The 60,948-nt window shown below is 50.3% G+C and overlaps 1 protein-coding gene across 1 annotated transcript; it reads right to left on the bottom strand.

The window, feature by feature from the left end:
• Positions 1-19,323: 19,323 nt before the first annotated feature.
• On the bottom strand, positions 19,324-32,652 carry TBC1D21 (TBC1 domain family member 21). Its single transcript, XM_082735795.1, has 11 exons — positions 32,440-32,652; positions 25,710-25,817; positions 25,482-25,585; positions 24,181-24,275; positions 23,543-23,653; positions 23,329-23,429; positions 22,057-22,153; positions 21,625-21,725; positions 20,586-20,702; positions 19,852-19,935; positions 19,324-19,466 (listed from the first exon to the last, which is right to left on the bottom strand). The coding sequence occupies exons 1-11, from the start codon at positions 32,497-32,499 to the stop codon at positions 19,434-19,436; spliced, it is 1,011 nt and encodes a 336-aa protein (XP_082591921.1). The 5' UTR covers positions 32,500-32,652; the 3' UTR covers positions 19,324-19,433.
• Positions 32,653-60,948: the final 28,296 nt, after the last annotated feature.

Here is a 60,948-nt window from a genome sequence, read left to right as displayed (position 1 = left end):
GTCTAACTGCTTTTATTTATTTATTATTTATTTATTTATTTATTTATTTATAAAAGATTTTATTTATTTATCAGAGAGGGGGGGGTGGAGAGAGAGCACAGGCAGACAGAATAGCAGGCAGAGGCAGAGGGAGAAGCAGGCTCCCCCCCAAGCAAGGAGCCCGAAGCGGGACTCGATCCCAGGACGCTGGGATCATGACCTGAGCTGAAGGCAGCTGCTTAACCAACTGAGCCACCCAGGCGTCCCTCTAACTGCTTTTAAATATTCGCTCCCAGGTCTTTTATACAACGTCCTCAACAGATTTTTATTTTTTTGATTCCTAAGATTTTGCTTATTTTGCTTCTCTCCTGCTTGCTAGGAGTGCATGGCTGAGTATCCCCCACCACGGAAAGAAGGGCTGTGTGTGATGTGTCCTAAGTTCTGGCGTGTAGGAAAGTCTTTCTCTCTTGTCTTCATGCAAGAACACACCTGGAAGATGGTTGCAATTTTAGTTCACAACTGTGACCTCTCAAAACGCTGTAGAAGAGTGGTTCCCAAATGTATTCCATTCAGCACCCTCTGACTGTGTGGGTTTTATGGGGCTCATGGGGTTTCATTGAGTTCGTGGGTTTCAAGGGTCTCCTTGTCAAATAAATGTGGAACACTGTGCTCTCTAATCTTGCTAAGTTAACAAGATACACTAACACTTTAAAAGTCCCGAGAAAGCCTCATCAGTCTGGGATTTGTCTTTTTTTTTTTTTTTTTTTTTGCTTCATTAAGCATTTCTTAAGTTTGTTTTATGGCAGAAGCTCTTTTCTCCAACAGAAGCATTTCTCAGCATTCCATGGAATCTCTCTTCCAATTATACATTTTCAGAAATATTGTAGATACTCCCTGCATCTCTCCTCCATGGGTGCTTATAGGATTATTTCTTTATCCTTAAAATGAACAAAATCCTGGGTGGTATTTCCAAAGATGCCTTTGTTTTTACTAATTTGACTTAGATTAGAAGGAACTTTTTTTTTTTTTTTTTTTTAGATTTTATTTATTTGACAGGGAGAGAGAGAGATCACAAGTAGGCAAAGATGCAGGCAGAGAGAAGGGGGGAAGCAGGCTCCCTGCTGAACAGAGAGCCCAATGCAGGGCTTGATCCCAGGACCCCGAGATCATGACCTGAGCCAAAGGCAGAGGCTTAACCCACTGAGCCACCCAGGTGCCCAAGAAGGAACCTTTTAACCTTATAGGCTCAGGCTTTTCATCAGCCTTCTTTCTACTTTGATTCTTGCTTTTGTATGGTTTCTTCTTTGGGTCTTGATGTCTGTTATGTTCTCTCCTATTGTTTTTAGCCCTTTGGGCTTTTCTTCTGCATTCTCAGAGAACTGCTATCTTCCATATTTATGGATTCGATTTTAGTTTTAGTTTTGTTCTTTACCATCTAAATTCAGTTTTGAATTCTGCTGCTGCTTTTGGTTTCTTTCTTTCTCTCTTTCTTTTTTTTTTTTTAAAAAAGATTTTATGTATTTATTTGACAGAGAGATCACAAGTAGGCAGAGAGGCAGGCAGGGGGGCGGGGGAGCAGGCTTCCTGCCCAGCAGAGAGCCCGATGTGGGGCTCGATCCCATGAGGCCGAGACCATGACCTGAGCTGAAGGCAGAGGCTTAACAGTCTGAACCACCCAGGCGCCCCTGCTTTTGGTTTCTTTACAGACTTTTTTTTTTTTTTTTTTTTGGTATGGTTTGCCCTTGATTCCCACCTGCTTCTCAACCAGAAACTTTCTCATTTCATTCTTTCCATTTTGTTTCCAACTCTCCTTTCTGAAAATTCACATTTTAACTAAATGACTTGAGTACAAAGTGAGTGTGACCTGATAGTCCCTTACGTTTCTGTGATAAACCTTTGTCAACAGGACAAAGGTTTATCTTTTTCTCTGCCTTTCTAGAGACATGATATTTTCCCTTCATGATACAGAATCTTTCCGAAGACTGGGTTTGCAAGCCTGTGTTTGCATGTGGGTGTTGTTTGCTTTTACTCCTCCTTAAAAAAAAAAAAAATGAGTATTTTGTGAAATCTTATTTTTTCCCCCAAAACAGGAGGGAAAGAAGGAGATCCTCTTTAGCTCACCATCCATCTGGGTGTTTTTCAATCGTCTGATCACATTTTAGGCTGAAGGACTGGTTAACGCAAACGTGTGTCACCGGGTGGCTATGAACACAGACTGTCTGTGACATATGGTCCCCCACCTCATTGCCGGAGTTGACCGTGGGTCTCACTGGCTCTGGGGTATCTATATGTTTGTGTATTGTGTACATATACCCGCTGTTTTCCATTCAATGTCTTCCAAGGGCCATTTACAAGCTCAGGGATCTAGTTGAGGGAAGGGAGGGCACTGGCAGAGGGCAAAACGAGTGGGGAACTCTGTGCATCAGGGCAAGCTATATGCTATGCCCCACCTCTAGGTAACTGACAAAGCCACGCCAAGACTTATGTCCATCCTGTCGGGACAGGAGAGAGGTGCCATCTGGGAGACACTGGTCAGGGAAGAGTTTCTCCCAGTTACCTACTTGGCCTAGCAACTATGGGCACCCCAAGACCTCGCAGTGAGCTCCTCCCAAGTGCTGTTGATCCCCAGCACTGACACATCTTTTTCTTTTCTTTTTATTTTTTAGATTTTATTTATTTATTTGACAGAGAGCACAAGTAGGTAGAGAGGCAGGCAGAGAGAGACGAGGAAGCAGGCTCCCTGCTGAGCAGAGAGCCTGATGCGGGGCTCAATCCCAGGACTCTGGGATCATGACTTGAGCCGAAGGCAGAGGCTTTAACTCACTGAGCCACTCAGGCGCCCACTGACACATCTTCTAAATGACACACTGTCTGCAAGGCCCATGCTTTCCACCTGCCCTCCAAATTCAGAGGTGGTCAGCAAGTGCTGTCAGGATCTCATCTACTTGCTTCTCATGAGGGACATTTTTGCTTTTGCAGAAAGTAGAATTGTGATCCAGCTCCTGGGTAGGGGGTGCCTCCCTCCAGTCTGGATCTTGCCCATTTCCCATAGATCGATAGCATTCCTGGCCCAGGGATATGCCTCCCCTGGCTTTGAGGCCAACACAGGCTTTCCCTTCTTCATACTAGTCTGATCAGTTCCGCTGGGATCTGGGCAGGAGGAGAGCCCTGCAGCAGAATAACAGGAGGTTGCGTGGGACTCTTCCTTCTGTTCTGGAATGCAGCAAAGACCCAAGCCCGAGTACAAACAACACAAGGGTCCCTCTGTCCCTACACTCAGAGTTGCCTGTGAGTAGCGGAACTGTATCCTCTCCCTCTGGCAGGGCTCTCAGAGGGGCTGCACTGGCCCCTCTCTCAACAACCACCACCGCCTCCTAAGGGGAGTATGAGGGGGGGAAGCCATCTGTCATGAGGGGAGAGCGGGGTTTATGACAGGCTACTCTCTCCCGTCTTTGGGGGTGGGCTGCTGCTTCTCCCTGAAGCCACAGGGAATTTTGAGTAAGGCAGACCAGCACGGTCATAGCCCAGGTGGGTGACTGTGGACCCTGGGAGCCCCCTCTGAACCGTCTGAGCAGGGAAAGGGCAACAGGAGAGAGACGGCAGGTGGAGAGAGCCGTGTGTGCTGGCTGAGCTCATGCCTGTGCGTGCACACATGCTGCTGCCCAGCCCAGGAGGACCTCGGGCAGGGCTTCAGAGGTTGCCTTCACAGGTCCTCCAGAGGGAGCCAGGTTTTGGACAGAGAGTTAGTTGGAGGAATGATGATCCATCCAGGAAAGGACAGTCTTGGGAGATTTGCGTCCACATCCCTCTCCTGGACCCCCAGTCCGAGAGGTCCCCAGAAGAGAGAGCAGGAGGTTGGGTGTAGCCGAATTCCCCTTGCTTGGGCCATGCCACTGGGGCTTGGCACTCTGTCTGAGCAGAGGTGGGGATGTCTGAAGGCAGTGAGCAGGAGCCCGTCTTGGTTCTGGTTTTGGAAGCTGGAGTGTTCCCAGAGATGCAGAGGGTGGGGAGTCGTGCCCTGCAGCCATCACCAAAAGTCCTCCCACCCAGCAGTAGAGGGGATTTTAGCGGCGGCCAAAGGTAGTGAGGAGGGTAGTCGTTAGAAAGCAATTCTACGGGCACCTGGTTGGCTCAGTGGGTTAAAGCCTCTGCCTTCGGCTCAGGTCATGGTCTCAAGGTTCTGGGATCAAGCTCGGTGTCGGTGTTGGGCTCTCTGCTCAGCAGGGAGCCTGCTTCCCTTCCTCTCTCTCTGCCTGCCTCTCTGCCTACTTGTGATCTCTGTCTGTCAAATGAATAAATAAAAAATCATTTTAGAAAAAGGCGATTCTATACCTCAGCACATGGAGACTCAAAGAAATGTGCTACACTTGAACAAAATCCGTCTTTAAAAGCAAAAGGGGAACAGCCCAGCTTGGGAAAGTTTTAGGGTAGGGTAGGTACAGAACCATGGGATGGGAGCCATGAGCAGGGGACTGAGGGGCTGGAGGAGCATGTTCTTGCCCCTTGCCCTTTTCCTTGCAAGTGACAGAAGCCCCGTTCACACCAGCTTCTGCAGAAAGTGGAATTTAATGGAAGGTTCCCAGAGCATCTCACAGAATGTAAGTAAGAGTCCAAGAGTTGAGCGGGAGGAGGGGCTGGGCCGTTGGTAGGCATGAACAACATCAAGAACTGGAGGTCTGTGAGCCCCAGGGCCTTTGCACACCCTCCTGTTTTATTCACCATATTGTCCCCTCACGCAGACTCGTCTTCCTACAGGGCAGAAAATGCGACCACTGACAGCTTCCAAGGATTCGCCGCAAAACAGGACTGCCTCTCAGTGGGCCCAGAGGAGGCCTGGACCATCAATCTGGCAGAGCAAGGGCCACTCTGCAGACAAGCAGTGAAGGACCGTCCTGGGGGAAAGAGGGTTGGTGTCCATCATGTGGTAGCTACTGGTGTTTCTGGCGGGAATCTGATGGTCTGACGTGGCCTCCTGCAAAGACAAGCCTCCATGGTGGAGGTTCTGATGACCCTGTGCCCTCAACCTTCAGGACCCAGGGCAAGGGAAATGACCACAGTGACAATAGCTCACATTTATTGTGGGCCTACTATGTGCCAGGCCCTGGGCTGCGCTCCGTGCGAAATTTCACTTTATCCTCACAGAAACTGTATTATTTCCACCCATTTCAGGGATGAAGATGCAGCATTTCAGGGAGAGGGTAGGGGCCAAGGTCACAGGGGCAGCGAGGGGCCATCCTGGCACCTGGTCTGTATCTAACTGGCTGCCAAGCTCAGCTTCTGCACCGTCAAGCTCTCCTGCCTCCAAGATTGAGCACCTGGGCCCTGGCACTGGCAGAGAGGGAAGAAGAGTCTTTCTGGTCCGGGCTGTAGTTCTGTCTTGTGGACTTGCAGCCTGGGACACTCCCTGGAGCCTGGCTGTGTCACCGTGAGCTCTCAGAGGGTCGTTTTGCACATCTGAGATGATTCTACCATAAGCTCCTGCTGTGGTCGGGGGGAGTGGCTGCGTAGCCCATCCTCCGTCCTGCCAGCTTTCAGGGCAGAAGGGTTCCCGGCTTCTGGTTTTCCCTCCTCCTATGCTAGATGGAGGGGAGTCCTTGTCTCTAAACCCGCCCCCCTCCCCGTGCTTTGCTACTCAGGCTCTAACTGGGTTCCGTGTGGACTGCAGGTAGCGCAATCCCCGGCAGAGGGCGCCAGAGCCTCTTCACACACCCAGGGTCGAGAGACGGGAGAGCGGAGAGGCGGGTAAGCAGGACGGGGCCCGCAGGCTCCGTGCGCATTCCTCCGGCCTCAGCGGGTCTGCGGTCCGTGCACTTGCGGTCCGTGCACTTGCGCCCCTAGCTGACAGACAGATGTGTGCATGAGTCTGTGTGTGTGTTTGTGCGTGTCGGGGTGGGGGTGGGGGGGATTAAGTGAGGGTGGGGGGTGGATTCTTCCAGAAACCACATGTGGTAGCCCCTGCTGTGTCAAAGAAGGTCAGAGTCAGGGCATAGGGACAGATACTGATTTTAGGCACTGATTGTACAGACCCCAGGAAATCCCCATTTTCTGGGCAGGCATTTTAGTTCCAGTTTCTGTCCTACTGTGGGGCAGGCAAATAATGACTTTGCATGAAGGGAGGTTACCACCCCTCCAGGTCTCGGCCAGGTAGGTCTTGGCTATCAGCTCACACCTGTCATCCTGGCTGACCTTCCCAATGGTCCCGTGAGCCAGAGCAATATTAGCCTCTGAGAGGTTAAGTAACTTGTCTGAGGTCACACAGCCTGGAAGTGGTAAAGCTAAGATTCAAACCCTAGCCACTCTGATTCCAAAATATGTGCTGGTTTCACATCTTTGAAACTGGATTTCTCAAACTCATGTTTTCCCCACATGCAGACCTTACCATTTTTGGGCAGCCCAGGGCAGCCCAGTCAAGTTTCAGGAGCTGTAGCTGGCTCGTGGCTGGAATGACTGAGCTGAGGAATGAAAGCTGATGGACAGTTTGCGGCCCGTTTTTAGGAGTCAAGGAATAGAGAACTATATTTAGCTCTTTGCTGTGGACTAGTCAGCTGAGTGAGGGCCCAGGTGGGGAAGGAGGAGGGAGAGGCAGAGACAGCGAGACAGAAATGAGAGAGACAGAAGGAAAGAGAGAGTGAGAGAGATAGAGACATAGAAAGAGACAGAGAGAGAAAGAGAAAGAGGGAGAATGAATGCGAGGCAGCCAGCTGCCTGGCCAACTTTCCACCTTCAAGATGGGTCTCTGTTTCTAGATTTGCAGGGAGGTATGCTGACAGGCTGAGGTCTCTTTATGACAGGAAGGCCTGACACTATCACCAGGCTTGTGGGGCAGAGAACAGGGCTTGTCAAAGAGAATCTTCCAGGCCTGAGAGTGTCTTCTGCACATACATGACATTGGTGTGTGAGCCATCCCAGCTCTGGAGACCAGCACAGGGCACAGCTCAGATCCCAAGAAGAGTGTCTCAGCACTGCAGATGTGTTCTGGAAGCTTTCAGGGGTTAGATGTGTCCCTTTCACTTACCCGACCTGGGTTGCCCCTCCCTGTGCCCCGGGGCATCTCTCTTCTTCCTCATATGAGGAAATGCTGGATCTCACCCCAACCCTACTTGGACTTGGTTCTCCAAAGCAGTCCGCTTCTGGAGAACAGAGAGAGGACCTCTGGCCTTCTCACACAGAGGTCCGTGGTTCTGCCCCTTCCTGCCCCTCAAGAAACACTTGGCATGCGTTTGGGGTATTTCTCCCTGGCCCCCGTCTCCACTCTTCTCCCCACGTAATTCTCCCACTTCCCCGACTACCCCCCCAATCCCTCAAGGTGGGGAGCTCAAAGCCACTTGTCCACAGGACTCAGCTTCCCTAGAAGCCAGTGGAGCTATAAATAACAACAAAACTGCCCTATATATACTTTCCGGGACTCTCTCAGACTCGCAGAGAGGACCGTACATAGGCTGGAGCCCAGGAGACCACCAGCCTGGCCCATCCCATCCGTGTCCCCGCTGACCTAGAGCCGGCCACTTCCCTTGCCCGGCCTGGGTAACCCTGACTGAAACGTAGAATTCTCTAAGGTGGCCTGTCATTCAGGCCAGCGCCCTTCCCTCCAGACCACCCTGCCTCGAGTGGAGGCATGAGGATACAGCACGCCCACCTACTCCCTGTGCTGCCACGTGACCTCCCCCAAAGGCTTTCTGCTCTCTGCCCTTTGAGGGCGGCTCACAGTTGGGGTTGTGAGCCCCAGTTTTGGCTTCAGCACATCTGGGAGCCAGAGATTGGTGGGGGTGGGGGAGGTGCGTGAGGGAAGGCACCTGAAGGAAAAAAAAAAAAAAAAGGACCAGTTTGTAGATGCTGCCAATTTTCCTGGTGTAAATACTCCCCCTATGACCGATCTCAGGCTACCAACGCACTGTCCCTGCATGCAGAACTGGGAGACTGTGTGTGAATGATTGTCCCTGAGCCAGCACAAGTTGACTTGGGCACAGTGCTGTCTAAGGGGAAGGGGGTGGATCTGAGGACCCTGCCCTCAAGGGTGCGCCCAATTCCATTGGGGAGAACCCCCAAGCACATCTGTAGCTCTACGCATCCCTCTACCAACGGATTTAGGAAGGGGGAATCAAAAGCCCAAGGGAGCGTGGTGAAGGAACTTCTTTCAAAAACAATTAGATCACTTCACAGTTTAATTGCCTAAATATTTTTTTTTACCTAATTTCAAATCGCTCGTCATATGAGTAATTGGGCAATGCATTATTGAATTACGGAGGAATGCAGAGCGTAAATGGAAGAGGCAATCGAACATTTGTGTCTTTGAATCAAGTCGTTGATGGACACACGAGGAGGGGTCCATGCTGTGGCCGTGGCCTCCTCTGTGGCTCCTGTCTTTCCTGAACTTTGTGCCACTCCCGCTGCCTCCCGAGCTCCCCTTGCTGTCACTGGATTCTTCTCTTGCTGCCCTCAGCTGCTTTCCCGGTTCTGTGCTCTCCCTCCATCAAGCTGTCCTCCTATCTCTCTACTCCCGCCTCTGTCTCTCACTCTCTCCTGTCGACCTCTGTGTATTGTGTTTGCTTTGTCTGTTCGCTTTCTCTCTCCGCGTCTTTCTCTTCTCTCCTGGGCACCTGCTTGCCGTACCTGTTTCTCTTATGTCTCTGTTTTTCTTGGAGTCTCTCTTTTCTACGCAGACACACAGACACAGACGAGACACACCTGCAAACAGGCAGACACAGATTCACACATGTAGGCACAGACACACATGTAGACACACACAGATACACAGGGACACACACAGACACGCATGCAGACACGTGTATAGGAACACAGACAGATGTCCCACAGACACACACACAGACGCATGTAGACCCCCTCCCCCTGCCGACACACATAGACACACACAGATACACACACGCCTGGCCCTTGTCTTCCAGTTCCTTCCTGCTCTGCTGCCCACCTCGCCCGGCTGCTCCTTGGTCCCTGGCTCCGGTCCGCATCCGTCCAGGTACCGTGCAGCTGAACTGACTCCCCCTCCCGCTGATCCGGCCCTGCCCCTGCAGGGAAGCCCAGAGCAGGGGCCTGTGCTGGGAGCCCACACACAAACACAGGCTTTCATCACACCTGGGAGCCACAGGCCGTGGGGAGCAGGAAGGGACACAGGCAATGCTGGCTCTCCAAAGAAAACGAAATCCTTGATTTGCAGGCTTTGCCAGCTTCCATGTGTAAATACTCTCCCTGTGGCTGATTGCGGGCTATGGACACAGTGTCATGGAATGCAGAATTAGGAAGAGATGTACTTCGGGGCTTCTGAGCCCATCCCAACTGACTTCAGAACGCCGCCCAGCAAGGGGAAGGGGCTTCCTTCCTGCCTGCGGGAGCTGGGGGTCCTCTAACAGGGCATAAAGCAGAAGGGCTAGAGGGGGCAGGGGCATGCCAGGCGGATGGCAGAAGCCAGAGTGGAGGGGAACAGCGCTGTGGTGGGCGGTGCAGGTGATGGTGAGCAGGTCAGTGCCACCAGAGTACGGGGAAAGTGAGAGGGGTTGCAGAAGGGGCAGACATGGGCCAGGGTCACTGAGGGTCTTGAAGACAGAATGGAGGAGCCTGGTCTTTTCTGGTGGCCAAGGAGGAGAGGGACACTATCTGATGCTTCAGTTCAGCTTCCTAGGAAACAGGTTTGTTGGTAAGGATTTGGGTGAAGTCCTTTGTTTGGGAGATGATCCCAGGAAGCAGGTGAGGCAGTGGGGCAGAGAGATCAGGTGGAGAGGAAAACCCATGAAGGGCGTATTACTGCTTCCGCTGTGGAGGGTGAGGGCTGTGCCCTGTCGCGGTGGGGACTCTCTGACTTCCACAGCATGCCTTAGAACAGTCCAGTCAAGGGGAAAGGAGCCACCAGTTCTCATTCCTTGTTGGTCGAGGGTTATTCCTGGGGTGTTAGTGCCCGGCATTCCCATCGGACCCATGTAGGGGCCAAGTTCAGTCCAGGGCCAGAGAATGCCCTTATGAAGAGAGACCAAGGAGCTTAGGGCATGTCCCCAGTGCGGGAAGCAGCAGGTCAGTGCTTTCTGACAGATGCCTTGGAGTTAGGTGGCACAGAGGCTGCTGGTGACTCTGGGAGGGCAGTCTCAGTGCCATAAAGGGGCAGACGCCAGAGGCGACTGCTCCTGGAGAGAATGAGAGACAATGAGGAGAAGATAGACAATTCCAAAAAGTATAGACAATGGGAGGACTGCTGGAAGGTGCCGGGGGCTGGGGAGAGGGTGAGCTGGGAGCAGGCTGGCAGTTGCTTGGAGTGAGTGAGGGAGAGCAAGCAGGTGAACAGACAGGGGCAGTAGAGGGCACTGCACAGCCCCAGACTAAGGGAAGTGTAGGCGGGTGCTCCCCAGGGAGCAGCAGCCTGTGCCGACTCCCAGGAAACAGCCAGGGCATGGAGCTGACACCTCGTACTTCCATTTTTCTCCTTGGGAGCCATGGATTGGCTTGGCGTGACCCAGTTCTGCAAGCATTTCTTTGATTGAGTGGCAGCAGACAAGGCCTCTGCTCTCCAGGGGAGCAGATTCCATGCCGGGCATCAAAGGGGGTGGTGAGGAAATGAGGAAGACCTATCTTCATAGTTAGGAAGTTGCAGATGGCCATGACCGATGAACACAGCAGGCGGGGGGCATGCACCAGTGGACACACCAGCAAGCACGGGAGAGGCCCCAGAAGGGGCAGCCGATCTGCCGAGGCTGGGGCAGCGGAGCCTTGAAAGATGACGGACGTGCAGAGGAAGAGGAAAGAGGCAGCAGGCACTCCTGGATTCCAAAGCCTTGCCGGCCTGCTTAAGCCTTCTGGTGGCTGGTTATCACACAGCCTCGACCCTGAGATCCAATGGAAGTTCTTCCATAGCCAGACCCTTCCCACCGTCCTCCAGTGGAGTCTGACTGCCCTCACTGGGGAGATGGGAGAGGCCAAACAGAGGATGGTTGGAAGGAGGTGAGCATTGTCACCCTGCGCCTCCAGCTTAAGGGGAGAAGGCTGCTTGCCTAGGTTCCATTCTTTGGTGTCGAAGGCTGAGCAGCCCTCCCAAGAGATATCCAGATCCTAATCCCCAGAACCTGTGAATGTTACCTTATATGGCAAAACTGTGCAGATGTGATTAAGTTAGGAATCCTGAGATCGGGAGAGTCTCCTGGACTAGTTAGGTGAGTCCCAGTATAGTCTCGAGGGTCTCTGGAAGAGGGAGGCAAGGAGGTCCGAGGAGGACATCGGAACCATGACCCTGGAAGCGGAGGGGGGCCCAGGATGCTGGCGGCGTCCAGAAGCTAGAAAAGGCAAGGTATTTCCCTTAGAGCTCTACGGGGAACCTGCCCTGCTGACACCTTGACTTGAGCCTGGTTGAGACTGATTTTGGACTTCTGGTCTCCAGGACTGTAAGAGAATAAACATGTGTTTGTGTGTGGGGGTTTAAGCCACAGAAGTTTACGGTGATTCGTTATAGCACCAGAGGAAGCAGACTTAGCCGTTAGATGTGCATGCTCTTGGGGTGTGTTTTCGGGGGTGGGATGGTGAAGCGAGCAAAGGTGGGCAGAGGGAGCCGCTCAGCTGCTGGGGAGTCATAGACAACTCCACGCGCCGCTGCCTCGGATGAAGCATGAGCCGTTGCCACGTGACCCACATTCACGGAATGGGGCCGCTGGAGACAGAGGATGTGGCCTCGGGGCGGGGGGACAGTGAGCCCTCCGCAGGCCACACTCACGGGGTCCTGACGGAGGTCTGGGGGCTCTGCTCGGTAACCCCACAGCTGTGGAAGGTTCTTCCTCTGAGCCTTCTTCCTCTGGTCTGCAGACCTGGTAGTTGACCCATTTCTACTGCCCTCGACTTCTTCACCTACTGAGGGGCTCCACAGAACGTCCGCATCTCTTCCAGAGCCAGGAACTGGGGTTTTACTCCCAGTTTCTACAGCTACCACGGAGAACCTTCCAGGCACTGCTGTCTTTAATCCTGAGAAGAGCGCTCGCTATCATTCCCATTTTACAAATGAGGAAATGGATACTCGGGAGGGCGAAATGAATGTCCAAGTTCAGGGCCAAGATGCTCCCGAGGTCTGCCTGGTGCCTCTTCGCTGCTCTGTGGCCTTGCCTCCCATCACTCAGCATTTTCTAATCAGTAGTGCCATCGCGAGCAGTCCCTTCAAACTCTTTTGGCCTCAATTTTTTTTTTTTTTTTTTTTTTAATTTAAACGCTGTCCTGCCTCCCTCCTAGGGCAGCTTTCACTCAGCTCCAAGAAAACAAGATGTAACAGGCTTTGTAGGACCGCCTGTGACTCTGTGGCTCTGACTCCCTGGGCCCTCCCTCCCGGGGCCTCTCCCTCATCCATTCCCGATAGCTCTGGGCCCTGATCCAGGGGAGGAAAAGGAAGCAGAGGGGAAAGGTCTCATCTCTCGCTGCGTGTGATTTTCAAGTTCAGCTTGTCACCTTTGTTCAGTTTCCCCTAATGCTGGAAGTTACGCAGGACAGCTGTGCAGGCTCACGTGGTTTGTGTGTTGGGCCTCACAGAGGGGGAGGTGTGGGTTGAAATCCAGCCGCGATGGGCACCTTTTGCTTGGCGCAAAGGTGCCATCTGCCAAGAGGCTGTGTCTGCCTGGAGGGGCAGCCTTTTCAAGTTGTCACAAAAGCCCAGCATTGGTTTGCGGTGGGCGGGGATGGGTTGGCTTTGCAGGGGGTCAGTGTTGCAGTTCTGGATCTACCCTGAAATCCAGAGTAGAGAAGGGAAGGAAGAAGCAAAGCCCCACCCAACTCACTGTGGCAGACCCAGAAGCCACCGGGGTCCCTCTGTGGGTGCCGCTCAGACCCTCCCAGAGATAAGCAGAGGGAGCACTGGGGCTCCAGGGTTGCCCACCTCTGGCCTTTGCCTGCCTCTCTCTGAGTTCTCCCTTCAGGGTCCTGTCTGTATGAGAGAGGCTCCGGACCGCTTCAGATTGCTGTGCCTCAAAGCGGACTTCAGAAACTTCCTTGGTTGCACCTCATCTAGACTGGCGATTAGTGCCCAACACACACACACTCACACACCCCATACACCAAGCCAACAGCTGCTCCCTTCTCTTCCCTCATTTCCCCTTGGCTCCCTGCATCTCCTGTGCCCCAGAACCCACCTCCAGACCTTTGCACACACTCTGGCCTTCCCCAAATTCTCTCCTTATGCTTTCCTTTCCACCATCTATATATTAACTTCCCATAAGTGCTGCACAAAACCCTGCCCCTCAGGCAGACTGGAGGGACATCTGGCATCTGCTGGGCAATGGGCCAGGACCATAGGCTCTGGGAATTCGGCTTGGTGCCTTGAGTGCCTTTGGGGTCTGGGTTTGAAGTGCACTCTTGGTGTGCCCTATGCAGGCCTGCACCAGATGCGGGGGAGGGGGACTCCCTGGGCAGGGTCGGACAGCACCCTCCGGCTGTGAGCAGACCCCCAGGAGACTCCCGGGGCCCCCCAAGCTGTGAGAACCAAAAGTATCTTGTAAACTGGTCAACACAAATTACTGGGGATTTGGGACCGGAAGATACCAAGGCTGAGGGACTAGAATGCACTGTCCCCTACGGAAGCTACTAGCTCTGAGTGGCTACTGGGCACTTGAAATACAGTTCATCCCAATGAAGACATGGTTGCCAAAAATGTAAACTACACACTGAATCTTGAAGAAGACTTAGTAGGAAAAAAATCTCATTAATAATCTTTATATTGATTACGTAGTTGAAACAACACTATTATGGATATGTTAGGTTAAGTAAATGTGGCTTTTAAAAAATGTGGCTATTAAAATATTAAGAGATGCATTTGTGGCTCACATTGTGTTTCTACTGGACACTGCTGGGCTTGGGGGTAGAAAACACAGGAGGGGTCCTTGGATAATTGGTCGCACTGTGAAACAGGTAGTGTTTAGAAACTGGATAGAGAAAGCAGAGGCAGCCTCCCAGTCTAGCCCCGCGTGGGGCCCTGATGGTAGCTGGGGCCAAGCCCTGGCCCCCGGGTGCTGGTCCTGCTGTGGGAAGGCAGGGCTGGGGGCACTGCTCCCTGTGCGGGCACACCCCAGGTCAGAGTCCTTGCTAGCGGGAACTGCGGCATCCCAGGTGTACCACAGCGTGACCTGTGTGGGTGAAGACCTGGGGACCAGGGAGGAGGCTGAAAGGTCCTCTCCAGGTGGCCCTTGTTGCCACTCTGACACGACTCCACTCTGTCCCACCACCCTGCGTAAACCCAGGCCATCGGGATAATGGTCATCCCTCACAGTGAATCATGCTGGACCACCATGTGTGTGTTTTGGGTGGGGGGAATTCCCAGTCAAGAAAGGGGGTATAGGAGAGATTACGGTGCTCACTGCACCTGTTCCCAGGGCTCTGGAGCTGTCTAGAGATACGTCCAAGGGGATCCCAGTGGTTCCTCTGTCCCAAGCTCATGGCTGGTTCTCACAAATCTGCAGCCAGAGTGGAAGGCTCAGGACCTCTGAGAGCCGAGAACAACAGATCCCTTCCTTTTACTCCCCTTCCAGTCCCCCAGAGCGCCTCTGGCCCAGAGGACCAAGCTTCGTCCCCTGCAACCCTTCCACCTAGCCAGAGAGCACTCAGTTGCCCAGGGAGGCTGGGTGGGCTGCCCCCTTCCTGGTGCAGTAGGGAAGGGTCCTGGTTCGTGGAGGCAGCGCGCCCTCTGCAGGACGAATGTGCAAGTGCAGGTCCCACGGGAAAGAGGAGGAAGTGGCTTATTGCTGAGGCTCTACCTAAGAGCTGTGGGAAGTCACTGATCCTGGAGGTCCCCTCTCTCCTGTGGCTGCTGTTTTTTGGGTTAAAGATGCACCTTACTCCTGCGGTGTCTTCCCGACAGCTGTGGGTTCTCTGAGTTGATATCTGCTAGACCAAAGACACTGTAATCCATAAGGTAGTATCTTTATTCCTAATTTGTAAGTGAGGAAATAGAAGCTCAGAGAGGCTTATTGCCCAGGCTCACCTGACGACTGCCTGGAATCTGATTCTAGAGCCCAGGGACTAAGGCAGTTCCTTCTGTGCCTGTTTAAGGTTTGACCTTTTAGGAGGGAACTAGAGCTGTAAGGTCGCTGTCAGATGGAGAGTTCTGGAAACCTTCACTGAAGGGACCAAGCTGAGGTGAGAGTGACAGAGGGATGTGGAGATCGGGGCTGTGAGGTAGGAGTGATACCAGGCATTTCCGTGGTCTCCTGAGGAGACATTTGTCAGTGTCTCTAGAGCCCCAGTTAGCATGTGCTCTCTTTCCCGACACTCACCCCTCCTGCCCCTCCTTCCCCCACATCTCTCCTTCCCCACTCATTCCTGCACGTCACCCTGCCATCAGCCACAGGGGCCTCTGAAAACAGGGTCCCTGCTGCCCTAAAAGAAGAGAACATACTCACCCATCACTTGGTTGTCTGTCTCCCTTCCTCCCATTTCATAGAAAACTGAAGCCCAGGGGGTTGTGATTGCCCCAACCACGGCTCAGCCCTTAGGTCTGTCACCCTGCCTGAGTGGCAGGGGGTGTGTAGCAAGAGTCTTCGTCAAGGAGAGAGTAGTCAGGAGTCTAGTCTCCCCAGCACAGCAGACCCCATATCTTCCCTTCTCTGTCCCCCTGCCTTTGCCCGGCAGGTTCTTCCACACCCTCCCCTCCTGAGGTTAAGGGTTCTGAGAGCCCGCCTTCGCCAGCTCCCCTTCCCCATAGTCACCTTCCCTGTCACTTCAGCGCTCATCTCATATTGGCCACTGCAGTGACCAGCGCCACTCCCCCCACTCCACCCCTGCCCCTGTTACTTGCACCATGGCCATCATCATGGGCCACTGCCTTTCTCTCTCTCCCTGCATTTGCTGCATCACTGGGCCCCTCCTCCTCAGGGCTTCCACCACCTTCCCCTCCTCACTGCCATCCTCTCCCTCTTGACCACGGTTAACATCACCTCTGTCATCACCACTTTACCCACCGTGTTGCATGCGATATGGCCAACGCCATGACTGTCCCCACCACTGCCACTACCGTCCTCTCCCACCCCATTTTCAGCCGTCATCACCACCAATACCAGAACCTTCACCACCCTCACCTCCTCCTCTGCCATCTCCTCAGCTATTTACTATTTCCATCCCACCCCTCCCACCGTCACCTCTCCCACTGCCTCGTTCACCTCTGCCGTGCCTCTCACCACTTTTCTCCTTCAGAGCTCATGGCTGACCTTGAAAATGGGACCTGGGACCTGGGCAAGAAGCTGGTCTGAGAAGAACACCCCCCTGCTTGACAGACCCCTCCCCCCATTCCTCCCCAGCTTTGCCCAACCCCCGCTCTGGATTTCTCAGCGAAGACCATCAGCACGCCAGGTGTCAGAACAATCGCTCCTCTTGACCCTTCCTCAGGATGCTTCTGACAGGAAACGACTCAGTCCTCCCTGTCAGCCATGCCTGTACCTAAAGAGACAGCTGCTGTCGGGTTGAAGGATCGAGGCCATTAATCCGGGGCTGCCCTTGTTTGCATAATGATTGCATATATTTGCATGTCATTTGCTCCCAGCTTCTGAGTAGGGCACTGTGGGTGTTCAGGTGCCATTTATATAACACTGCAGGTGAGGGTCAGGCCTTCGAGACTCGGGCACTTATTAATTCCCTAAAGAGATTCTTTTATGAGCTGGTGCAGAAAAGAAGTTGGAACACCTAATTCTAGAGCCATCCAGCTGCAGGGGTCTCTGGTGGGGAGGCAGGGCGGGGGCAGCTGGAGGTGTGGGGGAGGCTGGTGGGGTGGGAGGTTTGGCTGCAGAGACCCTGCAGACTTTGGCCCACGGTATCCGTGTAGGATAGTGCCCTGCACAGCCACTCCTGCTCTCTCCAGGCCATAAGCCATTTGCTGTGTGACCTTGGGCAAGTCCCTTCCCATCCTGAGAGGAAGGAGGGCGTTAAACCTCCAGTGCCCCTCCAGCTGGCACCTGCTCTGAGCACCAGGATTCTCAGTCCCGTCTCCTGGGGAGTTTCTAAAAAATACCCACAGCCTGGCCCCGTCCCCAGAGAGTCAGACTTCATCAGCGGGCCTTGGGCATGGGTTATTTTTAAAAAACTCCCTGGTGATTATCATGTGCAGCCAACGTTCAAAGCTACCGTTCGTGACTCTACCTTCTTACCCTGCCCACAGCCTCCTGCAACCCAACTCCCTCATTTCCTGTTGCTAATCTTTCCCCTGCTATAGGCTCACTAGACCCAGGTTCTCTAGAGACAGTGTGGCTCTTAGTGCTTCTGTTCACTCCCAGGGAGTGCGGCCAATAGCCTGCATGTGGCAGGTTAGACCTTGGCATGGAACTTATCCGCTCTCCACCTCCGTCCTCCCCCACCTGGGTCACCTCACCCAGTCCCTGGGATAGGGACTGGTCACCCCTATCCCTCCTCTTCCACACTCACAGGGTGGCCTCATTCTAGCCGCCCAGGCTTTACTGCTGCCATTCTGTGCCTGGTGGAGAGGCACAATGACCCCTCTTTGGCCTTATGCTCACCTCTGCACCCCACGTCCTTGTACCCCCAGAGCCCAGCTCAGCCCCTGTCCCACAGAAGGAGTGGCCAGAGCAGCCTGGACTTGGTTTCTAAAACCAGACATGGTCACAAGTATGGCTCTGATTTAGCCTTCTCTAAGCTTCTGAGGCAGGATTAGGGAAGTGGGAAAGGTCCCCTGCATGCTCGTCTTCGTTTTTTTTTTTTTTTAAACATTTTATTTATTTATTTATTTGACCAACAGATCACAAGTAGGCAGAGAGACAGGCAGAGAGAGGAGAAGGGAAGCAAGCTCCCCGCTGAGCAGAGGGCCCGATGTGGGACTCGATCCCAGGACCCTGAGATCGTGACCTGAGCTGAAGGCAGAGGCTTAACCTACTGAGTCACCCAGATGCCCCCAAGTTGTCTTTTATTCTGGGTTTTGGTAAAATGAAAACACAGTTTTGTTCTTGGAGAGCTGTATCTCACACAGGCACCCTTTTTTAAAAAAAAATTTAAATGTATATTTTTAAAATTTATTTGACAGACAAAGATCACAAGTAGGCAGAGAGGCAGTCAGAGAGAGGAGGAAGCAGGCTCCCCGCTGAGCAGAAAGCCTGATGCGGGGCTCGATCCCAGGACTCTGGGATCATGACCTGAGCCAAAGGCAGAGGCTTAAACCCACGGAGCCACCCAGGCGCCCCCCACACAGGAACCCTTATTGAAATCAGCTGTCTCGGGAACATAAACCCAAGCAGCACAGTACGTGAATTTCCTGCCTGGAAACGCTGGCTCTTCAGCCACACAAGAAGACTCTGGTGGAGAGACTGGGGCCCCACTCTTCAGCCACACACGCCTCCAGCACTCATACAGCGGCCGAGGGACTCTGAGCTAGCCCTGGCTGGGGACTGTCACTTGAGGGGAAGGAGACCAGATACTAATTGGGGTTGTAGTGCCTTTTGAGTGACGGTCACTGAGAGTGACAGGATGGGAGGAGGAAGGGGCAGCTGGGGAAGAGTGGGAGGGATGGTTATGCCTCCTCTTAGGGGCCAAGGTCACAGCAAAATCAGTGGATCCTTCAGTCCCTCTGAAAATATGTAGCCACTGAGCAGGTGTGTGTGTGCGTTTGCACATACACATGCATGCAGATGTGCACACTCTCAGAGCAGATATGGGGCACCTGGTCAACCCTGGCCTCTCTGTGGGTTCAGCCCCTTCTGGCCAATCCTTTGTCTGCCCTGAGGGCACCCTCAGAGCATGAGCAGGCTGGGCAGGGGCACTGTCTGGGAAGTGTGGGCGGCACAAGCTTTTGCCCCAGGGAGCGACTAGGCTGCCTGGGCTGGGGAACAGGGGGCGTTCTCTGGAGAGACTGACGAAGGCCAAAGAAGAGAGTTTAGTCTGAGGATGCATTCCAGGCTGAGATATGAAAGTGTGCTTATGAGGCTTTGAAACCAGGAGGGGAATGGCCTGCAAGCCAGAGTCCTGGGCTGTGTCCTTCCACAGACCGCAGGGGAATCCGTGGATGAACCACTGAATGCAGGATCATGATGTTGGGCATAAGAGGGAAAATGGCAGTGTGTGTGCAAAGCCCTGTGGTCAGGGCCTCTTCTCAAGACCTGGTCCAGGGTTGATACACATTCAGTTTGTCTCACGGAGGAGGCTAGGAGGCTCTCGAAGCTGTTTCCAGCCTGACCCATGTGCCTCCAAGTGTGGAACCACAGTAGAACCTTTCATTTGTGGAAGAGTTTCCAACGGGTGCAGTGTCCCTGGTGTGCCTGCCCCCTCACTGGTCTCGCCATCTCCCTGCTCACCCACCAGACCTCTCTCACTGTTGGACATTCCTCTCTGCCCCTGCGTGTCCGCAGGAGACACACCGCGCACCACAAACTGACTCCAGAGGCTGTTTGCTGTGTAGCTGTATTAGCTACCCCCTCACCCTAACGCCCGTTGGACCTCACGGCTGAAGCACCACCTCTGTCCTGACCATTGAGGGCATCTGTCCATTGAGAGAGTCCTCAGAGAAAGAAGTCCTTCAGTGGCTGAGGAACCTGGGGAAGAGGAGGGTGCCGGCAGGTTGAGGCAGACAGATGTTGGTCTGTTGCTCTCATTCCTCAGTCTGTCCAGCCAGTGACATCCTACTGAACCCCGGGGGGCCCAGCCCTGTGCCCGACCTGCTGGGATGGACGCAGGGCATGAGGGAGGCGGGCGGCGTGGTCGGGTGGCATAGCCTCCCTGGGAGGTGGGAGTTGCACATGCAAACAGCAAGGAAACCTTGCCAAGCCGCACCCATGGGCTGGTGGCAGAGAACGAGGCAGACACAAATTGTGTCTCTGCAGCGGAATATCCTGCCATATGCCGGGGCTGGGCTCGGAAAATCAGGGAAGGCTTCTTGGAGGAGGAAGAGGAGGAAGGCAAATAATCCGAGCCACTTACATCTTTCTGGATGAGCTCAGCATACACCAAGCAGGCAGCAGAGATCAGCACGTCAGCATCAAGGTCAATGAGGTTGTTGCAGGCCTGTGCCAGGAGAGGAAGCCAGGAGGAAGCAGGTCTCCCTGGGTACAGGCGACTGCCTCCCACTTCCAGGGGAGAAGGTCACTGCTCCCGGCAGTAGCCAGGGCCACCTGATCTCTCCCCAACCAGCCTGGCACAATGCCGGAATTTTCACCTCAGGAATGTGGTATTTGTGGGGAGATGGTAAGTGTCATTTTCATATGGGACTCTGAGGGGGTACCGGGGTTCCCCTGAGGGTCTCAGGAGCTTCTAAGGAGAACTTGTTTTATAATTGGGCTGTCTTCCTAGATTTTTTAAAATTTTTTATTTATTTTTTATTTTTTTTCCCTAGATTTTTTTAAAACCTAGACTGCTTTTTAGCAATGTCAGAAAACTCTCGGTCTTTTGCCACAAGGGGACCCTAGGGCCCAGGGAGTTAACTGGGAGGCAGTAAACCTAGAGGCTGAAAAGCTTTCAAGGCCTCAGTGTCCTTCTTTGCTAAATTAGGGCGCTGTTGTGATGGTCACTGTCCCGCTGCATCCGGCTTGTCGTGAGACCAGCTCGGTGCTCAGGACAACCCAGTTCCTGCCAGGGCCGGAGGGCTGGGATGGCATGGGAGGCGTGGGAGGTGTGGGGGTGAGGGAGGGGCTGGCCCGGCCCCAGGGTCCTCTCACCAGGAGAATGCCGTCGCTGGTCAGGCTCTCCTGCAGCACCTGCTCGCGCACCATCTGCAGCATGCTGTAAGCCACCAGCACCTGGAAGTTTCTGCAGGGTTTCCCTGTCAGCAGAACCTGCAGATGGCCCACGAGTCTCAGCCCGGGCTTCCCGGCCCTTTGGGCCCTGTGCCCACTGACCACAGACCTACCCGGGGTCGGCCATCCCTGGGCCTCACTGCTGACTCCCTCGCTCACTCAGGCAGGTGCTACCTCGGGGGATCCCAGGCATTGTGCTGGCTACTGGGGGACGCAGAGAAAAAGCCTCAGGTAATTCCTTAGCTAGAGGAGGAGAGGATGCGAGAGGAAAGGAGGGAAAGAGGAAGGGAGAGGGAAGGGGGAGGAGGAGGAGTGGAGCTTTGGCAAAGCGAAGGTTGACCAGTCAACAATCCAGAGGTGTCCCCAGGGGCCTGGGGGTGGCCGTGGACTTGGGCATGGAAACCAGCAGGCCAGGAGGGAGGGGTAAGGCAGGTGGGAGTTGACTTGTGGGGCGCTGAATGCCAGGCGGAGTGTTGAGCTGGGCAGAGCAGAAGTGGGCAGTGGGTCTGTTCCCAAGGAGGTTCATGGGCCTATGGCCCGAAGGCCTGGGATCAAAGAATTGCACCTTTGACCTGTGCTCGGAGGGCCCCTCCTTCTCCAGGAGTGAGAGCTCACAGGGAGCCAGCACTCAAATGAAGGGGAAAGCAGAGGAAGGGGCAGCTGGGGACGTGGAACAGAGGGAGGCCTGCGGGGGTTAGAGTGGCAGGGAAGCCGGCCAGGCTTCCGCCGCACAGGCTGAGAGCCCCTCCTTCTGCCCCCCGCTGCCCTGAAGAAGGTCCTGGTAGGACAGGATGGACAGATGGACAGGCTGATGTTCTCGCCTCCTCCAACAAGGCCCCATAAACCCCAACCTGCTCAACCCCATCCCAAAGCAGCAATGAAGGGGAGGCAAGGAAACGGGCTTTCCCCCCTCTTTGTTAAAGGGGTGGGGGTCTAACCCCTCCATCCAAAGAGGACTCACCTCCCAGAGCCTCCAGACATCGTCGAAGGACTTGAAGGCCCGCTGGAAGCAGAGGCAGAACCAGGGGAAGAGGGACTGCACGGCCCCCGCCCCCTTCCCTCCTGTGGAGAGAGAAGCGGGGTGTCAGCCCGGAGGACCCAGTGGGGGAAACCAGGGGTGGCGCACTGATAGGTGGAACAGCAGGGCTCGAGAACACCCCGGGGAAATCCAAAATGCCTTCCTCTCACGTTGCCAGCTCTCCAGAGAATGTTTGGGGTGAATTTTCAACTGCCCGCGTTCCAACCCCACGTCTAGACGAACCCTCCTACCCGGACCTGGAGAGAGGACCAAGGGCTCCAAGCTGCAGGGACAGGACTGGGGGCGGGGCCCTTCTCAGGCCCACCCTGTGGGTGGAGCTGTCCGTTTGCAGGGGGTTGGGGGTCGTCTACTCACTTAGGTGCTCCGCAAACACGGGGTCCAAGAAGTTGATCAGAGTGCTGAGCATATCCAGGTTCTTGCCAACTCCGATCTTGATAACACAGCTGTGTTCCTGAGAAAGATGGGTGGGAGCAAAGGCGACCGAATCTTTCTTGGCTTGAGGGCCGGCAGGGGGTCACCAGCGACTCAGTGCTGGAGGCCCTGTGTGTAGTTGGCTCCGGGCTGGGCTCGTGTCTGTATGAGCCTGGTTGTGTGTGCGCAGGTCATGTCTGTGTCTCCGTGATCTGGGTGTGTAGGTGTACTCTTTCTTTCTTTCTTTCTTTCTTTCTTTCTTTCTTTCTTTCTTTCTTTCTTTCTTTCTTTTTTTTTTAAAGATTTTATTTACTTATTTGACCGACAGAGATCACAAGCAGGCAGAGAGGCAGGCAGAGAGAGAGAGAGAGGGAGGAGGAAGTAGGCTCCCTGCTGAGCAGAGAGCCTGACTCGGGGCTGGATCCCAGGATTCTGGGATCATGACCTGAGCCGAAGGCAGAGGCTTTAACCCGCTGAGCCACACAGGTGCCCCGGTTTGCTTTTTTATATATATGTGTATGCACCTACATGTGTGTCGGGGGTGGGGATCCAGGGATGTCTCAGGTGTGGCTCTCAACACAGCCAGCCTGGCTATGTGGACAGAACTAAGTGGGACCGGGAAGAGCATCAAGCCCATTGTTTAGGGGAGGGAGAAAGGGATGAGGTTTGATTCTGGACAGCTGCTCCCAGACCATGAGGAAGGGCTTTCCAAGGGAGGGTGTTCTGGAGAGAGCCACTTCAAAAGCCCTCAACCTGATCAATGTGGGGTGCATCTGGGGAGTAGTCAGTCCCCTGGTGGGTCTGAACTGTGGGTCATATGAAAGAAGCAGTGAGAGAGAAGGCCACAGATAGTCCTTGAATGCCCAGCCAAGGTTACTGGAGCACAGCCCTGTTTGGGGGAGGGGGGGATGCCAGGAAGAAGCAGCTATCCCTGAGACTGGCCAGTTACACTCTTTCAAGGTTTGGTGAGAACTAGACCCAGAGCACCCTTCCAGCCCCCTCCTCAACTCCAATGCCTGCAACACACACAGCCCCCCTCCCCCAGTAAACTCACTGGGGTGAGTGTTGCCTGCCCAGGCTCCTCTGGGACCCAGAGGGCTGTTACGTGGCTGGAGGAAAGAGCCAGGGCTCCCATTGCTTGCCTGACCTCCGGGGGGGGGGGGGTGTCTGGGGAGTAGCAGTGAGGTGAGCCCTGAGCTCAGGCCCAGCCCTCACCGTTTTCTGCAGGAAGAACTGGAAAAGCCAGAAGGTCTCATGGTCGTGTTCTGCCATCAGCTGGAAAAGCATCACCATCTCGTGGAAGCCCTGCTGGTACTCTGAGTGGAGGAGGGGAGACAGCGAGGACGGGTGAGCCCTGGCTTGGGCAGGGAAGGGGTTCCAGGAAGGAACCGAGAAGGGGGGCTGAGGGGAGGCTCACCCCACGGCCCACCTGCCTGGGTATTGCAGACATAACTCAGGAGCAAGATTTTCTCCAGTCTCTTCTTGTCGATAATGACGTTGCCTAGGTGGTCTTTGTCGTAGAGTTTCTGAATGTCATACGCTAGGTTGGGAACAAGAGACAGGTCAGCAGCACCAGATGGCCTCAGCAGAGGGGCCATGAATGAGTTTATTCCCCCAAAGGGCAGGGCCCAGGGCACCCTGGGGAGGGGATTGTGAAAATGACATCTGCCCACAAGGCTCTGCCCAGCACCATGCCTTGAGCTGCCTGACTTTGTCTTCACCTCCGAATCTTTGAATAGGCCATATCCTCTGCCAGGAATGTGCCCCCCCATCCCCGCTCCACTGGCCCCGTCCTTTGAAATCCAGTCTTGTTCAAGGCCAAAGGGGAGAGTTGAAGACAAAGCAGCAGGAACAGCATGCACTCAAGGGAATACGACACTAGGCATGTAGGAGCCTCTAGGAGACATGATGGGTGGACTAACCAGGGTTTAGCCAGCAGAATTCCAGAATTCAAGGCCTCTCCCAGGAATCGGGAAACCATCCGCCCTTGCATATGACTGAGGAGCAGGCAGGCATGGCCTCAGGCTCCCCTGCCCGACCCAGCCCTGTCCACCAGACTCTGCTCACCGATGGAATTCCGAGTCTCCATAAAGTCCCGGTGCAGGTTTTCCAGAAGGGGTTGGATCTTTTTATACATCTCGCATAAGGCCTCATAGTTCTTCCTGGGCAGACAGAACTGAGGCTGGAGGAGACAGCCTTCCCCTCGCCAGTCAAGGGCAGTCTGAGCAGCGCTCTCCACTGGGCTCTCCCCCTACCTGTGAAGCTTCCCTCATCTTGGTCTGCACCAGCCCTAACTATGCTATTCTGTGCTCATGTGCCCCCGGAAGACAGCATGGAGGCAGGTTCAGTCTTGTGGCCCTGGGGGTCTCACAGCTGTTCCTGATTTCTGGCTCCACAATTAATAACTGGGAGTTTGCAAAGAGGGTGAGGTCTTGGGGACATCATGATCCCTCTCTAAGACGCAGTTTCCTCTTCCGTAGAATGGGGGTCATCCTGGCACCTTGGGAGTCAGAAGGCCTGGATGAGACAGTGTTTAGTGTCCATCATTAGGACGTGCTTAGGTGCTGTAGGATGCTGGTGACCCTTCAAAGCCATGTCTACACCTTAACTACTAAATCCTGTAAATGTGAACTTACTCAAAAAAGGGCCTTTGGGGATGTAGTTAAGGATCTTGAGATGAGATCAATCTAGATTATCTCAGTGGACCCTAAATCCAGTGACAAGTGTCCTTCTAAGGACACGCAGAGACACAGAGACAGACAGAGGGGAGGGAAGAAGTCCGTGTGACCATGGAGGCAGAGATGGGAGGAGTCCCCAAAGCCACCAAAAACCTCAGAGGCAGGGGAGGACTCTCCCATAGAGCCTTCAGGGAGTGGGGCGCTGCTGGCACCTTGTTTTTGGGCTTCTGGATTCTAGAAGCGAGGGAATAGATTCCCACTGTTGCAAAACCCTATTTGTAGTACCTGGGACAGCAGCCTTGGAGAGCTAACACGGGCTCTTGTCAGGGCTCTCAAGCTTTCCAGGCCAGCCCTCAGTTCCCCGACTGCCCTGAATGGTTCTCCACTGGCCCTTTGTGCATGAATCTTCAGCTCAACTAGGCTGCTTAGGCCCTAAGGGAAGAAGGAACTGGGTGGTGGTGGGGACGAGGAGCTGTTGGGATTAAGCCCCTTCCAGGCCATCTGTGCAAGGCTGATTGGAGCTGAGCAGGAAGGTGCTGGCACCTCCAGTGTTCGTGCCCTGGATCAGGAGCACAGGGGCGGTTTTGTCTCTTAGAATAAGAAATCCATTGGGGGGAAGAAGACTGCAATCGTCAGGCTGGGATGGGCACTGTCACCTACCCTCCCCTGACAGGGTCTGGAATGTTCTACCTCCTCGTACTGTCCACGGTGAGCCGCTCATCCTGGGAGCTCTGCCATGAGTAGTAGCCCGTGAGGAACTTCCAGGCTTCTGTCCTCACGAAGGGGTGCAGACCCTGGGGTGGGGGTGAGAGGTCAGGAGACCTCCAGATGCCTGCCAAGAGGGTGTCTCCAAATGCCACACCTGTTCCTTGCCCACCTGTGCCCTCCAGTGCCAGGGCAAGGCCTTGGGGACCATACCCGTTCCAGGATGTTCACACAAATGAGGTCTCGTGACTTGGCCAATAGACCGTTCTCATCGAAGAAGCCATCCCATTCTGTCTTGTCAATGGGTGGTTTTCTCTTCGCCTGGCAAGGACAATCACTTCAGCCCTCTGTTAGGAACCTGTGGCTTTTCTTTTTAAGTTTGATTTTTTTCCCCATCCTATCATCTGGAGTTTGCAATATGGATCAATTTCCCTGCCTCTGACTCACTTCTGGAAATCTATCCTAAAGAAATTACTGCAAAGTTACAGAAAAATGCTGAACACACAATAATTTTCATGGTGCATTACTTACCAAAAGGAAAAACCGCACGTGCTCTAACATGCAATAAGGGAATAGTTAAACTATAATTTATATGCTCAGTGGAGTATTGTGAGGCATTAAAAAAATGGGGCTTACAGGGAATGAAAACCTGAAAACATTAAAATATTAACGGAAAAAATCAGAATACAAAATTATACATTCAGTATCTAGCCTCTATCCCCTACGTGCTATACTCCCCATAGACCTGTTACATATTATGAAAACTATGCCTTATATACTCTAATGTATAGTGCATTAATCACTAGGGCAATTCTGTTATGGAAAAAACTGAAAAAAAAAAAAACCAAACCAAAAAAACAAAACCCAACAAAAACAAAACCAACAACCAACCAAAAGCTAGAGTGATTATCTTGGAGAAATAGGGTCCTGTATCATCTTTTCCTTTTTCCTGTGTTTTCAAACTTTTCTGTAATAATGTTTCTGACTTTGATAGTAGAGAGATATAAAATAAGCGTTAAACACTCCCATGAGCTAACTTTTGCCTTTCCTGGAAGAGTCAGGGAGTTCATCGTGAGAAATGGTTTCTGGTTTACATAAGAGAGGTGTGTGTGTGTGTGATGGGGGGAGGTGAGGACACTGCTTGGGAAGTAATTAAAAGTGCTCATAAGTGGAAGTGGTGATGCAACATGGGGGCTTAAGTGGGTAGGAGAAGAATCAATGAAACAAGATGGGATTGGGAGGGAGACAAACCATAAGTGACTCTTAATCTCACAAAACAAACTGAGGGTTGCTGGGGGGAGGGGGGTTGGGAGAAGGGGGGTGGGGTTATGGACATTGGGGAGGGTATGTGCTTCGGTGAGTGCTGTGAAGTGTGTAAACCTGGTGATTCACAGACCTGCACCCCTGGGGATAAAAATATATGTTTATAAAAAATAAAAAATTAAAAAAAAATAAAATAAAAAATTAAAAAAAATAAAAATTCAGTTAAAAAAAAAAAAAGTGCTTATAAGACAGTAACCAGGAGGTAAGAACTCCTGCCAGAATGGGGGAAGCTTCTTAGAGGAAGCCTTTATTGGAGAGAAGCGTATCTTGAAATGCCATTATTGCAGGCACAAGGACGGGCTGATGGACACAGCTTGGAGGGTGACTCGTCCTGTGTGATAGGCACACTCCCAACTCCCCAGGGATATATACAAGGATATACACCTGAACATGCCCTTGTGTGACTCAAATTGAATCTGCATAGGAGTCCCCTGAGAATCTTCCTAAAAAGCAGATTCTGATTCTGAGGGTCTGGGGTGGGGCTCAGGATGATGCGTTTCTAACAAGCTCCCAGGAGATTGCTGCTCTGCTGCTGCTGGTCCGAGGACCACGTGAGAGAAAGCTGTTAGAAGTCGCTTTAGTACTGGAAATTAAAAAAAAAAAAAAATCAGAACCCATGGGCCAAGATTGGCGATCATTTCCACTAACGCCACATTTGATAGGCATGGATTGAGCCCCTTAGTAATGCCTCCAGGATCTATCTTCTGAACCAAAATAGGACACAGGGCCCCAAGAAGATACGAAAAAAACAAAACAAACAAAAAACCCCCCAACTCCATCCTCATTGTTGGCCTAACCTTGGGAAGCAGGTTCTGTCCTGACGTCATGCCCCAGTCGCATAGACACTGTTGTGTCTGCCATCATGTTCTCCCAACCTATATTCAGACTGTGACACTCAGCATGAACTGTGGCAGGAAGCAAGAGAGAGTAGGCAATGCTGGGCTGCGTCCTGGGGTCCTTAATCATGAAAGGGAACTTTGGCGGTGCATTTCCATAGAATTCTTAGTCAATTTATCAATTTCTACAGTAAAGGCAGCTGTGATTTTGAGGGGGACTGTGCTGAATTTATAGGTCAGTTTGGGGAGAGTTGACCATAATACTGAGCTTTCGGACCCATGAACATGGTGTATTTCTCCATCTGTTTAGGTCTTCTTTAATTTCTCAGCATTGTTTTGTAGGTATGTAGCTTTTTCATGTATTTTGTCAGATTTATTGCTAAATATTTTGGGTTGGGGGGATGTTGTTGTAAAAGGTGTTATTTTTAAACTTTCAACTTCCAATTGTTCATTGCTAGTATATAGAAATACATTTTTTAAAATTTTTTATTTTTTTTATTAACATATAATGTATTATTAGACCCAGGGGTACAGGTGTGAATCACCAGTTTTACACTTCACAGCTCTCACCATAGCACATACCTTCCCCAATGTCCATAACCCAACCTCCGTTCTCCATACCCCTTGCCCCCAGCAACCCTCAGTTTGTTTTGTGAGATTAAGAGTCTCTTATGGCTTGTCTTCCTCCTGATCCCATCCTGTTTCATTTTACAATGGGTTTTTTATATATTGATCTCATATCCTGCCATGTTGTTAACCTCACTTATTAGTCTTAGTAGCTTTTGTGGTTTCCATGGGGATTTATTATAGAAGCCAACAATGAGCAAACTGCAATCCATGGGCCAAATCTGGCTTGCAACCTGTTTGGTTTTTTTTAAATAAAGTTTTATTGGTACACAGCTGTGCCCATTCATTCATGTATCATCTATGGCTGCCTTCACGCTAAAATAGCAGAGTGAAGAGGCCCCTGGGTGGCTCAGTCTGTTGTGCACCTGCCCTAAGCTCAAGTCATAATCCCGGAGTCCTGGGATCAAGCCCCACATTGGACTCCCTGCTCAGGGAAGGAGCCTGCTTCTCCCTCTTCCTTTGCCCCTCCCTCTGCTTGTGCTTTCTCTGTCTCTGTCTCTCTCTCTCTCAAATAAATAAATAAAAATCTTTAAAATACCAGAGTTAGGTGGTTGCAACAGAGACATATGGCACAAAAAGACTAACATCTTCTGTATTTCTCTATTTAGGTCTTTTTAAATTTATCTCAGCATTATTTTGTAGGTATGTAGGCTGTTCATATATTTTGTCAGATTTATCCCTAAATATTTTTGGTTAGGGGGATGGTATTGTAAAATTTTATTTATTTATTTATGTATTTATTTATTTATGAACTGGCTAGACCTTCCATTGTGGAGGTAAATAAACATGGTGAGAGCAGGTATCTTTGCTCTGTTCCCAGTCTTAGAGGAAAAGCATTCAGACTTTCATGACTCAGCATAATATTCACAGCAGGCTTTTTGTAGCTGCCCGCTATCAGGTTGAGGAAGCTCTGTTGCCCTGATAGTTTGCTGGGAGTTTTTAATCAGGAATGGCTATCGGGTTTTTTCAAACAATACTCTGCATCTGTTGAAATGATCGTACAGTTTTTGTTTCTTAGTTTGTTAATACGGTAAATTATGTTGCATGCTTCTGAATGTTAAATCAGCCTTGTATTGCTTGGACAAACCCCACTGGTGATATGTTATCTTTTTTATACATTATTGGAGACTATATGCTTAATTTTATTTTGGATCTTTGCATCAGTGTTCACGTGAGATATTGGTCTACAATTTTCTCTTCTTGTAATGTCTTTGATTTGGTATCAAGGTCATACTGGCTTCATAGAAGGAGCAGGGATGGGTTCCCACTTTAAAATTTTCAAGCATAGTTTGTATTGAATAGGTAGCATTTCTTTCTTCAATATTTAATATAGCTCACAAGTGAAGACTCCGAGGCCTAGGGTGTTTTTTGTGAGAATATTTTTTAACATTTTTTTTTTATTAGATTGAGGGATGGGAGTCAGAAGAAAAAAATTTTTTTTTACTTAAAAAATTAGAGATTTAGAGGAACAGGGCATTTTCCTTCTAATTTGCTTTTAAAAATAAAAGCAGGTAATATATAGGGACGCCTGGGTGGCTCAGTTGGTTAAGCAGCTGCCTTCAGCTCAGGTCATGATCCCAGCGTCCTGGGATCGAGTCCCATATCGGGCTCCTTGCTCCACAGGGAGCCTGCTTCTCCGTCTGACTCTGCCTTCCACTCTGTCTGCCTGTGCTCGCTCTCACTCGCTTTCTCTGACAAATAAATAAAAAAAATCTTTAAAAAAAAAAAAAGCAGGTAATATAGGAAGCAACAAGGAATTCACAAAAGCATAAAGCACAAAAATGATAGAAACCCAAATAAATCAATTATGAAAATAAATGTATTATATTCTCTGATTTACAAAGCATTGATGATGTACCAGGCACTGTCCTCGGCACTTCGTACTTATCATTTAATCTTTGCAGCCACCTACGAGGTAGGTGTGGTTATTTATTTTTCAAGATTTTATTTATTTATTTGAGAGACAGGGAGCACAAGCAGGGGGAGCAGGAGAGGGAGAAGCAGACTCCCCACCAAGCAGGGATCCTGACATGGGGCTCAATCCCAGGGCCCTGAGATTGTGACCTGAGCAGAAAGCAGATGCCACACGGACTGAGCCATGCAGGTGCCCCAGTAGGTGTGGTTATCACACTATTTTACTGATCAGGGAGCTGAGGCTGGGAGAGGGGGTTATTTAGTATATCAGAGGTCATACAGTGAATACCAGGGCTGGGACGTGAGTACAGAGCTGTTTGGCGCCAGAATCAGGGTGTTTAGCCTGGGGGGATATGTAGTCCCTGAGGTGCTAGATACTCTTCTTCAGCTCTGCAGTAGCTTTTCTTCTAGTCACTGATAGGTAGACCAGTTGTGAAAGTCTCCCACCTTTACGGTGTTGTTTAACAACAGGTTAAAGTCCTCCACCAGCAAAAGCGACACAATGGCCATGTTTCCTCTAGAATAGCCTGGGCCAGAAGTAGGAGTCCTAAGTGGTTCAGTTTCTCTAGCATCTCCCTGCTATGAGAGGGCTTGGCTGCAAGCATATATCACCCTACCCTCTTCTATTCTGAATCATTGTGTTAAGGATTTTCTCTAATATTTTAATTTTTAAATTTTAAAAAATGATTTATTTATTTATTTTAGAGTGAGAGAGAGAGAGAGCACACAGAGGGAAAGGAAGAAGCTTGCTTCCCACTGAGCAGGGAGCCTGACTCTGGGCTCCATCGCAGGACCCTGGGATCATGACTTGAGCCAAAGGCAGACGCTTAACCCACTGAGCAACCCAGGTGCCCCCTCTAATATTTTTAGTAAAATAGGAAAGTGACTGGAGGATAAGGCAAGCTTTCCAGGAGGGCTTCTGATGCTGTGTTGTTCTGAAAACTCATAGCAACAGAGTCCCCACTGTAGGAAGGGTCACTGGCTGCTTATGGTTCTCAACCTCTTCTACTCGGGTTCCCTTGAGGGACAAGATATAACCCCAACAGTAAGAGTGACTCATCATGTCAGTGATTCTCACCCAGGGGAGGGCAGGGTGGCCAAGCAGGGAAGGAGTATTCAAATTGGGGTGGAGGAGGCATACGTGCCACTTGAAATTTACCAGGGTGATTATTACCAGCCCAGGTATGGGGGTGTATCATCAGTATAGCATAGTGATTAAATGGCTTAAGACAATGGTTCTCAAAGTTAACTGCACATCAGACTCACTTGGAGCCCTTGTTAAAACACAGATCACTGGACCTCACCCTGGGAATTTCTGGTTCGGGACACCTGGGGATCAAGAGCCTGCATTACAAGTTTCCCGTTGATGTTAATGGGGCAGTTTGGGGCACCAGATTTTGAGAGTCACTGATTTGGAAGATGGACTCCACAGTCTGGGTCTAAATACCAGTTCTGCCACTTATCAGCTGCGTGACCTTAGGCAAGTTGCTTTGTCTCTGTGCCCCAACTTTCTCATAAAACGAAGATAATAGAATCATCTACTTCATATAGGTTTACGTTGAGAATAAATGACTACAGATAAAGCCTCCAGAACAGTTGTGGTACATACTAAAGGCTATGTGACTGTTCGTTATTTTATTATTATCACTCTGTAAGTTCAGGGAAATGAGTAAAGATATAAACAAAATCCAAATCAAGACCTGGTGACCTTTATTTGCAATAAAGCCATAACGTTTAAAACTCAGGGAGAGAGGTATCCATTTTGCCTCTCTGCTTTCTTATGTATTAATCATTAGGATTATTGAAACTTGAGATTGGTTATGGTCATTATAATTAGTTTTTATGATTTTGAAAAATACACCGTGTGGAGAACTTTTATGACTGAGACTGACTTTTAATGAAAAGATATATCTTGTTGAGTGGGCTTGAAACCACGTGTTAACAAAGGCATTACTGCCACCTGGTGGCAGCATACCAAAATTGTTGGCAAAAACACCAAGGAAAATTTATCAGCATCTCCGTGATTGAACTTGCAAATCTAGAAGTCATTAAAGTTAGACCGTGACATATGGGGAGAGGTAACTCGCTTAAAAAGAAGGGTGAAAGGGAGGAAAGGGACCTGTGTTTTTCAGTCCTGATGTAAGATCAAGGTACAACCTACCCTGCTCAACCTTGTAGGCCAGATCAGAGTTCTAGCCCTTCCTATCCCACTGAGGAAAGCCATATGCAAACTGAACACATACCAGGATGAAGGAGGCTGACCACCTGGCAGAGAGGCTGTTTTCGGGAGAAAGGGTGGTCATGGACCCTGCTGGACGTCTTCAAAGCAGCTTCTGACCAGAGCTCACTGGAGCCCTAAATGATGCTTATTTAGCAGGGGAAAGTGATCTTCCTTTTAGGGAATGAATTTCATTCCCAGGAGGAACTTAGCCTCTCCCTGACCTCCTATAGCTGAACAGAGGAAGGCAGTGTGTGTCACAATGCCCCCTGGAACCCTCATCACAATGACCTTGGAACATGGGAGCACTCAGCCTCAAAGGTAACACACACAGGAACCAACTAAATCTATTGGTCAGCCCGAAAAACCATAGGACACAGGACACAGAATGTACAGTGGAGGTTGGGGATAGGAACATGCAGATCAGGGTGCTGGGCAGGTCGGGGGAGGTTTCCTAGGAAAGGTGGGCCAGGAAGTCTTCCTCCCTGTCTCTGGGCATCCCTCCTCTGGCCCGTTCCCCTTGTTATCCTACAGATCACTGCCCAAACCCAGATAACACCCAGAATCTGAGCTTCAGGTCTCTCGGGTATTGATTCCCGGGATTCAGAATCAGTTGTCTGGGATGGGGGCCTGGGGACCTGTATTTTGAAAAACTTCCCAGGTGATTCAGTGTCAGTATGTGTATCTGATTGCTAGCTTCTGGGGTTAGATACCCGTCTTATTTTTCCTTATATCCAGAGCACTTTAAGACAGTGCCCGCATGACTGACTGAATGACCTAATTGAATGGAAGAATAAGCGAAACTCTTGTAGATCTCATCTCACTGTCCTCTCTGAAGGTATTATAGAGATTTCTATATGGGTTCCTCAGGCCACGGTCAATGCCTGATTCCTTTGTGCTTTCCTCCCAGTACCAATCCCTGTAGCCTGGCACTTGGCAGGTTCTCAGCATTTGCTGAATGAATCTGAGATGTTGGCTCCTCTTGGCTCTGGCCTCACTGGTTCTCTACCATAAGCATTGCTTGCGTCTCTACCCAGGTCCCGGCCGTGAAAGCCATCTGGCTTGAAAGCATCCATAGTCATTAAGAGATACTAGTAATTAGATCAACCAATTAGGAAGCAGGAGCTTGGAGGTGGAATTTGGACTCTGACCTTAAATTTGGATGTTCCCCCCCCCCCCTTTGGAGGCTTGGGTCCCCCAGCCATGAAAGCAGAATACAGCCCACCTCCATCTCTCACATCCTTATTAACATAATGAATCAGCATCTACACAGACCTCTTAGCGGACACAATTCATTGTCTCATTTACTGTTACTATTCTGCTAGCTTGCGGCACTGTGGGGGTCCTTTTAAATCAAAACACCTTATCCTCTTCCTCCCTCCCCGACTCCTTGCCAGCCTAGGAAAGCATTCTAGCATCGTCCCCTTAATCTGCCGCCCCTAGGTCTTCTTGGTTCGGGAGGTGGGTGGCTTTGAGCAGGAAGGGGTGAAATGAGGATGGGGCAGCCTCCCACAGCAGGGTGCCTCCCTTCTGAGGTCCAAGAGAAGCTTTGAGAAGCTTCCAGAGCAAATGTCCAGAGCAGAAGGCATGGCATGGGGCATTACTCACCATTTGGGATTATCTATGCCTCTGTTCCTCCACATTAAAGATGTCGACAACTGAGAATTAACTGCAATTTTTCCCTAAGAAGCTTGGGGATCAGGCAGGGAGTTGGAAAAACTATGTGCTAAATCTGACGTGGCTTCTAAAATGAACACGATAGCTCTAGATCGTCTACTGAACTTCCTTTCACCTCTGGCTCCTTGTCTGTAAATTGTAGATAATAACCGGGGCCCAAATTAGCTGGTATAGTTTGGTCATGTTACAAAAGCGTCAGAGCACATGGAGGCTTAATATTCAAGTGGAATTGCAGGACACTGAAGCAAGAATCATTGTTGATCCCCTTCACTCCTTCTGCTGAAATTTACAAGGGATTTACATGTGTCAATCTTGCGTCTTCAGGGCTGAATGGTCCTTACCGTGTCCATTTATTTACGTAATTCCCCAAATTCTTTACATACCCCCCCCATCATTTTTCTTTTATGCATTTCCCCCTCCTTGACAGCAGCTCAGTTTTACAGTTGTAAATTTCTGTGCCTGGGGGTTCTTCAGGGGACAAGAATCCCAGCTTATCGAGTATTATTTTTGGTAGAGGAGTATGGGCAAAGCTTGGAGAGATCTAGAATTGGCATTAAGTCCTGGGAGGGAACAAGGCTCCCAGCCCATCTTCTCTTGGGAGAATCTGGGTTGTCCTTTGGCTGAAGGGGGTGGTAGTAAGGCAGGAAGGTGGCGGGAAGGTGTGGAAGATGTTTGGCAAAGACTCTCTCTTCAGAAGTGCAGAAAGTTCATGGGATTTGGCACCAGAAAAACCCAGGTTCAAATCCTGATCATGCCGCCCGACCAACCATGTGACCTTGGTCCCACCTAGGGACCACCAAGTTCCCACCTTGGCTTTCCACCTCTGCTTGGCCACTCAGGAGTGGGCACTGGGCCTGGGACACTTCCTTACCAAGAGACGGGGAGTCCTCACAGCCTGGGCTGGATAGATCACCTCCTGCGGGAATGTCTGTCCCTCTTCCAAATTCAATGCACGCTCCTTTGTTCCTCTTAAGTATGTGGTTAAGTGGCGCCTGGTCAATCTCTTCCCAGTGGGGAGGGAGAGAGGTCCTTTGTCTGCAGCAGGAGAGACTTGCGTGCAGATCATAGCCCTGTGTTGGCTGGAGGACCAGATCCACTGGCCACAGGGGACTAATGCCCACTGATGAAGTGGATCCCAATCTGTCTCTTGGCGTGAGCATCTCCTTGTTTTCTCCGGGGCCTGTGTGAGTAGTGTCTTTGCTGGGGGTGCCGACACCTGCAAACCACAGAGTGGGTTGGCATCTCGCGATGCTTGTTCCTGGTGGTGGGCATTGCTGCACAACTTGTTCTCCTCCATGCAGGGGACCTCCTCCCTAAACGTGGTTTTGTTCTTACCCTTACTGAGGGGGGTCACGGGAAGGGAGAGATGTGATACTACCTCACGGAACTGAAGGGTAAGTGAAGCTGTGTGTGTAAAGAGGCTGGCCTGGGTATGGAGCACGGAGCCATGCAGTCCATGCTGTTTATTATTAACCTCAGCATCTCTATTTTTGTTAGAGATGCCCGGATGTGTCCATAAAAGTCACTATGAACTAGACTCAAGTCAAGGGGCTGCCTGCTTCCGTGAGGCTTCTCGAAACATCTGTGTGAAAGTTCAAAGATCCTGTGAGCTGGTCAGTTTCTGCCGCTCTGCTTTTCTCCAGGAACCTAAGGACCAGGATTACTACCCAAGCAGACTGCGGCAATTATTAGAAATTAAGTTCCCTCGAGCTCCTTATGTCAACGCGACATACCACCACTCTGTGCCATGTGATGGGACTGTGTCCCCATAACAGCAATCTGCCAGCCCCTTCAAAGGACATCTCCCCATGACCGTCCACGTCCCGGCCATGCTAGTTCTTGGTGTAAATCACACGCATTTTATCTCATCGCAGAGTGCCAATGATCTTTTATGCTCAGGCTGCATTTTTCTCTTTGCCCCTCATTGTGAGGAACTGGGATAAGTTTAGCTTCCCCACAGCAGGTTTCCTGGCCTCGCCCCCATGGAGTGCGGTATTTCTGACTAAGCTGAAGACAGCTGCACGTCATCTGTCACTAACGTGAGGGAAGCAGAGAGCGGGGAGCTGGGCTGCAGGTGGCTGTCCTCCGAGCACCGTGGTAGCTAGAATCCCCCAGAGAAGTAGCCAGCCATGCTGAAGTCCGCTGAGCCAGTCAGAGTGCTAAGGGGTCATTCGCTGCATGTTAGGTCATTATTAAGGTCTTGGGGAGACCCCACTTCCCTCCAGTCAGTTGAAAATGATACCTCTATGACCTCCCATTCTGGTCATATGCACCAGAAATAACCCACAGGAGCAACGCAGGGCTGAGAATCCTCCAGAATCAGCAAAAGAGAGCCACTCTGCCCTGGGCAGCTGGGCCTGAGTCCCCGTGAACTCCCTGCTGCTCTGAAGGGGCCTTTCCCTATTGGGGGTCCTCATGGATCTCCTTGACCCCTGACTTCTAGCGCTTAGCTCTGACTCTCCATGGCAATGGCTGTCATGTCTCCTGATCATTTGGCCCCCAGAAGTCCCCTGTTGTCCTCAGACATCCAGACCACAGGGCCTTTGTTATCTACCTCAGGGGAAGTGCTTAACAACCATCAGTGCTCTTCTGGACCAACCTGTGAGGACGGCAGGAGCCCAGAGAGGTTAAGTTACTTGCCTGGGATCACCCAGCGAGTAAGTGGGGGAGTCAGGAACCTCCTACCTCCACCCAGCTTTGCCACCAGCTGAACTCTGTCACACTGGCAGGTGGGGGCATCTTGCAGGAGTGAACCCCTTGCTGGCTCAGGGGACTGTGATCCCACAGCCCACTGGGGAGGAGGGAGTCAGCCATCACTCCTTCTTCAGATTCTGAACTTGGTATTCCGGTATTCTGTCCAGATCCAGAGCGGGTGCTGAGGATCCGGGGAGGGAGGCAGAAGTGCTACCATGTAGCTTTTAAAGGCCAATGGAAAGAGTGAAATGGGGAGGAAAAAGGACAAGAAATTCCAGCAAACTCCAGGGACTGCTAATGGAGAGAAATAATGTGGCTAATTACATCTCTGAAGGCTATCTGTTCCAAAATGAATTTTTAATGAAAAAATAATGCATTCTCCCTGCTGCTTGCATCAGGGAGGGAAGGGACCGAGCAGAGCCTCCCAGGGCAGGCCATAGCAGCTGTGCGCACCGGCGCCTCTCACCACTTCACCGGTCTCTTCCCAGCATCCTCGTCCCTGGGATGCTTATGAAGCAGCCTCCCCCCAAAGCTACAGAACCAGCTGGGTGCCCCTCCTGTGCCCTGGGAACCAGGAACCCCAATGCGGGTGAAGACCTGTAGCTAACATCCTCACTGCCTCAAAGCTCTGGGTTTTTCTCCAGCAGCTCCCCAGGAGGCCTTCCCTGGCGTGTGGGGGGTGGTATTCCTCTGCCTTCTCTCTCTCTTCTCTCCCCACCAGCAAGTCATGGATCTTAAATCCAGAGGTGTAAAGCTCCTTATGTGGAATGAAATGCTTGTCTCGAACATTCCAAACACATCTGTCTGGTAAGTGTGTGTTTTGCAGGAAATGAGCCCACTCTCCCCCTCCCAGGGATAATCTATTGAGGAAAATAGGGGGAGAGAAGCATGAGTTTCAGAGTTCAACAGATCTGGGTTCAGATCCTAGTCTTGCAACTTACTTGTGGTGTGACCAAGGGCAAGTGGTTTAATTTAATTTAATTTAAGGAGACTCAGTCTCCTTACCTGTAAAATGGGGTAACGCTATCTATTATTGCGAAGTTTAAATAATGTCTATAAAGTGCTCAGAACAGTGTGTGGCACAGCCCGAGCCATTGTTTGCTGTTATTTGCCCCAGAGTGCACCCAAGCTAACCCTGAATCTCCACCCACCCAGGAAACTCCAGAACTACACACCACACCCCTCAAATTCAGGAGTATATCAGCCCCCCTGAAATGCAAGACTTCATGCTTCCAAATCCACTCTTCAACGTATTCAGATTCACGGAAACACAAGCAGCCCTGCAAAATGCGCATATGAACACACAGGAATCATACAACATTGCACACTCACACTTCTATGCTTTCCAACACACAACCCTAAGCCCATCCGGAGGACCTGGCTTCTATGCAATCTCAAGTGTATGGACACAAACACACGCACGCCTACGGGGACAACGCTGAGCAGGGTGCCAGGGACAGCACTATGGGGCCACATCAGTATTGGCGGGGTTCACAGTCATTCCCTTCCCACAGACTCAGGATGCTTCTCTGCTGGCAAAGCATTTCTTTCCACTAATGGGATTGCGCAGAAAAACACTGGGCCAAGAACATGGAGCCAGTCAGTGTTAGGGGGGTGATTTTTTGAGACAGGATCTGAGGAAGACCGTTCTATAACCTGAACCCACCTTGATCCTGACCCTGGCCATAAACTGGTCTTCATCCCAGAATTTGAAATCGAACCCTGAAAAACATTTACAGCAATTCCAATTCACAGAGCAATTAAGCTCCAGAGAGGGGTAGTAACTTGCTCAAGGTCACACAGCAAATCAAAGACAGACCTAGAGCTAGAATCCGTTCTCCTTCCTCCTGGCCTAGTGTCCTTAGATCTCAGTAAAAGGTGATGTTTTAAAGCCAGGCTTTGAAGAAAAGAGGGGAAATGCCCTGGTGAAGGGGCCCCTAGTGAAAGTTTAATAAAAAAATCGCTGATGCTCTTACTTTCTGGGGGCATAGGAGTCTTTTGCCCTCTCCTCCCTCTGTGGGCTGGCCAGGGGAAGGTCTGCAAGGGGTGGGTTCTGCTCCTCACCGTCACCCCCCACCCCGTGGACAGGGTGGCCGAGGTGGGGGCGCAGGTCTGGGTTGGGCATCGCTGCCTCTGTTCGGGTCTTGTGGAGTAGCAGCAGCAGCGGCGGCGGCAGGAGCACGTGATGTCCCTGCGCAGAGGCTGAGATAAGAAGGGGGATTGATCTTTCTGCTACTTCAAAGAGAATTCAACCCTCCCTGTCATGGCCGTTGATCAAAGGCTCTGCAGAGAATATTTTATGTGCCCCGCCCTGCCCCCACTCCGGGCCGGCCGGGGAGGCAGGAATCCCACTCTGCATCATGCTGAAACCTTCCTCCAAAGCCTCGCTGCAAACCAGAGACCCCCCTTTCCTCCCAGCTAGGGTCCCACAGCAACTCCCAGGAGCCGATGTTCAAACTCCCGGTCAGCCTTTTCTCCAGGCAGCTCAGCCCAAAGCCAGGTCCGTGGGAACTGGTACTCTCCTCATTGCACAGATGAGAAATCGAGGCACCGAGAGGTTAAGTTACTTGTCCACAGCCACAAGTTAGTGGCTTGGGAAACCCCCATTCTTATGGCAGAAAATTCCCCGTCTGATGACTAAAGTAGGTTTCTCCCTCTGGAGCTGCCCCTTCACCCAGCACGCGTAGATCCCAGAAAGACTGAAAATGTTCTCTGTGAGATAGGGAGGCTGGGCCTGGCTTCTAAAATGTCTCATTTCAGACATCTGGAAAAATCCAAATTCTTTCATTTCACTTTGCCTCTTTGGTGGGACAGAATGCAGATTTTTTCCTGCCCATCCACCACCCCACAACACTACCCAACTCCACTAATCTGTAGCGAAAGCGTTCTGCCTTATGTATGAAACTCCTTAAATGTTGATTTATTAAATACAGCACAAATTCTAAATTCCTTAACGTGGCATTCAAGGCTCTAAGAAACTTTGAGGGGCCACATGCGCTAGTAGTTAAGAGTGTGGGCTCCTGGACCAGACTTCCCAAGCTAGCACCCCAACTCTTCCACCTCCTAGATTTTGGCCCATGGATTGTTTAGAAGCGTGTTGCTTAATTTCCAGTAATTAGAGAGTTTTCCAGATGACTTTCTGTTATTCATTTCTGGTTTAATTCCATTAGAGTCAGAAAGCACATTTTGTTTGTCTTCGATTTTTAATGGCTTATTGAGGTTTGTTGTATGACCCAGGATATGATTTATAGGGGTTGATCCACGAGCAACTTGAAAAGGAGGTACTTTCTGCTATTGATGGTGGAGTGTTTTTTAAATGTCAATGAGTTCAAGTTGGCTGGTGGTGTTGCTCATATCTTCCAAATTCTTGCTGATTTTCTATTTTCCATCAGTTACTGATCAATGAGTCTTAAAGTCTCAAAAGAAAAATGTATGACTAGATTTGTCTCTATCTCCTTTTAGTTCTATTATTATTATTATTATTTTTGCCTTGTGTATTTTGAAGGCCTGTTATTTGATGCATACACATTTTGGATAGCTACATCTTCCAAATAAATTGATCTTTTTATTATTCTGGAGTATTTCTATTTATCCCTAAGTTTTCTTCTTCAAAAGTGTGCTTTGCCTGATTATAAGATAGCCATTTCAGCTTTAAAAAAAATTTATTTATTTATTTGACAAAGAGAGAAATCACAAGTAGACAGAGAGGCAGGCAGAGAGAGAAGAGGAAGCAGGCTCCCTCTGAGCAGTGAGCCCAATGTGGGGCTCGATCCCAGAACCCTGGGATCATGACCTGAGCCAAAGGCAGAGGCTTAACCCACTGAACCACCCAGGCGCCCCATTTCAAGCTTTTTAAAAAAAATGTTCCATGATATATTTATTTCATCCTTTTACTTTTAACCTATCTATGTCATTATACTTAAAGTCAATTTCTTATAGACAGCATAGAGTTAGGCCTTGCTTTTTATAAATCTAATCTGATGATCTCTGTCTTTTAATTGGTATGTTCAAACAATTTAATGTGTTATGTTTGTGAAGAAGGTTGGATTTAGATGTACTGTTTTATTGCTTGGTTTTGGCTTATCCCCTCTGTTTTTCATTCATCGGTTCCCCCTTTTATGCCTTTTGGATTATTTGAATATTGTTTTAGTGTTCCATTTTTATTTTTCTGCTGGCTCCTTGATTATCTTTTTGTTATGTTTTTAAAGTGGTGGTCTTAGGGATTGTGGTACACATACCTAATTCATCATCATGAACTACTTAGAGTTAATATCTTACTACTTCAAGTGAAGTATATGACCCTTCTAGCCATGCAGACTGCCCTCCTCCACATACACTGCAGCTGCTGTACACAGGATGTCCATATACACCGAAAACTCCATCAGACAATGTCACTATATTTGCTTTCAGTAGTCATAGCCATTTTATTTATTTATTTATTTAATTTTATTTTTTAAAAGATTTTATTTATTTATGACAAAGAGAGGGAGTGAGAGAGGGAACACAAGCAGGGCGAACACCAGGCAGAGGGAGAATCAGGCTCCCTGCTGAACAGGGAGCCCCATGTGGGACTCAATCCCAGGATCCTGGGATCACCATCCAAGCTGAAGGCAGATGCTTAACAACTGAGCCACCCAGATGCCCAGTCATACCCATTTTAAAGTACTTAGGAGGGGGAACAGTCTATCATATTTACCCAACTATTCTGTTTTATTTCTCTTCTTTATTCCTAAAATCCCAATTTTTTTTTCTGGTATCACTTCCCTTTTTCTTAAAGAATTCCTTCTAATGTTTCTTTTAGAGCAAGCATGCTATCAGTGAATTCCCTTAGTTTTCCTTTCTCTGGAAATACCTTTTTTGGTGGGGCGGTTGGGGAGGGGTGCTTAGAGATGGTATTTTCACTGGGTATAGAATTCTGGGTTGACAGTTCTTTCTTTTCAGTACTTGAGAGATATTGTTCCACTGTCTCCTGGTCTCCATGGTTTCTGTTGAGAAATCTGTAGTCATCTTAATTGTTGTTCCTCTGTAGGTAATGTATTACTTTCCTCTGGCTTTTACAAAAATGTTTTTCTTTATCCTTGATTTTCATTAGTTTGATTAAGATGTGTTTGGGTCAGGTTTTATTTGAATTTATCCTTTTGGGGGGGTTACTAAGCATCTTGAATCTATAAATTCATGTCTTTTCACCAGATTTGGAAGGTTTTCAGCCATGATTTCTTCTTTTTCTTCTTCTTCTTCTTTTTTTTTTTTTTCCCTGCACCAAACTTTTTCACCTCTCTGCCTGGGACTCCAATGACATGAATGTTAGACTTTTTAATAATGTCCCATAAGTCCCTCAAACTCTATTCATTATTTTTCCAATCCTTTTTTAACCTCTGCTGTTTAGATTAGATAATTTATATGAATCTGTTTTCAAGTTCACTGACTCTTTCTTCTGTCATCTTCATTTTGCTATTGAGTCCACAAAGTGGGTTTTTTAAAATTTTAGTTGTTGAATTTTTATATTATAAAATTTAATTATGTAAAGTAAGTTGTAAGATTTCCCTTTGGTTCTTTTTGATGGTTTTCATTTTGTTCCTGACTATTTCAATCTTTCTATTCATTTCACAACCATCCCTCCTTACCTCATGAACTATAGTTATAATAGCTGTTTTAAAGTCTGTGCATGACAGTGCCAAGATCTGGTCATCTGGAGGTCAGTATCTATGTTTTCCTTTGAGAGTAGTTGAAATTTTCCTGGTTTTTCATTTGTAATCTGGGGCATTTTGTAATTAACCTTATTTGTTTCAGACCACAAGTCTTTCCCTGCCTTTTGCATTGAGTCAGTTCTACACTTTCATGGCTCAAGGGTGGGTGACTTCATACACAGATTTAAGGGAGTCTGTTTTCCAGCTCTCCATGACTGTCTCACACTCTTGGCTCCCATCTCCTGGTCAGTGGGCTAGAACGTGGGGTTTTAGCCTTTCCATATTGTCACACATTTCCTTTGGCCACAGTAGGATAAAAAAGAGAAAAAAAATTAAACAGAACTCCCCCACATTTTCCATAGGGGCCCTTTTTTATCAGTTTCTGCAGCCAGAGAGAATGATTTGCACTCAGAATTTTAGGTCCTGCATCACCAACAGTGCAAGAATATGGCTTCATGATTGGGGTTTCCTCGTGGTGCACCCTATAAAGGAAAAGAGAAATGATTGAGATTATTTCTCTGCCCCATTCTCCATCTTGCAGGTCCCTGTCCCCAGTCTTTTGGCCAGAAAGAGAGGGGTTCTCTTCAAGCTTTTTCTGTCAGGCTTTCTAGAGTCCAAGCTGGGAGGTATGGGAAGGAAGAAACCCAGGAATCACATAGCCATATTGGTTGATCATTAGTGTTTATTGCTTTCTCCAATCCACCTGCTTTTATTTATTTTCCAGGGTTCTTGCTTTCAGTCAGTGGGAGGGAGAGGGTAAAGTATGGTTAGTCCATCTTAGTGGTAACCAGAGGCCTGTAGACAAGTAACTTTAAGGGATAATTTGACTAATTTTGTTAGCAGTATCTCAATATTTAAAATAATTTTGAAGTCAGTATATTTATAAATTTAATTTATTAAATTTACAACAGTTTTTCAAAGGACGTGATGCAAAGGTTAGGCTTGTTCAATTAGACATTTAAGTTACTTAAGAAAATTAAATATATGAAATGTTCAAATGTATTTGAAATTGTTTAAACAAACTTAATTAAATTGTAAATGGCACTGGCTGTTTAAGGGAGTTTAATGTTTCAACTTGAGTTAATCAAACTTTAATTGAAGAAAAATGAAGGCCTTGTTCTTATTTTATTACATTTATAAATAGAACAATAAGATTGGTAAGCGGAACTTAACCCTTAAAGAAAATATCTGTTTTTAAAGGTGTATATTTAATAAATCGAATATTAACTTTTAAAAAGTAACTAAAATGGTGTTGTTGTGTGCTCCCCATCCCCCCCCATGCACACCCAAAACGCTTCATTGGCAGGGGCTCCCCTGCTCCAGAGACAGCCGTGTCACTCCCAGGCAATTCCCACTGTTGGAAAGACATCTGTCTTTCTACTTGAAATCCCTGGGTAGTGTAGACAATACAAACTGTTGAAGACAGACTGGTGAGTTACTTTTATTTCTCTGAGACTCAGTTTCCTTATCGCAAAATGAAAATGAAAAAATGACCTACCTCAAGGGTTTGTTTTGGAGATAAAACAAGATGTTGAAGGTAAAGTGCATGTGTACCTGCATCTGTGTGTGAAGTACTTCCCATAAAAAGTTTCAGAAGTCATAGTAGAAGCAATAGCAGTGATAGTAACAAATGCTGCTGCTGTTGGTGGTGTTATTCTCAAAACCATTTCCCAGGGGTGCCAGGCCTGGCACAATGGGAGGCCATGAGAAAGCCAAACTGAAGTGGGGGACTGGGAGTAGGGCCGTCACCCCTGTTCCCTGTGTGTGGCTGCTCCTTCCCTGGCCCAACCATTTCTGATGATGCAGACAGTTGTCTGGTGGTGGCGGGGGGTCCCTGAAAGATGCAGAGCTTTGGCCTCAGAAAAGACTGTGTTCAGACCCCAACACTGCCTTTCCTCCTGGGTGGTTTGAAAAAGCTGCACAGACTCCCCAACCCTTTGTTCCTTCACCCCTCCATGTCATGGAGCTGAGGATCACTAACTCACAGGGTGGATTTAGGTCTTAAATGGGTTCCTGTTCAGTGTCCAGCATGACACCTCGCATGTGGCAGGGGTTGGCTCGCATCTCCACCATGCACATTTTACTCCACTGTGAATTCTTTGGCTGCAGGCAATCCAGTTGTCTACACTGACCCAGGGTATCTGGTTAACCTGTCTGCATTGACTCCACTGAGGAACAGGAGGTCCATCTTCTAGTCCTGGGCCTTGACACTTAGGTCAAACCCTTCTCCTCCCTGGGATTCAGTTTTCTCATCTCTAGATTGGGTATGACAGTCCCCATTCTGCCCCCACTGGGTCTATACGTCTCAGATGGCCTGTGGGTGTAGAGCGCTTAGTTCTGAGGGGTAATTTGTCCTGATAGACTCAGATCATCTATGGACAGAGCAGGATTCTTGACTTCCTCTTAGCCTGACTGGAAGTTAGATGCCTTGTGCTCTAAGGGCTGATAAATGGCCTTCATTCCAGGCAAGCTGGAGGGTGGAAGCAGGCAGCCATTTGCAAGCTTGAGCCCTGGGCCCCTTCCTCTGGAGCAGAAGTTGCTGTGGCCAGATGAGAAGGGGAACTCCTGGGGGGTATCAGTGCCACTGTGGCTCTGCTCAGACTCCCCGCAGCCACCACTGGCTTCCTTGCTGCTGTATTTCTATGCATGGGGTCTCTGCTCCTTAGATCTGGAATGGGCAGTGAGAACCTCCCCTGGTGTTTGGTTCTCCTGTCTCTGGGCATCGTGACCTGAGTTGGCCAGGCCAGTGTTCCTTGTAGCAACACCTGGATCCTTTAAGTTCCCATGAAGCTCTCCCCTTTCTTCAGGAAACTTTCCCAAATCCTCTTCCTTCCCAGAGGGCCTAAGCCAGCTCCTTCTCATACTCTGTCCTGCCCTGGACTCTTGCTGTTCTCTGAGTGGCCCTTTCACTTAGTAATATCCCAGGTCGAGAGCTTCCAGAGGAAAGGCCCAGGACACCTCCTTCCTTAGCTCGCTGACAGCCCTGTCCTGGGCTGGCCCGGAGGACCGCTGAGACTACTGGCTGCATGGGGACACATGACAAGGGGCGGAGTGGCAGGGGCAGAGACCAGGTCCTGGCTGTGCTGCTCAGAACACAGGTGGCAGAGAGGCTGCAAGGGAGAGGCATGCCCCACAATGAGTCCCAAGGCATGTGGGGACCAGTCTTTGGTCCCAGTGAAGCCAATGTCTAATGTGTGTAGAGGGCCTCCTGGATTCAGAAGGGTTCTCCCATCCCTGCAGCCACTGGGCAGAATGGGCTTGATTACTTCTTGTCTGCAGAAGAGACATCCAGGCATTCAGAGGTTCTGAAAGAGGAGGTGGAATTCCCAAAGACACGGAGGTTCTGAGGACAAACACCCCAACTAGAAGCTCTATTTCCAGCTTCCAGCTTCTTAATCTCTATCTCTTTCATGAAGGTGGGGAGTGAGATGGTGCAGGAATAGAGCAGTGAGTGAACGCCCACCCACGGCCTCTCCGTGCTTGCTTCAAGCCTTCTCTGCCGGAGAGAGTGACAGACGTGGAAGGAGGCAGGGCAGACAAGCAAAGCCGGAGACTCCATCGGGTTGGCCTGTCATCTCCTGGGCTGGATGGTACCTGGAAAGCCTGGGGGGCTGGGCGGATGTGAGTGCGGACTTTCTACCCTGCAGGCCCAGCCCCAGCCCCAGCCACAGACTCTCTGTGAATTTCGATCTCATGTTCTTTCCTGGTGTCCCATGATCTGAGCATCTCGGGAGCTTCCCAGCTCCAAGAAAGAGCCTAGAAGTAAGGTTGGAGCAAACAGTGACATTGGCTGAGCCTCTGATCTAGCTCCAAGGCTCCTGCCTCCCTTCCTACACTGGATCCCAGAAAGCTTTGCTCTCTAGGCATGGATTGGGCTGGCTCTCTGGCTTCTGAAACCTCTCATCCTTGTTTTTGGTAAGCTGGAGTATAAAGGTCTTCCCCTCTCTGGATAATTTCACACTGGACCATTTTCCTCCTGTCTCTTCTCATCTGACTCTAGCCGGGGAAATACAGGCAATCAGCATTCCTTCCTACTGGCCCAGAAGAAACCTCTGGGAGAGGAGCCTGGACGAGGTGTGTGTGTGTGTGTGTGTGTGTGTGTGTGTGTGTGTGTGTGTTTGGCAGAGAGAGAGAGACAGAGAGAGGGAGAAGAGTTGAAAGAGAGAGAAAGAGAGAATTTCCTATAGACAGGCCTCCCTTATCGGGCAGGCAGGGACCAGCCTTGCCCAGCAGATCTTTTAGGAGACAGGACTCCCAACATCAAGGCCTCATCAGTTCCACTGGTAGGTTCAGAAAGTGGAGGAAGCCTCAGTCAAAGGAAGCCAGGCCAGCTCATTAGCCATGACCATCCAGAGGCTTGGCCAGAGTTGTCAGCAGGCAGGAAGCTCAAGGCCAGCGAGGAGTGGGAGGAACCAGGCCAGAGCAGGCAGCCAGAGGCCTGGACACAGAGGTAAACATCTCCGGGGCTCAGCACTGGCAGCAAGCAGGGTGCTGAGTCAGCACAATCCCTTATTATGCAGATGGGGAAACTGAGGCTCAGAGAGGGACAGGGTCCTGCCAAATGTTGCAAAGCAAGACAGGGGACTGAAAATAGGTGTTTGGATTTCAATTTAGGCTTTTGGTTGTTGTTTTTTTAAACACAAAGTATCTGGTCGTGTTGTTCCAAAATCAATAGCTAGAAAGTGTATTCATCTCTGTGCCTTGCCCACTTCCCAGATGTTTCTGGGGGAGTGGTCCATGCTCTGAGGCTCTGAGAGATCTAGGATTGCATGGCTCTGCTCCCTCAGTGGCCAGGCAGGGCCTGTTTACTGTGCAGAAGATATCTCAGTTAAGCTACAGGCAGAACACTGTGGAATACAGGGAGGGAGGGACAGACAAATGGAGGATTTTCCTTACTTTTACCTTACCTCATTCCCAGAGGTTTATGGGGGCTATGTGTCTGTGAGCCCCCAGTGGTTTCCAGGGTATGGACCTGACTTTGAAGGGTGAACAGGATCCAAAGAGGGCAAGGTGGGGACCAGCATTTCAGAAGGAGGGGGCAGATTTTGCACAGATCCGGGACAGGTGTGAAGCCTGGCGAAGCCCCAGGGGACTGGAATGGAGGGGCGGTGGGTGACTGCAGAGGGAAGGTGGACTCTGTTAAGACTCCTTATTTGCCTGCCAGCCCACTGAGGGCACCATTGTGGATAAGCCTACCCCTCCAGAGGCTGATCTCTTTGGCCCTAGTCACTGTGTTGTCACAATGATGCTGTGAACCAGCTTCTCAGAACTTGGTGACTTGAAATAATTAAGCATTGAATTCAGCATTGAGTATACTATTCTATGGGTCAGCAGTTTGGGCTGGGCTCTGCTGGGAAGTACTTCAAGTCTCAATGGGGCTTGCTCACAGCCCTGGAGGTGGACTGGCTATGGGCTGACCTAGGTTGGCCCAGGCTGGGCACACTAAGATGACTTGACTTTGCTCCCAATGTCTTTTATTCTCCTGCAGTCCAGCTGGGGCCTGTTCTCACAGGGATGATGGAGCACAAGAATGCAGGCTCCAGTGTGAAACCCCATTTTATTTTTTTAAAGATTTTATTTTTAAGTAACCTCAATGCCCAGCGCGGGCTCGAACTTACAACCCCCATATCAAGAGTCCAACACTCCACTAACGGAGTCAACTAGGTGCCTGGGACAGCCCATTTTAAGCCCTCTGCTTGGAACCTGTCCGCTAGCATCCCATTGGCCAAGTCATGTCATGTGACTGGGTCCGGCGCTGAGGGCCCCACCAGGTGGGAAAGGGCAATACAAACTGTAAAGGGCGTAGACCCATGGATGGGACCCCCTGCAGTCATTTAGCCTGGGCTTGGCGGGAGCACCCGCACCCACCGCCCTGGAGAGACCCGGCACACGAGCCTCCAGGACCTGGTCCAGATCCTGTCTCCTCAGAGAAACCCTCCTGATTGGCCTGGCCCTCAGACTAGCTCAACCGTGGGGGCTCAGGTGACTACGTGTGTGTTTGTGTGTGTTTGCATGTGTGCAGAACGGGGTGTATGGCGTAAGCATCTGTTCGCATACATCTGTGTGTGTATACAGGACTGCGCGTTGGTGTGCCTGCATGGTGCATATAACTGAATGTGTGCACGCACGTGTGGGTGCGTGTGTGCGTGTGCGTGTGTGTGTGTGTGTTGCTGCCACAGCCAGATGGTAGGAGGTGGTGAGGGGCTGCCTGTTTTTCCCTTATCCCCATTGCGCTGGGCTGGGAAGCGCGGGAGGGGAATCAGAGGGGTCCCTGCGCTTCCAGAAGACGCTTCTCCCAGCGGTGACGAGCCAGGGTGGCAAAGACCGGGACACAAGAGCCCAGGGCATGTAAAGAGAGCCCAGGGCAGCACCTGGGCCTGCCAGCCAGGAAAGGCTTTCTGAAGGAGGTGAAGCTTGACTGGTGTCTAGAAGGTGAGCGGAGACATGGGAGCAGAGCAGGGCACTTAGGGAGGGGCGGGAGGCTGTCCCCTGCAGAGTCACTAGGGTGGCTCAGGCCTAGTGGTGAGAACAAGGGGACATGTTTGAGGGATGGCAGTGGCTGTGTGTGCTTGGGTCCCGGGGGCCTGTTGGGTAGAGTGGGGACAAGCCTGGAGAGGCGGGCAAGGGTGTATCCCCACGGCTGGGGATGAGGGATACAGGGAAGCCGAGTAGGAGAGGAGGCTCTGGAGTGGCTAGGGCAGGCCAGAAGCCGGAAGATGGTGTGTGACGGTGCAGGGAGGAGATGAGGAAGACCTGGATCAGGCAGAGGGAGTGGAACTAGGAGAAGGGATTTCGAATCTACAGGACTTAATGACCTGTGAAATGTGGCCCCCAGGGCGAAGATGTTCTAGATCCAGGGTCAGGGGCTGCTAGAGCTGAAGGGGATCCCTTGAAGTCTAAGGGGGTGAGAGGTCTGGCCCTGGGAGACTGTCTTCTGGTTCGAAGCCAGCAAGACAGGGGTTAGGCCATCTTGGGAGCTTGGGGCACCAGAGGTCCATGTTCTAGACTCCTGGGCTGGGCTTGGGCTGGGGATAGGCTTTGGGGCCCTGACTCTGCACAGCACCTGCCTGAGGCTACCCCTGCCACCCCCATGCCAGGGCAGCACAGCTCTTCCCTCCCAGGCAGCCTGGCCCAGCCTGTGCACCCCTGCCTCCTTCTTCATCTGGCACATCCTGACAATGACAGGATGGCTAGCAGAGAGCAGAGGGATCTGAACGAGCCACCGAGGAAAGGAGGCATCAAAGTGCTCTCCTAGAGCTGAGCTCTCTCCCCAGCTCCAAAGGCTGCTTCAGCCACCTCCCCCCTCATGTCATAGGCTTGGGGGACCGAGTGATCATCAGGGAGGCTCCACGTTGCCTGTCCCCCCCAACCGCGGGGAGCTTCCAAGATGGAGGTCTCTGTCCCACCCATCACCTGGGAACCTTTGCTGCCCTCTCCCCTGAGCCTCTGGCTGACATCCTTCATTCCCCCCAAAAGTTGTTCTCTTGACCCTGGGCTCTCCTTCAGAACTTGTCACTAGTTGTGCCCACCCTGGGCCGGAGCAAGGGCTTCTCTGCTCTGCCAAGGGTGTGGGTCCTCGTCAAGTTTGAGTCCTGTTCAGTGGGCCAGTGGCCAAGACTCCCTTTCCTGAAGAGTTGTGTGTGCCTCTCGTGCAGCTGCTAAAGTCAGGGAGGCCTCTGGATCTGGACTTAAGCATTCCCTGGGAGAAGAACCAAGATCTGTAGGTCTTTTCTTTCCATCTTTGATTTACAGGCAGGAGCTGGGTTTCAGAACAAGCCCTGGCTATATAACCAGGAAACTTGGATTCCTATAACTTGGCATTGGGAAACCTTGTTGAACTTCAACTCTAGAATGGGGTCCAAAGCCTCAAAAGGCTAGTCTATGAACTGAATAAGATAATGCATCTGAAAATGTTTAATAGTACCTAGCACAATACTAGGTGCCAATTTAAAAAAATTTTTAATTTAAAAATGGAATAATGTGCATAAGAAGTTACCATTACCCCTATTCTTAGTACCCAGGGAAACCTCAGAAGGGAAGATGCTCAGGGGGAAGGGTCTCAGAGAGTTCACAGGTGGGTTTTATTAAATATCGCTCTTCCACACCCTGTACCAAAGAACACAGGCCAAGTTAAATTCGACCAGCAGGTGCCAGGGTGGGAAGTCTCGGTGCCAAGGACACAGAATAGGTGGCCAGGGCTGCAGGAGCTGGAGCAGGAGATTAGAAGGGAGGAAAGTGAGCAGGGCCCAGTAGGTGTAAGGTTTGGAAGGCTGAAAGCCTGGTTGGGTAGGCATCACCATAACCCCAGCAGGATGCTGGCCGTGCGCCCTCCAGGGAAGCCTTTCCTCTGGTAGAAGAGGCTTTGGTCTATGAGTACTGAATCTCTTGATAGACCAAACAGTCCTACACTGCAGGACCTGGCCCAGATCTCCCTGGGCCCAGGATGGAGGAACAGCATAGCCAGGGGCCTCTTGGGCCCCTTGGGCATCTTGGAGCCCTTGCTGCCACAGACCCATCCAGGAAATTCCAGTCCTTTTACTGCTGGAATTGGGAGCCTGGGGGAAGAGGGGGGAAATTCCGTAACCTCTAACGGCAGGCTGAGAATGTAGAAACCTGAGGGGAAACTGAGGACATAGAAAATGCATATGGATCCGGGGTGGGGAGGGCAGGAGTGTGTGAATTCTCTCTTATGGCTGCAGAAGCCACCCCTGGGGTTGCTGGGGAGGGGGAGCAGCGCTGGTCAAGATGCAGGGAGGGGTGGGGAGAACCACTGAAAAGCATACCAGACCTCGGGCTTCTGGGGGCAGGGCCCTGCACATCACTTCCTTCCCAGAGCACAGCCTGAGCCCAGCCCAGTGGCAATGAGTGTTGGTCGCATTGGTTGATAGGAGAGACCTAGAATGAGATACAGTCGCAGAGACAGGGTGATAGAGAAACAGAGAAGCCAAGAGATGAAAGGACATGCATACTCAGGGAGAAAACCTTGAGATAATGGACAGAGAGAAGGGAGAGAGAGGAGAAAAATAAAAGAGAGCAGAGACAGAGAAGGGGAGAGAGAAGATAGTGTCTTCACCAAATCCCAAAATAGCAGCTGCTGGTGCCGGCAGCCTGCCCTGAGATGGCCCCTTAATTGGGGCTGAATTCAGCATTCTCTGAGCCCAGCGCATGTGTCACAGGACGGTGTGTGCTGGGCCAAGGTTGTCAGAAAAGACCCAGCTGGAGCTGGAATGTGTGCCGAATGTGTGGCTTCCTGCTCTGGGCTCCCCAGACCCCCCTCCATCTCCCACACTGCACACCCCCCCCCCGCCCCCGCCCAGGCCATGGATGCTGCTTGGAGGGGAGCCAGCAGCTCCAGGGGAGGTCAGGGCCTCTTCTGCTCCCCTGGGGAATGGGGAGGGGAACGGGGCTCAGGGAGCGGGGAGACGGTGGAGGGGAGCGGATGATCATTGCATCTGAGGAAGAGATGGTGTTTGGACAGTTGGATATTTAGTGGTGTTATTTTAGGGCCGAGTTACAGTTAACGGGCTGATTTGTCTGTCCACGTCCTCTCTTCCAGATGCCAGCACCCAGTTGTGTGGCCCAAGCAGCCATAATTTAAGGTACCACTTCCTCTTCAATCCATTCCCCTATTTTTTGGAAGAAGGGCAGGTCCTGTGTCTTTAGGGAACACAGCCTCTGCTCCAGCCAATTATCAAAGGAGGTCTGGTTGGGCTCCAGTTCCCCTTAGGATAAAATAAAAACATCTGCAATTCATCATGCCATGAGGAATTTTTGTTAGATGTCAAGAATTTTCCAATAGCATGAGAACCAAGACTAGCATACCGGGAGAGCTCAGGACCCTACCTCCCTGCTTCATCTCATGGGAGATTCAAAACTTTTTCTAGAGACTAATAGTTATCACATCTGTGCTTGTGATGCTCAAAGCTTTTTCTAGAGACTAATACCTATCACATCTGTGCTTGTGATGCTCGATACTGGGTTAATTTGAAAACAGGAATTGACAATTCATTGGAAAGGGCCCCCAGACCCAAAAGAAGATGGGATTAATATTTACATGCCAGGCATTGTGCTGAACAATTTCCCTTATGTCATGTCACTTAATCCTCACAACAGGGTTGTGGTGTTTTTATTATCATTTCTGCTTCTAGATATGGAAACAGTATCTGGAGGAAATCAGATAATTGGCCCCAGTTACTTATCTGGTTAATGGAAGAGCTGGGGCCCCAACCGTGATCTACTTGCCTTCAAAGCCCATTTTATTATACCAGGTGAGCCAAGGAGATCAAAGAAGGCTTGCTTCTAGAAGCAAGGCTGAGAATTGCCCTAGAGAGTGCACTGAGTACTCTTCTAGGAGACTTGGGGGAAATTGATATGAGGGTAGCTCTATTCTTGACTGACCCTCCTCCATGGAGTCAGATGGTGGGGAGAAATGTCAGCAGGAAGCCTAATCCCAAGGTGCCAAGAGTTTAGTGCTATCGTAGGTTGGGTTCACCTGGAAGCAGACTCTGACATGATTAGTAGGCAAGACACTTATTTAGGGAGTGGTCTCAGGACCGATGCTTGTTGGGAGAGTCGTGGGAGAATGTAGGCTGCAGGACAGCCTCAGTGAAGACCTCCGCTGATTCCACAGGACCTGGGAAGCTGGGATGATCTTTCAGAGTGTTCTTGAGTTGGGATGAGGAAGCTGGACCTTTACTCTCTGTCATTGACCAGTCACTGTGTGGTCACCACCCTGGGGACTGGGCGTGACCTTGGACAAGGACACTTTCTTCAGTAGAGGCAATTCCCGCAGAGAGCGGACAGATGAGAGCTATCAAACAACCACCCCCCAGCAGCTGGGAGAATAACCTGCACGGGCCATTTGGGTGGTCCAGCGCAGCCTCCCTGACAGGGTTTCCCAGTGATAACAGTAAGAGAGGTGGCTGGGGAAGGCCAACTTAGATAGACAGAAACATCAGACATAACATAGACCAGGGATGAGGATTACCTAGGGGCCAGGGCCTTACAGATTATGAGAGAAAGGGAATGATGCTACACTGAGGAGTTCTGGAAAACAACCTATAGTTTGCCTCTGTCTCCTGCACCAACAACGACACACAGAAAAAACGTACCCAGGAAATCAAAGTTCAGGACAGAGTCACTCCCTGGCTAACATGTCCCCCAGAAAGACCCTGAGTACCTAACCCTGTGTGGAGCTACAGTGTGTGGGAGGAAAAAAGAACGGAAGGACAAGTAAAGGACAAGTTGGTCCTTTCCCAAGGCATTCACATTCTGGCTGGGGGTGCAGCTTCATATGTGGGAGCAGGCAGAGAGTAGCACACGGTGTGCTCCCAGGCTGTCTTGGATGGTTCTGCCAGCTCTTAGGGTAAATTAATTCAGAGAAGAAAGCCAGCAAGGTGGGAAAGTCAAAGAGAGATCCTCAGAACAGAAAAGACTTAGGATGAGCCTTGAATAATGGAGAGGAGTCAAACAGGGATCTGCACTCCTGAAATGTCCTCTCATTTCCCTGCTCTGTGACCGTGGGGGAAGGGAGTCATTACTCATCCAAGATTAGTTTATCTCCAGATTAAGAGGTGACCCAGAGTAGCACCCAGTCTTTACTCTTGCGTTTATAAACCCTGTCACATCAGGCACCCTGGATCTGTCCACAGTTCTGAATTTCAGAGCACTTGTCCAAGCTTCACCTTGGGAAGACCAAGTCTGCAGAATGTTTCTCCTGCAAGAAAGTGGCAAGATGAGCCTCTTTATGTAGGGTTTGTGTACGGGGGCTGCAGCCAATGCCAGGAGGTCTGTCCCTCAACACCTAGGCCCCAACTTACTTTCACTGAGTAGAGCAGGACAGGATAAGCAGATTCTGCACTCCACCCCAGCAAATTTTCCTGTTGTGAACAGTGCACCGGGGTTGCCACATGCTTAGTGTTTACGAGCAGAGCATAATTTGGGCAGTTTAAAGGTGTGCCCTCAAGGGAGCTCATTTTTGGTGATGGGACCATTCTGCGTCTTGATCAGAGTGGTGATAATACAGATTATACATGTGATAAACTTACAGAACCATACATATACACATACAAAAGTGAGTACATGCAAAGCTGGGAAAAGTTGAGTTTGTATCTTCTGGTTGTTCGGTCTCTTTCTCAGATCTTAAGCATAAACAGCCAGTGCTCAACTATTGCTTGATGCCAGACTGATAAATATTTGGTTCCCTCAGGACCCAGGTTTTTTCAAGCCTTGAATTGGCTCCTACCTTCCTGAGTGCCCATGAAGTCCAGCTCTGTGGCAGCCTGTCTCTACAGCCATGTGAGGAAGTGGGAGAACATTGGACTTGGAACACAAGAGCCACTTCACCATGAGCCACATATAGAATATCCACATCATCACAGAACTTAACATGTCTTATATCTAAACTTCACAACCACCCTGCAAAGAGGGAGCTGCACCCCATTTTGTGCATGAGAACAGACCCACAGTATTAAGGGGTAAGTAACAGAATTTAAACCTAGTTCTGTTTTCCAGCTTTGCCACATATAAATCAGGTAAACTTGCGCCAGTTGCTTAACCACTTTGACCTTCAATTTCCTTATCTGTAAAATGGGAAGAATAATACCTCCATCACAGGCATTTTGTGAGAGGTAATGAAATAACTTATGGCATTTGCTATTCTGTGGCTTCCTCAAAGGCAGGGCCAGGAATGGCTGTTTGTTGAAGTAACTGATGAATGAATTAATGATTGAAAGAATAAACAAATGCTCGCAAAGTGCCCTCTCAGTTCTAAGCACAGGGTGGAACTCTATACAATGTTAGTTCCTCTCTGCTTTCCTCTTCATTCCAGCCCAGGCTTTCCTGGCATGATTTGCCATCCAAACAATGCCAGGACAGTGGAGAAGCTGCCAGTCCCTTCTGGTTCCAAAGAAAGGAAACGCACCCCTTGCAATTTGAGGAGTTTGGGCATGGAAGGAGGCGTGGGAATCCTTCTGTCCCTGAATTCATTCTCAGGCCTATGGCCAGGCAAAGCCAGACGAAGACTGGTGCAAACCGGCAGCCTGGGTGGGGGCCACTCAGGGACTCTTCCAGGGTGTCTAGAAAGTGGAGTCTAAGCACTGGGCCCACAGCCCCGGTGTTCTCCTGCAGAGTAACCTTGAACGAAAGTATCAGGAGATCTAGGGAGGGCGGCAGGACACCTACCTTTGGAGAAAAGGCATAGCGCTTTATAGCCCCTGTATGCCTGTAGTGAATGCAGAATCCTGGAATCCAAGCTTGTCAGGGGTATGAAGAACTCTGACTGCCATTAATGCAGCTTCAGAAGGCTGATTCCTCTCCAGGTAAGGGGACTGGTCCAAGTCCTGAATCCCCTCCTCCCCAACCTGACCCTGGGTACAGGAGACTTACTACTTCCCTGGCATGATTATTCACTACTTGCCCTGGTGGGAAGGGCAAGCTGTTCAGGCCATTCCTGTGTTTCTGGGACCCAAGTTTACCCGAGTGAAGCTGAAAGAGCAGTGGGGTGGTAACTTCATAACTGAAGGTTTCATGGCCAGTTGTTTGCACTGTGATGTCTGGGATAGAACCTTGCATTTTGGAGAGTTCAGGCGATAGGTAAAACCCTTGGGGAGGGGTAAATCAACCACAGAGTTCATACTATGGTGTAAATGATTGACAAGCTAAGTTCCTCCCTGTCTGAACAATGCCTGGCCTGCTGGTTCCAAATACGGACCTCTGAGAGGTCATTCCATGCAGTTTTTGCCTCCAGAGCTGTTTGATCAGGTGGATAGGCAGCACAGCCCTAAGGCTCCCTGTCCCTTAGGCTCCAACCTCTCACCCCATTTCTGGTCCCAGAAATCTACTTTAGGATAGGATTTGGGGTTTAATCTATCTCTCCCTGGTTTGACAAATTACCCCCTCATTCTGGCCTAGCAGGGATGGGAAACTTGACCAGTCATGCAGGCTCCACCCCCTTTGCTTATGCCTAATTTGGGGGCTGAAAAGAATGCCTGACACTTCTAAGGCCCTTCCCATAAGTCCTCCTCTGTGGTTGAACATGTATGGATTCATAGTCTCATTTTAAATATAAGGAAACGAAGCCTCTGCAGGTGATGGTAAAGGGACTTGTCAAAGTTCACACAGGGAGACAGTTGGCAGGACTGAGTGTAACTCCCAGGGCTCCTAATTGCTGTTCCTGCCCCTGCCCACCCTCCGCAGTATGCTGGCAAACACCAGCTGCAGGGGCTGCCTCAGTTCTCTCTACTGTCTCCAGTTCTTCCAGCTTGGACACGGGTGTTGGTTTTCAGGAAGAAACTCTGTCCTCAGGAAGCTCAGGTTAGGGTGGGCAGACATGAGTGTGACGCCGGAAGCAAGGAAAAGCCTCAGGCAGGGCTGAGGAACTGGGAGCATGGGGATGAGGGAGAGCAGAGGGAGCCCTTGGCAAGGCAGGCAGCCCACTGTGGGATCGGCACAGCAGTGAGGTGATGGGCTCCTTGGATGGGTCCTGTGAGAGCCAGTGAGAGTTTCATGTCAGTCTGCCCCTTCGGCAGACATTTTGCTCTTTCCATTCTACAACTCCCCACTCAGCAGAGTCCTCCAGACACCTTGTGCCCCTAGTCAAGCTCGGTGCTTCTATCACCAGAGGCCAAATGCTCTCCCCAGGTCCACCAGCTGCCCCCACATCCACGTCTAAAGACAGGTCTCCAGAGGGAGCCTGGATCCCATCCTCACTTCTGCCCTCCTCCCCAGCACCATACAGCCCAGACTCTGCCTGAGCACTGGAGCACATTCTTAGAGCAGCAGCCTTCCGAAGACTCCCAGAGTCCCCAGGGGTCTTGATAAGACATGACAAACTAGACTATAGGAATAGGGCTAGTTTGCATCTGCCACACTCTAAGCTTGCTCCTAGGGTCAACATTTTTTCTAAAATGTTTATGGGATGAAGGCTCCCTGGTCCTAAAATGAAATCCAATCTCTGGACAGAGTCAGGGCTTAGTGACAGGAGTTAGCGGTCAGAAGGTGTCCCAAACAGTGACAGAAGTCTGGTCTCTTTGGTTTGGGAAAGCAGGGAAGGCCGTATGGACATATCCACTTGACTTTACAGTGAGTACTTCTCTTTCTCCCTTGGGACCTAGTCCCCAGCCAGAGATAGTGGAGGGTAGAGGAGACAAAGATCCACCTTCAAGGGGCTCCAGGTTCAGGGGACAAGATCAACCCCTCACAGGGAACACTTCCCAAGCACATTTGTTTCCTATGGATGTTGTAACAAATTACCACGAATTCGATGACTTAAAATAACACACATTTATTTTCTTACACCTTAAGAGGTCAGAAGTCTCATAGGGCTAAAATGAAAGTGTTGGCAGGGCTGTATTCCCTTCTGGAGGCTTTAGGGGAGAATCTGTATCCTTGCCTTCTCCAGCTTCTAGGGGTGGCCTGCCCTCCTTGGCTTATGGCCCCTCTTCCATTTCCAAAGCTAACAGCACTGATCATGCGTTCCTCATATATTAGTCTGATATTGACTCAGCTAGCTCCCACTCCACTTTTAGGGATCTTCGTAATTTCATTGTGACAGCCTGGATATCTAGGATAATCTCTCTATTTTAAGATCAGCTGATTAGCAACCTTAATTCCATCTGCAAATTTAATTCTCCTTTCCTATATTAACATAATATATTCCCATGTTCCAGTGATTAAGACATGGACATCTTGGGGAGGTGGCAGGGGGCGGGGGGTAGCTGATGGGATTATTCTACCCCAACACACCAATTTAAAGAGAGAATCTCCTGGTGGGAGCTGGAGACCTGGGTTCTCATTCTGCTTGCCCACCGACTCGTGTGTGGCCTTGGGTGGGTTCTTTCCCTCTTGCGCCTCAGCATCCCCTTCTATATTCAAGGAGGATGAGCTAGATGATGGCTGTACTAATTCTGTAAAGCTGGTCTCTGAAACATAGACACCTGCCAATACTTTAGTGGCTTTAAGAAAGACAGCAGGTGGGGCACCTGGGTGGCTCAGTGGGCTAAGCCTCTGCCTTCGGCTCAGGTCATGATCTCAGGGTCCTGGGATCGAGTCCCATATCGGGCTCTCTGCTCAGCAGGGAGCCTGTTTCCCCCCCTTCTCTCTCTGCCTCTCTGTCTACTTGTGATTTCTCTCTCTGTTAAAAGAAAGACAGCAGGTAAAGCAATCCAAGATGTGCATCTCAGGTATATGGAGGCTCCATGTGGTCATTTAGGGATTGAGATTCTTTCCCTGTCCTGCCTCGACACTTTGCTCTTCAAAGTGTGTTTCTCAAACTAACAGGCATCAGCATCACTTTGGAGCTCTTCAAACATGCCAGCTCTTGGGCGCTTGGGTAGCTCAGTCAGTTAAGCATCCGACTCTTGATTTCGGCTCAGGTCATGATCTCATGGTTGGGAGATTGAGTCCCACATCCGGCGGCTGCATGCTGAGGGTGGAGCCTGCTTAGGATTCTTTCTTTGCTTCTCTCCCACTGCTTGCACACATGTGCCCTCTCTCTTAGTAAAGAAATAAATATTCAATTAAAAGATGCAAACCCTTGGTTCCCATCCCCGGAGTTAGGGAATCAGAAACTCCTGCTGGTAGGGGGGTGTGTTGGGCAGCAATCCATGATCTAATGATACCCATAGGTAATTCTGATGCACACTGAAGATTAAGAACCACTGTTCCAGGACATTGTACTTATCTGCTTGGGTGCAGCTGGGTCCCAGACACTTCTGAGTTTGAGCTCATGGGAGGAGAGCATGGGGGAGCACCCGCTATGGTTCTGTGGGCTGGGCTTAAAGAAACACATACCACATCCACTATTGGTGAGAATTTGGTCCCGTGACCACACTTCATTGCAAGGGAGGGGGTGGGAAAGGTGGCCCTAGCTGAATAACCATGTGACTGACTATAATTCTAGCTCTTTGGAAGAGGAAGAGGATGGATATTGACATATAACTAGGTATCCCATTATAATTGTTTAACTGTTTTCTATTTTGTAGGAATGATAATTTCTTGCCTCTGTCTTGAATCACAAGTCTCATCTGATAAGTTGAATGCACCCCAGAGTGGTGTCCTCATCTAGGTCAACCCAACTCTCGTCTTAATGACCACAGTTTCCTGGGCATCGTGATGGCAACCATGATATCAAAGTCATTTCTGATTTGGAATGACAATGAGCCAAGGGGAGAGCGTAGAGAATGGCTTTACAAAGTCGTGGCTAACCTCAGTCTGAGTAGGTAAAGACTGGGGTGGAGAGACTATGTTTAGGATATCACACATAGTCACTTTGATCTGCCCCATAAATCGCTGGTGGTTTTCAAGGTATCCTAGGGACAGCAGGCTGGGGAGCACACTTGTTGCTGCCCCTCCCCCTCCAGCTATGTCATCAGCGATATTAGTTGAATATTACTTGATTCACCATGCTCCATTCCCTGAGTTGTATGCTTAATGACACCAACTGCTGCATTCGGGAAATACTCAAAGTTTTAGGTGAGAAAAATGGGGAAACAGCTGTCCATTCTCCCCTCCCTCCCTGCATATTGTTCTAGGAGCTTCTTAGGGTTAGGGGAGAGGTCTCTTCCTTCATCCGAGGCATGGTATCCACTGGGGTCCAGACGCCAAGTGGGTGGGTGTGTTTTTATTCTCTCTCCTTAGTCACACTGAGCCCCTCCATTCGGATTTTCTGGTAGTTTCACGAGTGTTCTGGGCTTTCTCAGACAGCCCGAGTTGGCCGAGCTTCCTACAGAAGAGCTGTCCTGGGCCGGGCTTGGCGCCGGGCCTCAACTTCACCAGAGGAATGGTGAAGAGTGTGCCTCCTGCATTTTCTGTGGCTGTTGGGGAAGATGCTGCCTGTGTGCAGCTCAATGTACCTTAAGTAATGGCTCCTGTGATAAATTCTGCTTAGAATTTAATGCCAGAGACATGTTTATGTCTCCTGAAAAACTGGCCTTTTATTCTGGCAGGGAGAACACTATATCCTTTTGGTTCCACTTTGGTTTGAGCTGCCAGGAACCTCAGAGCTAAATTTAATGATTAATTGCAACATCTCAATATTTTCAGTGAAAGACATAGTTCTTGCTTCCTTATGTGTTCACCGGAGTTTCTCAGAGAGACTTCTGTACTACTCTGCGCTGCCTACATCATCAGCTGGCTTGCAGTCCAATATCAGCCCCACAGGACCGGAGTCCTGGCAGGTGCGGTGGGGGCTGGGAGGGAGGTCTCGTGCAGCCCAAGTCAGTTCTTAGAGGAATTGAAGATGGAGACCCACTGCTATGAATCTGATATATTTTAAAAGATTTTATTTATTTATTTGAGAGAGAAAGTATATGAGCAGGGGTGGAATGCCCACCCATTGCCAGGCTCAGGGGAGGGGTAGAGGGAGAAGGAGAAGGAGACTCCTTGCTGAGCAGGGAGCCCAATGCGAGGCTTGATCCCAGGACCTTGCGATCGTGACCTGAGCTGAAGGCAGATGCCTAACTGATTGAACCAGGCGC

Source organism: Mustela nivalis (genome assembly GCF_964662115.1).
Source record: "Mustela nivalis genome assembly, chromosome: 6".
Taxonomy (NCBI): Eukaryota; Metazoa; Chordata; class Mammalia; order Carnivora; family Mustelidae; genus Mustela; species Mustela nivalis.
The sequence above is the reverse complement of the archived record's forward strand: the minus strand, read 5'-3'. Positions and strand labels throughout refer to the sequence as shown.

Excerpts from the sequence above, each read along its gene's own strand:
- TBC1D21 (XM_082735795.1), bottom strand. The coding sequence starts at position 32,499 with ATGACCACCCTTTCTCCCGAAAACAGCCTCTCTGCCAGGTGGTCAGCC. Across the intron at positions 25,586-25,709 it reads GTGTGAACATCCTGGAACGG|GGTCTGCACCCCTTCGTGAG; the intron begins GTATGGTCCCCA and ends CCCCCACCCCAG. Across the intron at positions 24,276-25,481 it reads ACCGTGGACAGTACGAGGAG|GAAGAACTATGAGGCCTTAT; the intron begins GTAGAACATTCC and ends CTGTCTGCCCAG.